The sequence below is a fragment of the Perognathus longimembris genome, chromosome 6, assembly GCF_023159225.1.
Source record: "Perognathus longimembris pacificus isolate PPM17 chromosome 6, ASM2315922v1, whole genome shotgun sequence".
Classification (NCBI taxonomy): Eukaryota; Metazoa; Chordata; class Mammalia; order Rodentia; family Heteromyidae; genus Perognathus; species Perognathus longimembris.
The window spans coordinates 47,105,676-47,177,764 of NC_063166.1; the positions used below are offsets into that span (position 1 = coordinate 47,105,676).

The 72,089-nt window shown below is 44.6% G+C and overlaps 1 protein-coding gene and 1 pseudogene across 2 annotated transcripts; both read right to left on the bottom strand.

Moving 5' to 3' along the window:
* Positions 1-10,991: 10,991 nt before the first annotated feature.
* On the bottom strand, positions 10,992-55,359 carry Dclk3 (doublecortin like kinase 3). 2 transcript variants are annotated; one of them, XM_048348655.1, is made up of 5 exons: positions 55,109-55,357; positions 26,865-28,747; positions 15,772-15,904; positions 11,925-12,092; positions 10,992-11,570 (listed from the first exon to the last, which is right to left on the bottom strand). In XM_048348655.1, exons 1-5 carry the CDS (start codon positions 55,191-55,193, stop codon positions 11,377-11,379), a joined length of 2,463 nt encoding a protein of 820 aa, XP_048204612.1. In that variant the 5' UTR covers positions 55,194-55,357; the 3' UTR covers positions 10,992-11,376. The 2 variants fall into 2 exon arrangements, with proteins under 2 accessions (XP_048204612.1, XP_048204613.1); XM_048348656.1 differs by lacking the exons at positions 10,992-11,570; positions 11,925-12,092; positions 15,772-15,904 and adding an exon at positions 23,202-23,370 and having other exon boundaries at positions 55,109-55,359.
* A 16,215-nt stretch (positions 55,360-71,574) lies between these two features.
* LOC125353697 overlaps positions 71,575-72,089 on the bottom strand; it is an 846-nt pseudogene continuing 331 nt past the window's right edge.

Genomic DNA, 72,089 nt, shown 5'->3' on the forward strand with positions numbered 1-72,089 from the left:
CTCCAGAGTGATTCCAAATGCCAGGAGCGCCACCTGCTGTTCAGGATGGGAAAAACCCAATTTGTCCATTCTGTCTTCGACCATCAACAAAAGGGGCTTCCCTCTCCTTAGCAGAAGAGGGGAGAAGGCTAGGGTCTGGAGGTCTCTGCATGGCTTGCCAGCTCTTCCGGCCTTAGAATAACCCAAACAAGTGAATGCATAGAGATGACAGGCAATCCGACTGGTAGAGAAAAAGAGAATGCAAACCAAATTCCACGCCTCTATGTCACCAGGTTAGGATGGTGCTGGAGCTTTTCTGTCTCCTTTGTTGCAGGTTAATGGAACCACATGGGTGGACAAACTCCTTGGGGAGGCATTTGCGCTAATAAAGCCAAACCTCTGGGGTGCAAGCTCCACTCAGACCATAGAAAAATGGTGTCAGAGGCTGGGAATGTGGCTTAGTGGTACAGTGCTTGCCTAGAATGCATGAAGTCCTGGGTTCCATTCCTCAGCACCACATAAACAGAAAAATCCAGAAGTGTGGCTGTGGCTCAAGTGGTAGAGTACTAGCCTTGAGCAAAAAGAAGCCAGGGACAGTACTCAGGCCCTGAGTCCAAGCCGCAGGACTGGCAAAAAAAAAAAAAAAGAACGAAAAGAAAAAATGGTGTCTGAGAATGTCCAACATGAAATAACCTAAGCAGAATAACCGTGTTTAGTGATCAATGGCTCCGTCTCCACACCTAGGAACCTGAGCTGAAAATCAGGTTGAACTGTTGCAGGGAACTGAGGCAGCAGCCACAGGAAATGCTTCTGTTCCAGACAGCAGCCATGGCCTCCTCTCTCCACAGGACTAGAGAAATCAGCAGCGTCACAGAGCGCTCAAGCTCCATGCATGACTAGATGAGATCTGGAGATAATGGCTCACATCTGCTTCTCCTTGATGCTTCCCTCCTCTCCCCTAGGACTCAAGCTGGTTCCCAAGAGAGAAAAGAGAAGTGAGCCACAGGACCCACTGTGCATGTTCCCCAAATCAGTGGCCACGTAAGCATGAAGCAAGAGACGCCCCACAGAGGCCAAAGTATAAGAAGCCACCAGTGAACAAGGGAGCTAATGTTTTCATCTCAATAGTTTGGGGGGAAATGAGCTAAATACCAAAAGAAGGAGAAGAAGACTTTCTGAGCTCACTGTGCATGCGTGCGCGCGTGCATGCACGCGTGTGTGTGTGTGCATGCACGTGCATGTGTGCAATGGTCCTGGGGCTTGAATTCAGGGCCTGAAAGTTGTTGGAGCTCTACCACTTTGAACCACAACTCCACTTCCAGCTTTTGGTAGTTAATTGGTGATAACAGTCTCACAGATTTTTCTGCCTGAGCTGGCTTCCAATGGCAATCCTCAGATCTCAGCCTCCCAAGCTAGGATTGTAGGTGTGAGCTGCCAGCCCCAGCTTGTTGACATCACTTGATTTAAGTTCTGCCCTGGAGAGAAGAATGTGGAACTATATAAAAGGAATAGGAGGAGGAGGAGGAGGAGGAGGAGGAGGAGGAGGAGGAGGAGGAGGAGGAGGAGGAGGAGGAGGAGGAGGAGGAGGGTGAGAGAGAGAGAAAGAGAGGGAGAGAGAGACAGAGAGGAGAGAGAGACAGAGAGAGACAGAGACAGAGAGACAGAGAGGGGGAGGGGGAGGGGAGGGGGAGATAGAGGGAGAGATAGAGAGGGAGGGAGGGAGGGAGGGAGGGAGGGAGGGAGGGAGGGAGGGAGGGAGGGAGGGAGGGAGGGAGATTGCTCCAATGACCCAGGTAGATACCCAGAGAGGAGCCAAGACTTCAGGAAGCTAATTCCTGTGACCCTAGCGCTAGGGCTGAGGAAGCTGTCTGCAGGGTCCTCGGGTCTGAGTGACAAGACAAGGCCTGGAAGCCACTAGGATCTGACAGAATGATGGCTACAGGGACTCCTTGGGGACTGGCAGCTCCTGCCCCCCCAGGACTTTGCACTCGGAAATGCTGAGACTGTGGTCCAACATGGAGTGTTCTGGGAAATTACCACCCACCTTACCCTCAAGCATGATAGGAGCATGCCTGGCTAAAACAAAGTGAGGTGGTGAGAAAATAAAAAGTGTACAATAATTCTTGCATACTTGTGGTTTCAGACAAATACTAACAACTGCTACATCTGAATATAGATGCCAAGGCCAAAGTGTCATACATTGCATTAAGACTGAAGGAATCTACATTTGCTGAAGAAATCTATCCATTTAAACATGGAAATGACATCCTCACTTTATTAAAACCATACTCCCTGGTTCCAGTGTCACCTCGGCAAGGCTCCTGAGTGGTCTCACTGTCCACTTCTAGGAGCCTTTGCCTGACAGGAAGTAAGAGGCACCCAGGATTCATGCTCTCCCTCTCTCCATCCTCCCTCCATTTGACCAGCGAATGTGTGCTCTTCCTTTATCAGACCAAGGAGAAGGCCCAAGATCTACGTGAACTTAACTTTCTGCTCACAGCAAAATGATTGGCTTTCTGCTGACATAAATTGCACGGGTACCAACAGCAGAAAATACATCATTTTCTCTGTGCTGAATGGTTTTTATAATAGCGGCTGGATTTCTCAGTGTCATTTTTCTTAAGGTCAAATTTGCTTCACCAAGTGTAGTTGTCAGTGATATGAGACGTGTCAGAACAAATTTAAATATAGCTTTATGTTCTTACAGTATTCGATTCCAGGATTCTACTGGGAAGATAAACAGGGAGAAAACCTATACCACTAACAACTAAATAAATGTCATATGGCTGTGTACAGCATCTGTGTCCAACAGAAAGAATACAACCCACAGGGAAAAGGGGAATGCCCACTATTGGTACCCAGCCCTACTGTTTTTCTGGAAAATAATCATAGAACTTCCACTATAATTTATTTATTCTCAGACACCATCATTGTAAGATATACCTCTGGCTTAATAAGAACTTTCAAAGAGAAGAGGAAAGGATAGTAAGGACTTATCAAATGTAAAATGCACTCCAAATGAAGAAATGCTGAAGTGTGAGAAGGTGCTCATTGAGTGAATTTAACCAGCCATGGGAATTCTATCTCATCAGTAGGCACTGGTGGCTCAAGCCTGTAATCCTAGCTACTTAGGTGGCTGATCTTCGAGATTTGTAGTTCCAAGCCAGCCCAGTAAAGTCCCATGAGACTTTTACTCCAATTAACAACTAAAGAGCCACAAATGGGGGGTGGGGCTCAATACCTTGAGCGATAAAGCCAGGCCAGAGCATAAATCACTCAGTTCAAGCCCCAGTACCAGCACAGAGAGAAAGGAAGGGAGGAGGGGACAGGGAGGGGGACAAGGAAAGGGAGAGGGAGAGGGACCGAAAGGGAAGAAAAGACAGGAGGAAATCCAATGATGAGTCTCAGTCTGGGAAACCAAAAAAGCACCATGCAGGTCTGCTTTGATGTAATTGACATGTGCTTCATCTGATCCCATAGGAACAGACAGTGGCCATGCAGAACTGTGCTGAGATGAGGAATGGGCCTGGCTCTCTGTAACTAGTCACTGGATGTGAATTGTCCCAGAACTGGCAGAGTAAGACTACTCTCAGCTTGGTCAAGGGCAAAGCCAGGAAGACAAGTGCTTCCGGAGTTTGTATGGCAATCACAGCATCCACCACATTGATGTTTGCTCCTCTGTGCCCTAAAGTAGGTAAGGGATTATATCACATTGCCCAACTCAGAAAAAGCTAGAGCTAAGCCCTGAGGAAAGAAGGCAGTGGTCATGTGACAGTCACCACTGAGGAAGTGTGAGAGATGAACCGCAGATCCCCAACTAGCTCTAAACCCACCATCTACAGAAGTGGACTGTACTTGCCCCAGGCTGCATGGGACCAGCCACTAGTTTTACAAAACACAGCCCTGAAGTCCTTCTGAATAGAAAGGCCAGGATAGACATTCAAGGAGCCTCCTGCAAGAAACTTTGCATTGCCAAATGTGCTTTGGACATCAATTTTCTACAGGCATTTGAGATCCAGCTCAGAAGCAGAGCATGAGGTGGGGAGGGAAGCTATGGTACTACTTACTCTACACCTAGATCCAGGTCTTAAAGTCAGCATTTGTGGGAGGGGGGTTTCCTTTTTATATAGGGTTTGTTTGGGGTTTTGTTTGTTTGTTTGTTTGTGGGAGGGGGGTTGAAAGCCAAAAAGTGATGTACAAACCCTTCTCTGAGCTTCAGCCTCACCATCTATAAAGTGAGGCTGAGATCACAGCTCCTGTTGTTCCGAAATGGCAAATGCAGACATGGGAATTTACCCCTGAGAACTACAAAGTGCTACACAATTGTCAAAGCTGCAGTGCCAGTGGCTCACACCATTAATAGTAGCTACTCAAGAAGCTGAGATCTGAGGATCACAGTTCAAAACTAGCTGGGGCAGGGAACTCCAACAGACTCTTCAGTTAAACACTACAAAGCTAGAAGTGGAGCTATGGCTTAAATGGTAGAAGGCTAGCCTTGAATAAAAAAAGCTAAGGGACAGGTCCAGGCCCTCAGTTCAGATGCATGCACATGCACATATACACATACAGAGAGAGAGAGAGAGAGAGAGAGAGAGAGAGAGAGAGAGAGAGAGAGAAAGAGAGAACAGCATAAAACACAGCTTCCATGTAATTTCTTCTTTACTACATCGAGAGAGTACCATTTAAGTGGTTAAAAAACAAAAACATTGGGGACTGGGAATGTAGCTTAGTGCTTCAGTAGAGTGCTTGCCTAGCATGCATCCATTCTTCAGCACCATATAAACAGAAAAGGCCAGAAGTGGCACTATGGCTCAAGTGGTAGAGTGCTAGCCTTGAGCAAAAAGAAGCCAGGGCTCTTAGCCCAAGCCAAGACTGGCAACAAAAAAAGGAAAAAGAAAACATGACACAAATCATAAGAGAAACCACAAAAATGTCACTGTTTCTGAGGATAAATTAATCCAAAATCCAATTGGCAGACTCTCATCAAGTGAGAGCTTTTTCTCTGCCTAAGAAGAGAAAGTCTCTCAAAGGTACACAAGAGTTGCATACAGAATGGTCTGTAGGAATAAAGAGTCTGTGGTAAGTGGGCCGACTGGGGTGTCCTTGAGGGGGTAAAATCGATGGGGATGGAGTGGATTCAAGAGTTCAGAGGCCAAGATACCAAAAGTGGTATCAGTGCGTTGAGCCTGCTCAACAGCCCCACTCTCTGAGCCAGGAAGCAACACCAGGGGTGGTGTGGGTCTCTTGGAGGACCTGCTGACCACAGGGAGGATGTGCTGTAGGCAAAGGTACAGACAGGCCCAGAACTTAGAGGAGAAGGTTTGGCTGGAGACAGTAAGTGTGGGAAGAGGGTCATCTACAAATAGGCAGCAAAGTGTGGGTACAACTGTTCAGGGGGAGAGTGTAGAGTGAAAAGAGAATCTGGGATTGGTGTGTAAGAAACTGAAACTGAATTTTAACTTCTTTTTGAAGTAGAATACTGTTAGGTGCAAGAGATAGGTAGAATTGGCATTAGAATGTTAGGAGCAATAGATAGGTAGAATTGAAAGTGAACCCAGGAGTGCATGCAGGTGGACTGAGATATGCAAATGAGTTAGCACTAAGTTGCTCATCAGAATTGGGATACACCTTTAAAAAAATGATTGGCTCTGAGTTCAAGATCTAGTAATTACTGTGTGTGTGTGTCTGTGTCTGTGTAGCTTTTAAGTGTGCTTAACTTAAAACAAATTATATAAAGTTAAGTATGCTTAACTTTAAACAAATTATATAAGCATGTGATTCAAAAAAAAAAATGATTGGGGGCTGGGAATATGGCCTAGTGGTAAAGTGCTCGTCTCATATACATGAAGCCCTGGGTTCGATTCCTCAGCACCACATATATAGAAAAAGCCGTGGTGCTGTGGCTCAAGAGGTAGAGTGCTAGCCTTGAGCAAAAAGAAGGCAGGGACAGTGCTCAAGCCCTGAAGCCACGCCCCAGGACTGGCAAAAAAAAAAAGATTGGATGACAGGCCATGACTAGCCCCATAAAAACAGAGCAAACTAAACTCACTGGGTGCAGGGTTAGAGCTCTGTCCTTTGGACACTACTCCCCGGCCTAATGTGGAAGCTGGCTGTGGAACCACCAAATAGCCCAAGGTTGTCCCCATGCCTATGGTACTGAACCAAGTGAAATAGCAGGTGAGCAGTCCTGGGACAGACAGATAGAATGGCATTCGGGTCAGATTATATGAAGTGTGTCATAATGGAGTGATGTAATCTTGGAACTAATGTCTAAGTAAATAAATACCTTGAAGTATCTCAACTCATCCACATAATTATTGTGCTCTCTACAAATACACACACAATAAAGTGCATACACCAAATGCGTGCAACTTGGTGTTTTGACATATATGAATCCACAGACCTACTACTGAAGATGATGAACTCACCAGGTGTCCCTTTGTGTTCTCTCCATCCCTCCTCTCCCCACCTGTATCCCCAGGAAGCCCCTAATCTGCTTCCTGTCACCATAGATTCATTTGTATTTCTCAGAATAGCAGTAGAAAGTAGGACAATCAGAATGTGATCCTTTTGGGGTTTTGTCTGGCTTTTTTCATTCAGTTTATTTAGCTGATTACTAATGCTGTTCGTATGTCAGAACTCTGTTATCTGTGGCTGTGAAGTATTTGCTATCTGGATATATTACCATTGTTCGCCCACTCACCAGCTGTTTCCACTTTCAGGGTTCTGCGAATCAAGTGAATGGTGTGCAGTCTTTGTAGGACCTAGTCTCTAATTTCTCCTAAGGTAAATACCTAATAGTAAAACAGCTATGTCGTGTGGTGGGGCGATATCTAACCTGTACAGAAAGTGCCCAACTGTGCTCCCAAGAGAAGGAGAATGTATAATCCCACAGATAATGTTCTTCCTGTTACAGATGCTCTGATTCCTCACTGATACCTGGTATGCTGTCATCATTCTAATCATTTAGCTATTCTAATGGGTGGCTGTGACTTTAATCTGCAGTTCCCTGGTGACTGCAACTATTCAGTCAAAAGAGGCCAAAGGATGTAAGGAGACACCTAGGCAACATTGCAGCACAGAAATCCAGAAATGACTTCACGAGCCAGGCACTGGTGGCTCACGCCTGCAATCCTACTTACTCAGGAGACTGAAATATGAGAATTATGGTTAAAAGCCAGTCTGAGTCAAAAAGTCTATGAGACATAACCCAATTAACCCAATTAACCACCAGAACACCAGAAGGAAGCATAGCTGTGGCTCAAAGTGGTAGTAGCCTTGAGCAAAAGAGCTCACGGGCAGCACCCAAGGCCCCAAGTTCAAACTCCAGTCTGACAAAAAAGAAAACAGAAATGACTCAGAGAAACTAACTAATAGGGCCAAATGGTAACCCAGATAAAGACTGAGAAATCTTTTTTTGATGTAATGACAATGGAGATCACTTGTGCCTTTTCCAGCCTTATTCACCTTTGTACACCTGCTGAACCGTACCCTCTGCTTAGGGGGTTGGGGTGTTGTAAGGGTTCAGTTGGTGAGAAACAGAGCAGCCACACTTTGAGAGGTCGAATTGGGAGTCTGTATTGGAAAGCTGGTGTCTGCATGTGGGCTCCTGTCTCAAAGACCTACAACCCCATACAAAGCTTGAAGCGAGCATTTTTTTTCCTGATTAATTACTTATTTATTGTCAAAGTGATGTGTTTCATACATAAGGCAGTGGGTATATTCTTGTACAATTTGTTACCTCCTCCCTGATTTCCCCCCCTCCCCTTTCCCTCTCCCCCCATGAGTTGTTCAGTTGGTTTACACCAAATGGTTTTTATAAGTATTGCTTTTGGAGTCATTTGTCTTTTTATCCTTTGTCTCTAGATTTTGATATCCCCTTTCCCTTCCCTAGTTCTAATACCGGTATATACAGTATCCAGTGTACTCAGATGAGATACAGTGATAGCACAGGTACTCAAATGAGATACAGTGATAGCACGGGGACAACAAGGGGATACAAGAGGATCATCAATAACAACAACAAAAAGCTACAGTTTCACATGGCATGTTGAAAGTAATACAACAGTGATATAGCACTCATTTTCATAACATGGAGCTCATTTCACTTAACGTCATCTTATGTGTTCATAAGGGCATAGCTATTGGGCTATTGTGATCCTCTGCTATGACTAGCCTAAACCTGTATTAATTATTCCCTATGAGGGAAACCATAGAGTCCATGTTTCTTTGGGTCTGGCTCACTTCACTTAGTATAATTTTTTCCAAGTCCTTCCATTTCCTTACAAATGGGGCAATGTCATTCTTTCTGATAGAGGCATAAAAATCCATTGTGTATATGTACCACATTTTCCTGATCCATTCATCTACTGAGGGACATCTGGGTTGGTTCCATATTTTAGTGATGACAAATTGTGCTGTAAAGAAATTGTTGTGCTGATGGTTTTAGTGTGTTCTTGTTTGTAGTCTTTTGGGTAGATGCCCAAGAGTGGGGCTGCTGGGTCATAGGGGAGCTCTATATTTAGCCTTCTGAGGAACCTCCATACCGCTTTCCAGAGTGTCTGAACAAATTTACATTCCCACCATTGTAGTAGGGTTCCCTTTTGGCCACATCCCCTCCAACATTTGTTATTGTTAATTTTCCTGATAATGTTGAAGCAAGCTTTTAAAGACAAAACCATGTGCTTGTGTGGGGGCCTCAAGCTCAATAAGAGCATTATAAGAAAACCCAGCACAAGAAGCACCTGGGCTAAACAATGCGATGCTCCTGCGTATTCTCTGAAGCAGGGCCTATCTCTACTGGCCAAGCCAGGCATCTGCAGTTCAAAGGATGGTTTGTCTTACCCTAGGCCTTTGAAGCTGGGTGGAAAGCCCCCATCATCCAGCTAGGCACCAGGATGCCTTTGAGGACCAGATGACATCTCCTTACTTCAGGAGGGCTGGAGTCCAGCCCCACAGGGCCTTCCTGGGTGCCCCCAGAGTTAAAGCACTGGCTGAAATCTCCTCATCACTTCCAGGTTTCTAGGGGATTCCATGGGTTTGGCTGTTTGGGAAGCCAGGTCTGAGATCCAGAGCAGCATGTGAACGGTTTGTTCCCAAGCCCTACAAAACATCACTCCTACAAAACAGGAGAGAAGCACAACTAAACAAGGGACAAGCAGAGCTACAAAGCAGTCTCAGTGAAGGGCTCAGCCACCCCCAAGAGGGGTTCCCAAGCAGGATGGCCTTTCAGCATTGTCTGCAGGTAATACAAAAACTCTGAGCCTTCAGGCTCTTTGGTTGGAGACTTCCCTACAAGAGGACTGTGAGCCCAGACTTCCCCAGCAAGGGCAGTGGCCACCAGAGGCTGGCCACCAGCAGTAGCCCAAGAAACTTATATCCTTCTGGTTGAGAAGGAAAATACATGTGGTGTACCACAGCTTTTCTCCAAGCTTCCTGATAACCCCAGTCTCTTCCCTTAGTTCTCCACCTTAAATTACTGCTACCTCGTGTGCTTTCTGTTCTCCAACATCTGTTTGAGCAAACTTTTACTAAAGGCTCCAGCATTCTTCCTGTTTCACTAATCCCATCTGGATGGCTACAGAACAAGTGGGAAAGGAAGAGGAATGAGAAGCCTGCACTTGGACTGACCTGCTCACCCATAGGTAACCTGGAACAGTCACGTGGAGCTAGCTCAGTTCACAGGTCCTCCCAGCACCCTGTGGCACCTGTGCCCTTTTGTGTGCATGCGCTCTGCATGTGGGGATGTGGCTGCTGATGTCAGAGCTCCTTCAAGTCTCTGGGTAATCTGCATACTACATTTCTGACACATTAATGAGTTAAAAAGCTCCCTGGGGGGCTGGGGATATAGCCTAGTGGCAAGAGTGCCTGCCTCGGATACACGAGGCCCTAGGTTCCATTCCCCAGCACCACATATACAGAAAACGGCCAGAAGCGGCGCTGTGGCTCAAGTGGCAGAGTGCTAGCCTTGAGCGGGAAGAAGCCAGGGACAGTGCTCAGGCCCTGAGTCCAAGGCCCAGGACTGGCCAAAAAAAAAAAAAAGCTCCCTGGGGACTGAAAATGTGAACACAATCAAAGCCCGAATGCTCAACTTCACACAGAAGTGACTCCACCTCTGGAGCAGCTGGATCTTAGAGGGTTTGCAAAACACTTTCCCTGACTTCCTCGTAATATTCAACCACTGATTTTTTGGTCAATCTCCAATGCTACAGACTTAAATTGATTTACCCTAAGTATGACCAAAGAACTCGTGTCCATTAATCAAGTTGTTCCCATTTATATGCAGTTATCTTGGCTTCAGGAGATATATCTGAATCCAAATTCTAATTTCCTGGTCCTAATCACTAGCATTAAGAAGTGATTAGAGGGGCTGGGGATATAGCCTAGTGGCAAGAGTGCCTGCCTCGGATACACGAGGCCCTAGGTTCGATTCCCCAGCACCACATATACAGAAAACGGCCAGAAGCGGCGCTGTGGCTCAAGTGGCAGAGTGCTAGCCTTGAGCGGGAAGAAGCCAGGGACAGTGCTCAGGCCCTGAGTCCAAGCCCCAGGACTGGCCAAAAAAAAAAAAGAAGTGATTAGAAGGCTGGGCACCAGTGGCTCACATCTATAATCCTAGCTTCTCAGGAGATGGAGGGGAATATGGAGATGGAAGTGAAGGAGGAGGGGGGAAAGAAGGAGGAAGAGAAGGAGGAAGAGAAGGAGGAGGAGGAGGAGGAGGAGGAGGAGGAGGAGGAGGAGGAGGAGGAAGTAGATGGCCACTACTGGCTCACAACTATAATCCTAGCTACTCAAGAGGCTGAGGTCTGAGGATTGAGGTTTAAGGGTACCCCAAGCAGAACAGTCTGAGAGATTCTTGTTGCCAATTAACCAGCAAAAGCTAGAACTGGAGGCATGGCTCAAATGGTTGACAGCAAGCTATAAGTGAAAAGGCTAAGCAAGAGCTTAAGGCCCCAAGTTCAAGCCTCAGTCCTGGGAGGAAAAGAGGGGTAATCAGAATACAGACCCACTTCTATTATTCAGAGTATGCTTTATTAACACAGAAAGACAATGATTTGCCTTGTTAAATTTATGGGGCTGTTCAGACACCATGTGGAGCACAGCATGAACTTGATTCCAACGAAGAAGCAAAACCATTGCCATTACCAAAACTCCTCACGGATAACAATTCTCACCCCCCACCAAAAAAAGAAAAGAAGTATTAAAGGCATCAGATATACAAATCTAAAAGTACATTACAACATTTAACAGCAAGACTTGCTTTATCTTTAACATATTACAGAGTGTCTCTCCTGATTTTCCAGTGATGTGAAGAAAGGTCTCTCATTGTTTTGCTTTCCAACTTCCACCCTGTCCTCCTGCAGAATGCAGTGGCTGGGCAGATGCTCAAGGCAGTGACTACAATGCCAGCTCTGCACCCTTCTTGTGCTGGGTCCGGGAATGGCCCTCGCTGCTGACAGACCCCTCCTTCTGTGGGTTCAACGTGCTGGTCTTTCCAGATGTTTCAATCCAGGGGTGCTGAAGGACCTGGGGGGCTGTGTAGCGCTTTTGGGGGTCCACTACTAGCAGCCGGCTCACCAAATCTTTGGCAGCTGTGAGGGTGAAAGAGGGGTAGGGTGGAAAAACGGGATGAATACCACTGGTTCTGAATTTCCCTCCCCAAACACCAAGTCAAACATTCACATCCATGCGGGTACCAAGGACAGCGAACAGGTCTCATGGAATTCTAGAAGATGGAGTCCAAAGCTGCTCAAACCACCCCTAAGTGTTGAGCACTTAATATCTGGCTAGTAATACCAAGGCACTTGAGTTTGTTTTTCACTTACTCTCAGGTCATTTACTTTTAAATTTAGCTGTGAATGGCCAGAGATTGCACCGCTGAATGGACAGCTCCAGGGTTCACCTGTCCAGCTCCCACCCCTGCCCAGGGAAGTCTCAAATCTTACCATCAGAGATGTTATCCCAGTAAGGGGCAAGGAATTCAAAGTGTCCCAGCTGGATGATGCTGAAGAGCTCATCCTGGTCCCTCTCTGGGCTCCGGAAGGGGGGGAAGCCACACAGGAGGATGTAGAGGATCACACCTGCAGCCCACATGTCCACCTCCAGGCCATACCCTGCACCAACAAATGCAGAGACAGGTAAACTCAGACCAAGCAGGGTCCACAGTGAGGAGAACTCAGCTCAAAACAGCTATAAGTCGCAGAGAGGAAAGGCTCTCGGTACAGAAGAGCCACTTCCAAATACAGCCACCTTTAGCCAATGCCTGTGGACAAAGTGCCTGCACCAGATAAAGTCAACCATTAGGAATTCTCTCTCTGATGACTCTCCTTATACATGAAACATTTGTGGTCCACAGAACACTGCTGCCTTGCAATCCCTTATTATCAGTTCATGAGAAAATAAGTAGAGCCATTGAAAGCAGTGTTTGAAACTCACAGCAATTTGGTATGGCCAGAACAGGCTATTGCATCTGAGCAGAGATCAGCTCAGGCATTGTCAAGCACAGACACAAGCTGCTTTTCAGTGTGCATGACAGGGAAGGATTCACGCAGTCCATATTGACCTGGCCATCACAGAGACAGACTGACAGGCTTGGTCTGTGGTAGCAGTCTCTGTCCCCTCTCTATTCATTCATTGTCTTCATTGTTTTAAAGAAAACTGTTGGCCTCTGGATGATTTTTGGAAGACAAATAATGCTTTCCATGTGTACCTGAGCATGTTTCCCAGCACACAGATGGATACTTGTGAAATCAAAATTAGGATCATGTATATATTTTTACCCCGTTTTATTCACTTCACACTGTATTGTGGTATTTCTTTTATAAGAATAGCATATGGGGTAACATTCTTCAGAAAGAAACGTACCCATTACCTGACTTATGTAACTGTAACCCCTCTGTACATTACCTTTATAATAACAATAAAAATAAATGAATAAGTAAATAAATAAGAAAACTTCAAAAAATGAATTGTATATGAAGGAAATAAAGATACTCTTCACAAACATGACTTCTAACAGTGACCAGTATGCCCTTTTCATAATAAATCCCCCAAGTTGGGGATTTTTCCCTAATTTTCTTACAACCATAAGGAATTTTCTGATGAATTCCCTTATATACTAAACATTTGTGCACATGTCATTTTTGTGTGTATGCCCTTCCTAGAACTGGAACCTGGACCTGGGAGTTGTCCCTTAGCTTTTTCACTCAAGGCTGGCACTCTATCACTTAAGCTACAGCTCCACTTCTGGCTTTTTGGTAGTTTATTGGAGATACGATCTCATGGACTTTTCTGCCTGAGTCGACTTCACACCAGATCCACAGGACTCAGCCTCCAGAGTAACCAGGATTACAGGCATGAGCCACCAGCACCCAGCTGTGATTATTAGCTTAAATTTCTAGAAATGAACGCCACACAGCAATGTACAGAGGAAGTTCCTGATACATATCACCCAATCATCTTCCCAAAAGATGTAATAGGAGTATATACATTCTCAAGCACTTTCTGAATTTTCATCTTTAGGAAATGGAAACTGACCGTTTTTCCATGGAAGTTAAGTCTTCATTACTAAGCTTCAGGGCAAGTTTGTCCAGATACAAATCAGCAAGAATACATTAGGGGTAAGTCATTAATGAACTCTCTGAGACAATGTTAATGGCATCTACCCAATTTAAATAGTCATTTACTCTTGGGGCCTCATTCTGCTGGGCCTCTTTTTTCTCCTTTTTTTTTTAAAGACAGTGTGTGTGTGTGTGTGTGTGTGTGTGTGTGTGTGTGTGTGTGTGTGTGTGTGTGTGTGTGTACTAGGGCTTGAATTCAATTCAAGGCCTCAAGCTCTAACTCAGCTTTTTCACTCAGGGCTAGCACCCTACTACTTGAGCCATGCCTCCCCTTCTGGCAATTTTTTAGGTAATTGAAAATAAAAATCTCTCAGATTTTTCTGTCCAAGATGATGTCAAACCTTGATCCCCAGACCTCAGCCTCCTGAGTAGCTAGGATGGGTATCTGGTCCCCTCTTCATCGATGTGCCTTGGCCTCTTGACTTGACCATTCCTGATGCCCCCTTCCACCCTCAGGTGGCCCAGCCCCCCCCCCCCAATGCACAGCCTCCACTCTCAGGCAGGACTCCTGACCTCCAGCAGTTTGGGCTTAGCTGTCCCTCCTTGCCCTGGCAATCACCATCTTACCAATTCAACCACCATTTGAAGAGTCTCGCAATGACCTTTACCCCAGGCTTCCCCTCTTTGCCCACTGGACTATTCCATGTGTCCATTCTGTGTGTGTGTGTGTGTGTGTGTGTGTGTGTGTGTGTGTGTGTGTGTGTGTAGAATTTAACTTGACCCACAGCTCCTCATATCCTAAGAAGATTTGTTTGTTTTTGCCACTCCTGGGGTTTGAACTCAGGGCCTGAGCACTGTCCCTGGCTTCTTTTTGCTCAAGGCTAGCACTCTACCACTTGAGCCACAGCTCCACTTGCGGCTTTTTCTGTTTATGTGGTACTGAGGAATTGAACCCAGAGCTTCATGCATGCCAGGCAAGCACTCTACCGTTAAGCCACATTCCCAGCCCCCTGAGTTTTTCTTTCCAGTGTGCGGTTTCCCACAGCTCATGTTGTCTATTTGCTGTCTTTCTTCTCCTGGATCTAGTTCATGGGTCTTCCATTTAAATGTCTGTGACCTTTAGGTTTCCCCCTGTCCCACTGTCACCACAATACAAGAACTACTACTGAAGGGGTCATTTCAAGTTAAACACCTTCCCTCTGTGGTGAACCTAGGCGCCTGCCCATGCAACTGCATGTCTTCTTGGTGCACTGAGGACAGTGTCCTCTCACCACCCCTGCCCCCAGCCTCAGGCCTGCTCTGACTCCATATCTCTGCTTCCCCATGCTAGGAGACTAACCTTTCCTTCCATCCATCACCAAGCCAACAGCACCCCAGGGCTTTCCCAGCTTCCTCAGGGTGGGGAAATAGACTTCAGGAGTGCCAGCACACTCCAAGAGTCATCACGCAAGTGAAGCTTACTTATATATTTCACATAGTATTTGTTCAAAGTTCCTTGAATCATCTACAATATGAAAATAGGTAAGAAGTATCCATAGGTGCTAAAATGCAATCCCTTTATCTTTTATATGCAAAGTTGAGGGGAAAATTTGAACCAATAACCATAAGAATGCTTTTGCCCACCTGTAATACTCAATGTACATATGTGAAAATGGAACTAGGAAAATTGAGAAGATGGGTGGAGTTATAGAGACAGGAAGAACAATGATTGAGATGCATTGTACCCATAAACTGTGACATGTTGAATTGAAACTCCTTTGTACAACTATTTAAAGATAATAAACAAAATATATTGAAAAATAATAGAATAATTTTAATTAAAAATAAAGAATGGCTTCAATTTTCTCCCAAAGAAATAATTTAGGCCAGAGGCACAAATTATCTTACTTGATCCATGTTCTCCACCCAATTCTGCTCCATCTTTCATTTCACTGTCCTGCCTACAAACAATACACACATACACACACACACACACACACACACACACACACGCACGCACACACAGAGAGAGAGAGAGAGAGAGAGAGAGAGAGAGAGAGAGATCCTCTGTAACAAGAGCAGCCTTCAGGAAAAGATTCTCAAGTTATGATCAAGAAAGCTTGCCCCAAATATCTATTAAAATCCAAATTCAGTCCCTAATTCAAACTCCTTGAGATTTCTGACTGTTCTATATTGGGAAAATTCCAAACACAAAAGCTAAGACGTCTGTTAGGGGGTATCATGAAGCACTTACCTTTCTCAGAAAGAATCTCAGGAGCTACATAAGTCGGAGTCCCACACACAGTAAATATGGGTCTCACCACATGCTTTGCAAGGCCGAAATCAGCCAGTTTCAGGGTGGTAGATTTGTTCTCGTTCCGCTCAACCTGTAAAGGAAACAAAAGCTCCAAGCCATCAAAATCATGAGGAGAAAAAGGAATCAGGAAGACAGACTCAATGCATAAGGAGACAAAAGAAGACAGACTCAGTGCATAGGGCAACAGAAAAATGAAATCAAGAAATATTAAAATGTCCAGACTCAGAAACTAAAAGAGAATCATGCCCAGAGCATCAAACTCACCCATATTAACTTCTGTCCCTCCCTCCCTCCCTCCCTCCCTCCCTCCTTCCCTCTCTCTCTCTCTCTCTCTCTCTCTCTCTCTCTCTCTCTCTCTCTCTCTCTCTCTCTCTCTCTCTCTCTCTCTCTCTCGTTTGTTGTGCTATTACTGGGGCTTTAAACTCAGGACCTGAGTGTTGTCCTTTAGCATTCTCCCTCAGGCTGATGTTCTATCACTTGAGCCACACCTCCACTTCCGGCTTTTGGGTGATTAATTAGAGATAAGAGATTCAAGCTGGGCACTGGTGGCTCATGCCTATAATCCTAGCTACCCAGGAGGCTGAGATCTGAGGATCACAGCTCAAAGCCCGCCTGGGCAGAAAAGTCCTTGAGATTCTTTTCACCAAATAATCACTCCAAAACTGGTAGTGGCGCTGTGGCTCAAGTGGTAGAGAACTAGCCTTGAGCACAAAGAGGCTCAGGGACTTCACACACTTTGCTGCCTGAGCTGTCTTTGAACCAGGATCCTCAGATCTCAGCCTCCTGAGTAGCTGGATTACACATGTGAGTCATGAGTGCCTGATGCCTCCTTTTAGATGTCAAGTTCTAAGAAGAGGGAGAAGCTGGTAGCTTACACCTGAAATCCTAGCCACTTAGGAGGCTGAGAACTGAAAGACTGAAGGTCGAAATCAACTACAGACAGAAAATTTTGTGAGATTCTATCTTCAATGAATCAGTAAAATGCTGGACTGGAGCCATTGTCAGCTATGAGCATCAATAGCTGAGCAGGAGCAAGAAGGCTCATACAAGCCCTGGTATGGGCACAAGAGGCAGACAGGATTTCTGTGTCTTCCCTCTCCTTTAAATGTGGAGAAGCTACAACCTCTTTAAATTACAGAATGACAGAAAATTGGAGGGCATGTCTGGAAACTGGAAGTCTTGAAACTCATCTATTATCCCTGTGTTTTAGGCCTAGATCTTATTTCCTTGTTTTTGTGTGGGTTTTTTGTTTGAGGGTTTTGTTGTTGTTTTGGGTTGTTGTGGGGTTTTTTAATAACAAGTAGAATCTCCCTTAGCCATATTTTGGGTAACTCTTTGCAGAACAACATGGCCAGTGGTATTTCCCCAGTTCAGAAAATATAAAACCAACAGAAAAATCTGTATATTTTTTAGTTCAACTCCCACCTCTGGATTTTAAACAAGGAGGTGCTTTTCTCTCCTTCCTTTCTTTCTATCTCTCACTACTTTATCCTGTTCTGCTAAAATTCATTCTTGCTTTAAAAAAAAAATACCTTGCAAGTCTCTCTCTCTCCTCCTTGTGTGTGTGTGTGTGTGTGTGTGTGTGTGTGTGTGTGTGTGTGTGTGTGACTGTTTACTTTTCACTGTGGACCTCAAGTTGCTGGGATTTTCATGGAAACTGAAAAGCTGAGGGAACCCCTCATCCTCAATCGCCAGTCACCTCCAGTCACATACTGAGACCGCATGTAAGGCCAACTGAGGAAGGAAGTCTGCACATGCACACAGCTTAGCCAGCACTGACACAGATCCAGCTGACCCCATGGCAAGTCTCCCCACTTCCAACCCCAGAACCAAAGTTAGATTCAGCCTACTGTCCAGCACGGCAGTACCATTGTCAAAAAGTAGCTGCTTGCATTTATGATTTATGATTCTGTTTCTCAGCTGCACTGGGCACATGCCCTGGTCTCTATAGCCCCCTGTGGCTGGTGGCTGCCATGTTGGAATGCTATCATTGACCATGTAGAAAGTTCTAGTGGGCAGCACTGAGTTACAACTAGGATAATCACATTTCAAGCAGAAACAAGTTTGACTAGATTTGGATTGATTGCTTGATTGATTTTGAAGCAGGCTCTCATTGCCTATCTCAGGCTAGCCTCAAACTTTTTTGGAGGGGAAGTTGAAAATGATATAATTTACTTAAAATTTTGACAGTATGAGCAAGGAGAACACACAGATGAAATAGCTCAAGTTTGCATTTATGAAAAACCTGTTGTCATGAAGATTACCATTGAGATTTATGAATCATAGAATTGGATTCCTCTAAATTATTAGAAAAATTGTAGCACAGATGAGTTTGAATGGCAGTTCAGCCTACCAAAGGAGTGGTCCTTAACATCAAGACAATTGAAATTATAGAATGCAAAGTGACTAAGATATAATACAAATGAAAGTAAATGCTGGGGTTACAGGTGTGAACTACCAGCCCAGCTAACTCCTCCTCTCTGGACCCCATGCAAACATGACTTCTGAGCCTTATTCTTTCAAACACATTCAAGTGACTGCTTATCTAATCTCCATTAAGTCCTGTCCTCCTCCTCCCTTGAGGTATTTGCAGGTAAGATGGGAGCTTGGGAAATGTTTGGTCTTAACCTAAAAGAAATGACACAAGAGGTAACCATAGCCATAGCAAGTATTTAGCAAGAAAGGTAAAACTGAGAGTATGCTATATTTCACGGGGAGGGGGCGGGGGGGAACAAACATACAACAAAGGATAAACCCAGAATATCTCTCTTCAAGTCCAAGATGTATTGTTCTACCATATGAAGAAGCAGAGTGCATTTGAGGGAAAAGAATAATTTGCACAAATCAAACTCTGACCTTACCAGGCCAGGCACTGGTGGCTCACACCTGTCATACTAGCTACTCAACTGGCTGCGATCTTAGGATCCTGGCTTAAAGCCAGCCCAGGCAAAAGGACTGTGAGACTCTCCTCTCCAAATAAACAGCAAAAAGCAAAAAGCTGTGACTCAGGTGGTAGAGTACCAGCCTTGAGTATAAAATCCAAGTGAGAGCTAGAGGCCCCAAGTTTGAGCCCAAGTTCTCTCGTCTCTCTCTCTCTCTCTCTCACACACACACACACACACACACACACACACACACACACACACACAGCCTCTGTTCTCCTAGTATCTATCCAAATAGACCAAAAGGCATGTCCCAAATTTCATCATAGATGTCGACTGCACTGGCCAAAAATAAGCTAAGTAATTATTTGAATCTATATGCAAAAACTTACTGAGATAAGGCTGAGTAATTTTATACAAGTGACACACCCATTGATGTCACCAGATCTATAATAGAAATGACCAAGGTGTCTACACACACACACCCTCACATCACCACTAGAACTACCTGGGGGGTGGGGTGGCCAGAATGGGGGGGGGGGGGTGAGGCTCTATGTCACCCTGTTCCCCTGAGCCACGGTGTCACCTGGCAATGCAGAGTGGGCAGACATCTCAGTCTCTCCTGATCAGGTTATGTTCTTCATGTTAGCTTTGCTCCTGTCACTGTAGAGAGCCTGTGTCCTGGTTGCCTGGGCAATGTAATTCCTGTCTCTCAGCCCAGATAACCAATACAGAGTCAGAGCTTTAGAACTCAATCCACAGACAGAAATAGTCTCATACCCCAAAGGAACAAACAGAATAATTTAGTCTAGAAAATCTAGAAAGTAAATCAAAACATGGTGGCAACTGGAATTACCAGATAGATCATCTACAATTAATCACATTTGCTGGATAATTGCTCGAAAATATGTCCCTCAAAAAATCTGTAAATATTTTCAACCATGTAATCTGCAGTGGCTCATGTCTGTAATCTGGAAGCTCGCGGTTTTAGGTCAGCCTGGGCAAACAGTTCATGAGACCTTCATCTCAACAGAGAAAACTGGGTGTGGTGGCATGCTCCTGTCATCACAGCTACAGCAAGGAAGCATAAATAGGAGGATCAAGGTCCCAGCCAATGAGGGCATATATTCAAGTCCCTGTATGAAAAAATAACAAAAGCCAACTGGCTGGTGGAATGCTTCCAATAACAGAGTACCTGTTAGCAAGCATAGGCCCAGAGCTCAAACCTCAGTACCAACAAAACAAACAAGCAACAACAATAATAGCAAAACAATATCATGAGGGGGAAAAAATAAAACACCCCTGCTAAAAGAAAATGTGGATTCCTGTTGCAAAATAACCAAAACATTACCTTCCTCATAGAAAGCCCAAATTCCAAAATCTAGATCCCCCTGACCCAAGAGAAGCACATGGAATGTCCTGGAAAGGTAGGCTTTTATTATAAAATATTTTATGATGTTACATGGATACAGTTTCAAAATGCTAAACTGGTGTTAAAATCACTTTGAAGGCATGTCTCAAATATCTCCTGTCTTCCTGTTCTCTTTGTGATTCAGCTTTTCCCTTAGTCTGGGGATCGTCCTGGAGCACTCACCAATCACCCGCTGAGCAGGACCTGGGTGCCTAAGAGTGCTAGGCTTGTCCCTTCTGGAAAGTGTGCCAGTCCTTCTGTTCCCAGCTCCTGTGAGCAGGAGCCCCTTTCTGTGGCCAGTGCTATTACTTAGCAGCACTGTCACCATTAGGATACACACAGGAATCTGGGGGTCTTTTTGCTTCAGTTTTTGTTTGTCAGCCAGCACCTCACATCCTACTCCTCAGAACACTTCCTGTCTTCTTTTTTTTTTCTTTTGTCAGTCGTAGGGCTTGAACTCTGGGCTAGGGTGCTGTCCCTGAGCTCAAGGCTAGCGCTCTGCTCTACTACTTGAGCCACAGCACCACTTCTGGTTTTCTGGTGGTTAATTGGAGATAAGAGTCTCACGGACTTTCCTGCCTGGGCTGGATTTGAACTGAGATCCTCAGATACCATCTCCCAGAGTAGCTAGGATTACAGGAGTGAGCCAGTGGTGCCCAGCCACTTCCTGTCTTAATCTGGCGTCATCTGTGATGATTCTTCTTCCTAAACTCTTCAGAAAACCATCACATTCAACCTCCCACCCAAATGGGAAACGTGTCTAGAATATCTCCCAATCTCAAAGAAACTGTGAAATAAAAACCCATCTCCACACCTTAGGCGGTGGTTCATCCTGGTTACGGTCAGGGTCACCGGTGACTTTCACCCTGCCCTGACTCAGAGCTCCACCCCACCTCATCTGCAAACTCTGTTCTCTGGTGTCAGTGAGTAAGGATAGGTTCCTTCCAAAGATGGGACATGAGGACCATGACCCCCGCTCCCTCTTAGGCTTCTCTGACGTAGCATCCAGCATCCCCCCGTTGATCCTGATGAGCCCTGTCACTCCCTCCTTCTTCCCTCCTCTGAGCATCACTTGGAAACTCATCAGTAGAGATCTCAGCAGCCTGAGCTCCAATGGAACAAAATCGGTATTTATACAACATTCCAGAAGAATGTATACACACAGTAACATTCTGGATGGTCCCCAGGTTGTCCACAAATGCCAGAACAGAAGGCCCCATGGCTCAGTATGATTTGATCAGGGTTGGCCCTTGGGGCTCTCAGCTGACTGGTGTTGGGTGCCATCAAGACAGCCAAACACCCATTGAATGTCCTACTTGGATGTCACCTCCTCAGAAGCTTTCAGGCTCTCTTGCACTTGGTAGTGATGTGGCCCAGAGTCCCTGGCACCGAACCCTCACCTCACATCTATCTCTAAGTCTCTATCTTGATCTGAACTGGCTGTTCTAGGTCACCTTCCTAGTGGAGCTAGTTTCTATGCCTCTAACTGAATGGATGTTGAGATTGTTGTACACAGCCTTGTGATGACTTCTGCACATCTGTGTTATGCTTGTAAGCAGCCAGATGCCACCTGGACACTCAAAACCTGGATAAACCTCCATTCTGTGCATCAATAGTATATCAATTCAACTGTGATCCTGTGGCTGGCACACACCTGTAGCCCCAGCGCTTGAGAGGCTGAAGCAGGATTGAAAGTGCTCAGCCTGAATTTACAAAGCAAGACAATCAAAAAAAGGAAAGAAAGAAAGAAAGAAAGAAAGAAAGAAAGAAAGAAAGAAAGAAAGAAAGAAAGAAAGAAAAGAAAGAAAGAAAAGAAAGAAAGAAAAGAAAAGAAAAGAAAAAGAAAAAAAACAGCTTTCATGCAATGTTCCCATATGAACAGAAGATGGCAGCAGAACACAGACCAAATGACAGAATCCTTAAGGGTAAAAGCTTAAGCATCTTGGCTGACTTCTGATATGTTCTTTCACACTTCTTTAGACCTTTTCACTCCAGGCTTCATTTCCAACTGATCATAAGGACCAAAACCATCTTAGACTCTTTCTTTTGCCAGTCCTGGAGCTTGAACTCAGGGCCTGGGCACTGTCCCTGGCTTCTTTTTGCTCAAGGCTAGCACTCTGCTACTTGAGCCACAGTGCCACTTCTGGCCTTTTCTATATATATGGTACTGAGGAATCTAACCCAGGGTTTCATGCATGCTACACAAGCACTCTATCACTAAGCCATATTCCTAGCCCCCCAAAAAGATCTTAGAATCCAAACCTTCTCCAAATGTTATCTAGACTCAAATTATACCCCAACACTAAAGACACGTAAATAATGACTGGAAGCTGTGCCACCTGTGTTTCATGCCTGTAATCCAAGCTACTCAGGAGGCTGAGATTTGAGGATCACAATCCAAAGCCATCATGGACAGGAAAGTACATGAAACTCTTATCTCTAACAAACTACTCAGAAAAAGCCAGAAATGGCACTGTGGCTCCGGTGGTAGAGCTCTAGCCTTGAGCGCAGAGGCTCAGGGACAGCGCCCAGACCCAAGAACAGAGTTCAAGCCCCAAGAACAAAAAAAAAAAAGTTGCACAGAGTTTTTGCCTGAGCTAGCTTTGAGCCTTGATCTTCAGATCTTCAGTCCAGCCATGGAAATTATGTTGCCTTTTATTCTGAACATGGCAGGAAGTCACTGGCAGCTGTGAGCATAGATATCACTGTGCTGTGGCCTCCATTTAACTCATATCAGGTTCCTCGGTGGCCATCCCTCTGGTTATAGAACAGTCGTTGAGCCATAAGCGTTTCCTGGGTCAGGTCTGATAACGTATTTCACAGCACATTTGACATCACTTGTCATTCAATGGGATGAGACTCTCAAACTCTAAATGTTAAAGACTCACACCTAACTCTAACCCTGCTCTTCTCCCAGAGTTCCCAGCCTGCAAAAAAGCACCGCTCTCATTTTTCCTACACCCACCTTTCAGCTACTGCACCATTTCTATGATCTCCTACATATCCTCTCCCTCCCCTCGCTGCTCTCCCCTACCCCAGCTTCCCCCCTCCCCTTCCTAGTGAGCTGTCTGCTTATCATCTCTTCTCCCTCCACTGGGCCCAGCCTACACCACCAAGCATATTCCAAACTCTCCGGGGAACTACTTGCCACCAGAAAAATGTAATTAACGTGGATATTTCTGCAAGCTGCAAAAATCTCCTAATTAAAACTTCTTTTGCAAGATCTCAGGAGTCCATACAGCACTGAAGTAAGATAAACACTAGCATTTTATCAGGAGCTGTGATCAGAAGAAACACATGAACCTGGCAATGGGTAATATAGGCTTGAAATTGTAACTCTAGGGCTTAATTATCAGATATAAATATTTCTGTTGATTAAAACAACATGATAAGTGAGCTATAGTCGTCAAATGTTCCTTCCATGGGGAGAAAGTCTCAAAATGCAGCAAGTTACAATCAGCCCTGTAAGCACAAATTAATTCTAACATAATCACTTCCCTGTGCCTGGCAAAGACAGGTCTTAATAAGTAAGCAGCTGTCAGGTGCTAGTGGCTCACACCTATGATCCTAGCCTCTCAAGAAGCTGAGATTTGAGGATCATGGTTCAAAGGCAGCCCAGGCAGGAAAGCCCATGAGATTCTTGTCTCCAATTAGCCACCAAAAAGACAGAAGTAGAGCTGTGGCTCAAGTGGTAGAATGGCAGCTTCGAGATAAAAAGCTAAGGACAGCAACTAGATCTTGAGTTCAAGTCCCCATGTCAGCACCAAAAATAAATAAATAAACAAATACCCTAGCAATCAGCCACAAAATGAAGGACACACATTCGTCTGCCAATGCCTAAGACAACTGAGGTACAATTATTAATGAACAGTCACCGTGTCATCCTTTTTTTAAGACTGTATTTTAGAATACAAAAAAATACTGCAATGAGATTATCATGGCAGCAAGTTTTAGCAGACATCTTTCAAAGCCCAAACAATTAGCCAGTTGTCAGAACCAACATTATTTTTCATCTCTATCTGAAAAACCAGAAAGTGCTACCATTTCGACTTCTAACATAACCACATGATGAATTTTACTCACCCAGAGAAAGATCATATATTTTATGAATGTGACACACCTGTCCACTTCAATAAATGCAAGCTGAGAGATTACCCACAGAACAGGAAATACATTAAACTGTTCCACTGAGATGGCTCACATCAGTAGCTTTTATTTGGGAAAACAAAGAAGGAATTTACTTCAAAATTTGAAGGAAATTCAGAAAAGAGAAAAAGGTCTAATTATCATTTAGAATCCATACCAATAAATAAGAACTCATGTATTTGAGCTAAAAAAAAAAACTATGAGTACTGTTTTATTACTCTATTTTCTCTCACACATGCACACACATACTTCACTGCTCCAAGGCAACACATACACACATGCATGCTTCACTTGCACTAAAAGCAAGTGTACAATGACATTTGCATCCATGAAGGCATGCTAGCCAGCTGTTGAGAGACCATAAGCTAACAATTCCACACCTGCCATATTCCTTCTCCCTTGGGTAAACATCTCCACCAATTCTCAGCATTCTAAAATGTCTCTATTTTAAAAAAAAAAATCACTGACTAAGAAAAATCTCAGCCTCCCTTTATAATAATGTCACAATGCCAGTAACAACCAGACTTAAGACACCTCAACACAGAACTGCTCCTGCTTCCCATAGCGATCAACCATAGCAAACCCCTTCTTTCTTGATTTTCCTGAGTACCTAATGTACCTCTTTCCACCCCGTGCCTTGTTTTGTGGTGCTAGGAATGGAATCTTGTGCATGCTAAGGAAATGCTCCACCCTTGAGCTACATCCCAAGCTCCAGCCCAAATCTTATAGGGTCCTTTGGACACTGTTTTCCTTAGATGCCATCTTCCAAAAGTGTGCCTTCTCTCTTGTTGCAATAGTCCTGACTAAGAACTTCTCAAGAAACTTCCCAAGAAATGAGCTGAGCAACAGACTGCTTCCAAGAAAATAGACTAAGCTCACTGTGAAACAAGAAAACAGTTCTATAAGATACAAACACAGGGGACCGAGTCACACCCGGAATCAGAAGTTCTCCTGCTTAAGGAATTCAGCAAAATAACCCCAGAGAGTTGTTAAAACTACCCTGGGCTGTGGCACTCCAAAGTGTCCATAATCAACAGCACACAGCATGGTCATCCATAGTATGCAGAAACGTGCACCAAAAATGGTCGGAAAGTAGGAAAACCTGAGTAAAGAAAGCCCAAGGCTATCAACTAAGGCAAAAATTAAATTTCGCGAAGAGAGAAACATTTCAGGATCATGTAGATCCCTCAAGTAATCAACCAAATGATTTCTGCAAATCTACAAGATGAGGCAAAAACAAGATTGCTTGAGTCAGTGGTCACACAAACTTCATTTTGCTAGATAATTAGTATGACTTGCTCCATGTTTTCCTTTGGCTGTGGGAGCCATTTTCAGACAGGTCACTGCACTGGGTGGAGTTTACAGGCTGGGTCTGCACTCATGCAAATGACAGAACAAATGAAATCTCTGAACTTCCCCTCCCAAAATATGGATGGTGGAAATCATTGATTTGTCTGTAGCAATCTGGCTTTGAATACTGACTTTCACTAACCACACCATTATCAGAATCATTTGAATGTGATAACAAAGGTGGTAGCTATCGCCCAGGCAACCTGTTACCATCTCTTCCTTCAACTAATAATGTTCATGAAATGTCTATTTTTTAAAAAATAAAATGTTCTAAATTTCAGGGAATAGTCAAAATAGAACAATCCTTGGTGTCACAGAGCTCTTTTTAGTAAGAGAAAGCAGACAGAAAAGGAAATGTAGATTATAGAAAGAAAATATTAAAATGGTGGCCGGATGAAGAAGGAACAAAGAAGCCAGATGTTGCAGTGCTGACAAAGACCACCAGGTGGCGTTCCCGTAACAAAGCAGATCAGATTCACGGACTGCAACAAGTTAGAAAACACCCTTGGGATCTGGCATTTAAGGTAGACCTGTTGGCAAACGCCACCAGGTGGTGCTCTCGTATTCAGCCAGATTAGGTTCATGGACTATTGCAACAAGAGAGAAGGCACACTTTTGGAAGATGGCATCTAAGGAAAACAGTGTCCAAAGGACCCTATAAGATTTGGGCTGGAGCTTGGGATGTAGCTCAAGGGTGGAGCATTTCCTTAGCATGCACAAGATTCCATTCCTAGCACCACAAAACAAGGCACGGGGTGGAAAGAGGTACATTAGGTACTCAGGAAAATCAAGAAAGAAGGGGTTTGCTATGGTTGATCGCTATGGGAAGCAGGAGCAGTTCTGTGTTGAGGTGTCTTAAGTCTGGTTGTTACTGGCATTGTGACATTATTATAAAGGGAGGCTGAGATTTGAGTGTCATGGTTTGAAGCACAAGAAACTCCATGACAGTCTTCTCCTAATGAACCAACAAAAAGCTGGAAGTAAAGGTGTGGCTCAAGAAACAAAACACCAGCCTTGGGCAAAAAAAGCTAAGGGACAGAGCTCAGGCCTCCAGAATTCAAGTCCCAGTACTAGCACACATTATACACATTACACACACACACACACACACACACACACACACACACACACACACACGTAATATGCTAGTACGTGAAGTTTACAGAGGAGGAAGCAATTAATATTTATCTTATCTCACATTTTTTCAACACCCTGTGGAAGCAGTACAAATCAGGGCTTACCAAGAGATTTTCTGGCTTGAGGTCCCTGTGAACAATGTTCTTGTCGTGCATGTGGACAAGGGCCTTGCACAAGTCTTTGAACATGAGGGCAGCTTCAGGCTCAGGGAACTTCACACTCTCTATGATGGCATCAAAAAGGTCCCCTCCCTGCACGTACTCCATGATCAGGTAGATTTCTGTTTGTGTTTCATATACTTCATGCAATTTCACTATATTGGGGTGAGAGAGGCTCTGCATGATTAAGATCTCACTGTCCACTATGTCTTCCTTGCCCTGGAGCTTGGCCTTGTCAATGATCTTCATAGCAAAGGCCTGCCTGGTCTCATGATGCTTGCACTCTTTCACAATGGCAAAGTTCCCATCCCCAATGACCCTGCCGGTGTCATAATACTTCTCCACATTGGCTGCAATGATGCCCATAGGCCTCAGCTTCCGACCACTGAGCCGCTCTGACTTGCTGTCTTCTGGCCTTGTCTTGGGCTCTTTCTCTGCCTTAGTGGGTGGGTTGTCTCTAAGAACCATCTTTTTCCCTCCTGCTATGCCTGGCTTCTTTTCCTTCTCTGCCTCCTTTTCTTCCCCTCGGGTCCTGGAGGGCTGCTCGGGTTTGGCCTGCTGCTCAGGCTTGGCCTGCTGCTCTCTTAGGAGCCAAATATCTTGCTTGCTCTTGCAAGAGTGCCCAAAGTCTCTCTTCGGGTCCTTTGCTCCTTCCTCTGTGACTGGTAGAACTTCCACAAGGTCCTTCTTGGCTTTGGCTGCTCCCTGGCTTTCCTTTCCTTCTGGATCTCTGTCCTCTTTCTTGTCTGTGTGTTTGCTGGCTCCCCAAGGCTCTTGCAAGGGATTCTTGTTACTGTTTCCATGACTGTTACCCTTCCACTCTTCTTCCCCATTGGTAGAGTTTGCCTCCAGAGACCTCCTGCAGCTCCTGGTCCTCCCCAGCTTGTCCACGTCATACCTGTGGCCTTTCCCCAGGTCCAGCTCACTGGTCCCCAGCCAGCGCCTCTCCCTCAGCAGGTCCTTCTGCAGCTCCCTCTCTCTCTGGCACTTCTCACATCTGATGATCTCCCCAGTGGTCTTTTCGATCTCCACCCCCAGGTGCTTCTCTCCACTGGCATGCCTCTCCTCCAGAGGGGTTTCCCTAGGTGGCTTGCTGCCAGCTTCCGGTTCCTGCTTCCCCCTCACCCATCTCTTCTGGGCCCTGGCTTTGTCCTCCAGCACTTGCTCCCCAGCAGTCTTCCCTGGGTGCCTGGTGGTCACCTTGCCCCCAGCAGCCTCGCTGCCACTTCCAGGCTCCCCACAGTAGTGGCCGCCTTTCAGTAGCTTGCTCTGAAGTCTGCTTCTCAGCCTTGGAGAAGGCAGTTGGCTGTGCTGGGTCAATGTCAAGGTCCGGTTTTTGTGAGGATATAGCTCCTCGATGGCCATCTGAATACTCTTCAACGTCAAGGGTTCTTTGCCCATCGCTATGAAAGCATCTCCTTCCCGGAAGAAATCAGAGACACTCCTGATTTCCCTGCCCTTCAGGTTAAACAGTTTCCTCACGCGATCATTCTTCCATCTTGGGAAGCCCAGGGCTTCTGAGATGTCGGCTAAGAGCTGCTCAAACGTCTGCACTGACCGCCGATTGAGGAGCAGGGTGACCTTCCGGAGGGGCTGCCCGCCCAGCTTCACCACTGTCACCACTCGGGGCTTCAGTGGGCTGTGCTCAGCAGGGCCTGAATGAAGGCCATTCTGAGGGCTGAATATGGGCAGGACAGAGCCCCGGGGGCCCAGGAATGGTTTCTCCAGATGCCCCCCACCCGCAGACAGCCAGGTGCCCTGCAGCTTTCGCTCTGTGATTTTTGAGCTTAAATATTTTAGGGAATGGTCACATGGGCCTCGATGTCCTCCTGTAACAAGAAAAAGATAAGAGAAGTAATTAGTCAAGATGGGGCTTCATCAGACTCTACAAACCCTGAGGATGGGGGATAAACTGAGTTCTAGCTGAGCACCCGGCTCACACATGGGACACTCTGGGTTTGATGGTCAGTGGACAGTGAGGGAGGGCTAAAATGTTGTATTCTACTGTTAGTCAAGTAGGGGGCTGAATCTAAATAATCTTGCAGATATCCTGGCTCCTAGCCAGGAGTCTGGGGGCTGTCCATCCAGCTCCAAAGCCTAGAGGTGAGAAGAGCCATCCTTTGAATTGCAGACGCCTGGAGCAATGGGGCCAGCCAGACTGCCCAGCTTTGGAGAACTATGTGGTGGTGTTTAGCCCCAGGGGAGCATTGCTTCTTGTGCTGTCTCCACTCAACGAGTGGGGGACTGCAGGTCTTTGTAATTGGCCTCTAAGTATACCCTATATGGATGGAAAAGTTCTGCTGGTATCTGAGCATGTCCATTTAAGGTCTGGCACCTTGTCTTCATGGTCTGGGAAGGGGAAGTGCCCCTTTTCTCAGGTGATGGGTGTACCTGAATCCCTGGAGACAGGGGCAGGAACTTGGTTGATAAGTTGCTGGACCTGTCAGTCCAGTAGTCCAGTGCTAGGGACTGGTAGCTTCCTGTGACCCTGGCCCCAGTCCTGACCCTATTTAGGCCTGGAATAGCTCAGGGGCCATTACACCAGGCCACTCGTCTCCATGTTCGAGTCCTGTGTCCTGTGTCCTGTCTTGTCTCCGGTCACCACGGTGTCCCACTTCAGCTCTCCATTGGCGCTGAATTGGTTTGTTCTTCCTTTCCTCTCCAGCCTGTTTCCTGTTAAATGTGTTTACTGTTTGCAGGCCTTTGTAACAATCCACTGCCAGCAGACTGATAACATTCTAATTAAGACTCCAAGATTCGATCTTTCAAAATGTGGCTTCTCTGTTAATTCACCTTATAACATCACCATTTATAAGTCTGGTCTATCAGTGACTATTTGAAATGATGGTGCCTTCCTTTATACTTTAGGTCTCATTCCGAGGCTCCTTTGTGTTACGGGGTAAGAAATGTTACGGGGTTCAAGAAAGGGGAGCCCCTGTCCCTCCAAGAGTCCACCACTCAGAAACAGTCTCAAGCACAAAGATGGATTTGGGGCTGGGGATATAGCCTAGTGGCAAGAGTGCCTGCCTCGGATACACGAGGCCCTAGGTTCGATTCCCCAGCACCACATATACAGAAAACAGCCAGAAGCGGCACTGTGGCTCAAGTGGCAGAGTGCTAGCCTTGAGCGGGAAGAAGCCAGGGACGGTGCTCGGGCCCTGAGTCCAAGGCCCAGGACTGGCCAAAAAAAAAAAAAAAAAAGGTGGATTTACTGGGGAAGCATAAAGCGAACTGCCCAGCCAGGGACGCAGCACAGACTCGGGAGCTGAACTGCGACAGTGAAAAGCAGGCTGACCAGCCAGGGACACAGTGCAGACTCGGGAGCTGCCACCATGACCTGAGCAGCCCTCAAATTGGAGTTTATAAAGGTAAAAGTGTAGCACAGATGTAGGGGGTTGATGCAGGGAGTAGAGCAAGCAACAAGTTAAGCAAGCCATTTACAGAAGCAGAATTTGGGGGTCAGGTTGACCTAATAATCAAGATGGAGTCAGCTCTGTTCCCTACAACACTTTGTGAGACCAGAAGTGCAGAATAGGCAGCAAGGGAACCTTCCCACCCCCACCCACAAGCCCCCTCCCCCAGCACACCCGTAAAACCCGGGAGCCCTCTAGAGTCAGAGCCCAGCATGTGCCCCAAAGAGCTCTGCTTCAGGATCTATGGATGAGACACAAGGCCCAAGGTTTGCAGCCCAGAATATTCTAGAATTTTACCAACAGCTTTGCCAAGAACAGTTTATACACTAGACTTTGAGCACCCTGGAAGAAGGCAATGTAGACAGAGTAACTATCACAATGTTTGAGAAAGTTCTGGATTTCAATCCTGGAGTGGCCACTGACTATTCACAGGGACTTGGGCAAATTATTTAGCTTTCAGTTGCTCATCTATAAGGTAAGACTGTCAACACTTTCCTCCTAGAGAGGTTTTTTTTTTTAACCTTTAAGTAGTTGTACAAACAGGTTTCAATTAAACTTATCAATTTATGAGAAGAATGCATTTTGGTCAATGTCACCCCTTCCATCATTCTTTCCCATCTCTCCCAACCCCACACATCCCCTCAAGTTACCTAGTTCCATGTACACATAGATACATTGAATATTATACTGTATTTGTCTACCCTATTTCTCTCCATCTCTATTTCTCTGCACTTATCCCCCTCTTTCCTCTTGACCTCCCAGGGTCTTTGTGAAGAGCAATGAGAAATCAATTACAGTTCACTTAGCCAAATGTTTGGCACATCAACACAGTCAACAATTAAGCCATGAGAAAAGGCTGAGAATTATTCACACCCCACCCAGATCCTTATCATCTTAAAATCAAGTTCGCATTACAAGGCTATTCATAGCAATCTATTCTAGTAGAAGCCTGCCACACACAGCTTCCTGGACATCAGGAGAAAGACTGGCTCAATCTGGCACCAGAAATACCAGAAATCTGGTATTTCTGAAAGCTCAGGTGGAAGGTCTCTTGCATTACAGGTTGGCACAATAAAGTAAGTTTCTGTCTAGGCATGAAATTTCCGCTAGTTTTTTTCTTATTTTCCCTTCTTCTTAAAATAAGGAAAGCCTCTAGGGTATCACTCGGTGGTACAGCAAGTAATTAGTATGTGCAAGGTCCTAGCTTCAATCCCTAGTACCAAAAACAGAAAGGAAAGCAGCCAGAGTCACATTAACATTCAGAGATTAAGCAATGAGAATGTGCAGGAATTAAATGAGACTTTGTATGTTCTGATCCACCATACCCAGTCAGAACTTAAGTGGAGGTAACAGTAGTTTAATTTTGTCAGGCACTGGTAGCTCATGCCTGTAATTCTAGCTACTCAGGAGGCTGAGATCTGAGGATCAAGGCTTGAAGCTAACCAGGACAGACAAATCCAAGAGACTCTAATTCTCTAGCAAATCCCAGAAGTAGAGGTGTGGCTCAAGTAGAGTACCAGATTTGAGAGAAAAGGCTAGGGAAGAATGTAAAGCCCTGAGTTCAAGCCCCCGTACCAACACACACACACACACACACACACACACACACACACACACACACACACAGGAGTGGTTCAATTTCTCTGAGCTTCCATCTAGTGCAGAAAATAAAATATGAAAAGCACAAAATGGTAACAATTAAGCCATGAGGGTTGACTAAGAAATGAGGGTTGGCTGAGAATTGTTAACATTACCCGCACAGGATTCATATTTCCTATACTGCATGTAAAACTCAGCCAGTTATGCTGCCTTAAAAAAAGAAGTCAAAAGTAATTATTTGTGGTGTGTTTGAATCAACTGTGACAGAAACTCCAATTGTGACAGGACAGGCAGTATGGCCCAGCAAATCTACACAGAATGTTTTCTGTCTTTTAATTATAACATACAATCTGTTCTGAGATGATTCCAGGTGTCAGATCAGATGACAAGGTGGTAGCTGGGACTGCTCTTCCCACATGCCACAGATCTGTGAGCTTACCAATCACACTTACAGTGAGGGATTTAGTTCTGGACATCTGTTATCTCTTTTCTTCTCATAAGGCCTCCAATCGATCTGCTCCATTTTTATCTGAGATAGCTGTAACTGTTTTTGTCTGAGATGGCTGAGATCTGTAGCAGCAATACTAGTTTGCCTTTCCTTCACTGGGAAGCTGAAGAAGGATGCTGGGGATGGTGACTTTCAAATGTGGGTGCAAAGGGCTGCTGTTCTCATTTGTTCTCCTTAAGCCCTTCATGTGCGGTTAGACCCTTGGTACAAATTTATAAAACCAAGAAAACAAGGTCTTGATTGTTTTCCCTGAAAGACACAGCTGATATCTCCAATTGGAACTTTTCCAAGCAGTAGTGGAGGAAGGACAGAGAGGCCTCAGGGCTCTCGGGCACTGGCTGAGGTGGGAGGAGGACCTGGAAAATGTAGAGGCACTGAGAGTCAAGAACAAATTCAGGTAATAAAAGAATTAGTAACCAAAATTACTCCAAGGACAGGAGTTGAGTTGGCCTGTAGCATTAATCAAGAAAGGTGGCATCCTAGCAGAGGGAACAACAAATTTGGCCAGGGCTGGACAGGATGTTCAAATCGCTGTTGAAAAAGTCAAAGCTTAGCCTGGTGGCTCACACTGATAAACCTATCGACTCAAGAGGCTGAGATCTGAGGATTGCAGTTCAAAGCCAGCCTGAGCAGGAAAGTCCATGAGACTCCAATGTCCAATTAACTACCAAAAAAAAAGTCAGAAGTGGAGCTGTGGCTCATGTGGCAGAGCCTTGAGGATGAAAGCCCAGACCCTGAGTTCAAGACCAAGCACCAAAAAATAGATAAATAAAGTAGGCAAAACTTGAGGTAGAGCAGAAAACACTGGTAATGTAGAAAGATGACCAGACGCTCACTAAATGAAAGTGCTGAAACACCAAATCAATGGATGTCATAAACCTCAATTACAAAAGAATATTCTAGTTGGGAATGGGGGCAGGGGGGAATCATAGCTATAAACAGCCCTGAGAAGCTAAATCCCAAAAACCTGCCTTCAAAATTCAGTGTGCAGAAAAGAAGCATTCTCCATTCCAGGGAAGAAGCGGGGGAGCCACAAACACAAACATACAGTCAGTCAATCTATTAGGGATGGTGCTGTCTTTAGCTCAGGAGGGTGCAGAAGTCATGACATCTTGAATGGGACATAGAGGAGGAATCACACCGAGTTCATGGAACAGGACAGATACAGATGAGTGTCACACACCAGTATAAGCAACAGTGTGGTGATAGGATGACACAGATGAAAGTCTGTTTTGTTTTGTTTTTTGCCAGTCCTGAGTCTTGAACTCAGGGCCTGAGCACTGTCCCTGGCTTCTTTTTGCTCAAGGCTAGCTAGCACTCTACCTCTTGAGCCACAGCTACACTTCTGGCTTTTTTTCTATGTATATGGTGCTGAGGAATCGAACCCAGGGCTTCATATATAAGAGGAAAGCACTCTACCACTAGGCCATATTCCCAGCCCCAGATGAAAGTCTGGATGAGAGCATCTCACACCCTGGGCCTGTGGAGGCTGGCTGTGGTGATGCGTGATCTGGCCCATGACACCCAGACCTGGAGTGTAAAGAAGAGGGATGAACTCCCGGGGTGGTTACACTTGGCCTATTTTAGATAACTCTATCCCACAACTTCCCCTGATCCCTAGTGGTTAGGAAAACAAGCTGGGCACAGCCCAACTGGAAACTAAGAAAGGGCTTTATCACAGCAGTCCTTGTTCAGAGGACAGTGGTACAGAATAGAGGGAGGAGAGTGAAGCCTCTGCCACACAGCACCAAGAGTGCCCACTCCGCTGCCCAGGCATCCACAGACTCCTTCCAAAGCCAGGCAAGAGTGAGAACTCAGCCCCCACCCCGCCTCCTCGCACACCTAGAGACCACAGGGAGTGGGCAGCACTTCTGGTGTGTCTGCAGTAAGCTCCTGGGAACACCAAGAAAAGGCACCCTTTACATGCACCCGACCCATCTTCATCCTCTCTTCCATATGTCTGCCTTCATCCTTTAAACGTCTCATCTTTACAGGTAAGAGGAAATTAACAAGGACATTCTGGACGGCTGAATACCAAGGAGCAGGCACTTCCAGGTAAGCACAGCACGTCCCTCCGGCCCTGGGTTTGGTTTCCAGGGACATTCTCATCCCCAAAACAACTGCACAGAAAGCCTCACTAACTCACTAACTACAGCTATGAGCTTGGTCTTAGTGTTCTAAACTTCTTAACTAACCTGTAAGCACTCCAAAGGCAGAAGTCAGGGCTCAATGCAAAGTTCCTGGCCTCACCCTAGATTTCTGTATTTCTAGCCAGTTTCCAGTTCTAATATCAAACACAAACATCCAGCTCTTGATACAAACAGCTGTTGGTAATTTTTGTCAACATACTCTCCTGAATGGACCAAATAACTGAGCGGGAAGGAAACTTGATCAGAGACACATGCCCTTTGTTTTTCTGTCAAGAAAACATGTATAAAGAATGTCTGGTGGCTCATGCCTGTAATCCTAGCTACTCGGAAGGCTGAGATCTGAGGATGGAGGTTCAAAGCCAAGAATGTCAGTGAGACTCTTATCTCCAATTAATCACAAAAAAAAAAAAAACCCACAAAAAACAGAAGTGGAGCTCAAATAGTACAGCACTAGTCTTGACCTAAAAAACTCAGAGACAGTGCCCAGGCCCTAAGTTCAAGCCCCAGGAACAGCAAAAAAAAAAAAAAAAAAAAAAAAAAACATGCAACAGCTCAAATCATTCACATAACCTGATCTCACGATGAACAACCCCACAACTTATCAGGATAGAGTATCAGTCAGGGGCTAGCAGTCAATAAATTCACTTTTCTGGCCAATTATTTGTTATGGCTAGTTTTGTTTTGCTAATCATCAAGTTTAGGATCAAGAAAAAAATAATAAATGATTCGTGTTTTGTATTGTTTATTTTAACTTCTAACAGAGTATATACTTTCCTGTTCATTTTGTTTGAATAACAACCCTTGGATAGAATTAAAACACAAAGAGGAACTATATTTGTGGTCAATATGAACTTGTAAATTGTCTGGCTCCACAACATCTACAAGAACACATTAGAACAGAAACAGGAGATTCTCACTCAGTGCTGGAGGATTTGAATAATGCCTCCTTGCTCATTAACATTTACAAATTCAAAGCTAAGTGCTAGTGACTCACCCCTATAGTCCTAGCTACTTAGGAAGTTGAGATCTGAGGATCAAGGTTCAAAGCCAGCCCAGGCAGAAAAGCCCATGAGATTGTTATCCCCAATTAACCAGCAAAAGGCCAGAAATGAAGCTGTGGTTCAAGTGGTAGACCCCCATGCTTAAACAAAAACAAACAACAAAAAAAAGGGGACAACACTCACAACTTGAGGTCAAACCCCAGTACAAAAAAGAAAAAAAGAATAAAATAAAATACAAAGTATAGTAAAAGAAATGGAAATTGGTATTTTTACGTATCTGGTATTAGCCAATACAAAAAAAAAAAAGGACTGGAAAAGAAAAGGTAATACATTATTCCTAGCAGGAAAGTGCCCCCCCAAAAAACCACTGCTCCTTCTTTTGAGCTTTTTATTTCTTGGTGGTTTCACTAGATTAATCCCCTAGCAGCTTTCATATTTGATGCTGAGAGACAGAAGGAGATGGAAGCAGAACGGCAGAAACCATTTTCCTTTTCCCTGCGTAGTCATTTGTCCTGGGTGTTTTCCAGCGGCTGTTTGGGAACAAACTCATTTTGCTCATATGCGGATAAGACACATTTGTGAACTTAGATTTGATTATGCAGACAGCCCAAGGAGAGTTTTCTAAATGAAGTTAAAAATTGGAATATGGCTTCATGCTAGCTGGAAAAGCACGAGCGTTTGGTGAGATGGCAGCCTAGCCTGGTCTGAAAGGAGGTGAGCTGGCAGAATTAATAAGGGCAAGGTAATAAAATGAAACCACTGTGCAGCTTAGTGGTGGCTACCATCACTGATGGCACTGAAGGCTCTAATTAAAGTCATCACCCACTGTCTCCTTTCTTGCCAACACATCAGCAGAGACACCATAAACAGTAATTAAAGAGAATGTGCTCTTATTTCAGAAATAACTATTTTAAGGCTTATCTGATTGACCCATACCAATTTCCCTCAGCTGATGGCACAGGTTGATGCAGATCTGGTCTCTGAGTGACAGGTATTTAATAGTCTCTGTCTTATCCCACTTACCAGATGCTCAATATTTTTTCCTAAGTTACCCACTGGTTTAAGATGAGAATGACCACTCCAGCTGCTTTAGAGTCTGTTCTTGACAGAGTTTAAGGTAAGTGGACATTCCTCTCCTTATTTTGAAAACTCATCTTTGACCTCCTTAAAATGCTGGCCTGTCCTCCTCTGGGTTTTTCCTCCTCTGCCTTGGCTGTTCAATCGTTCCCTACACACATCAGCGTCAAATCTGAATCTCCATGCCATCCTCATAGTGATCCCTCTCCAGACATCCCAGAACCTCACATAACACCTTAAAAACACCCCATGACCAAGGTACTGACAACCAGTCTTGTTGCTGCCTCCTTAAAGTATGGGAGTGGTTGAGCCAGTGGTTCCATTTCTGATTTGCTGCATTCTACAGACTGAATGACTCCCAAAGTAGGATTCAAAACAGAGTCAGTGGGCTGGGGATATAGCCTAGTGGCAAGAGTGCCTGCCTCGGATACACGAGGCCCTAGGTTCCATTCCCCAGCACCACATATACAGAAAACGGCCAGAAGCGGCGCTGTGGCTCAAGTGGCAGAGTGCTAGCCTTGAGCGGGAAGAAGCCAGGGACAGTGCTCAGGCCCTGAGTCCAAGGCCCAGGACTGGCCAAAAAAAACAGAGTCAGTGCTGGCCAAGAGATGGGTGTCTTTTCTCTGGTATCTATTTGCCCCAGTAGCCAGGCAGGCACACAGGAAGTAGGAGGGGGAAGGAGGGTGTTTGTGGGACAGAATACCTCTACTTCCAGCCTAGGGCCAGAGAGCTAAGTCAGGCACCTCTGGAGAGCAGGAAGGTGATAAATAATATGAACTGTATTTCAAGGCCTGAGAGGCTCTGGGCCCCATAAAACCAGGTACAACAGGTAAGAGGATTGGCTACCTTGCCTTCCTCAGCACAGGCCTAGAGCCCTGGGCAGCCTCAGCAGAAAGAAGCCAGGGGGAAGCAGTGGGTGGGAGTTGTACAGCAACTAGAGGAAGAACAGGAGGCTGAGGTGTACCTGAGCACAGGTGACATCTTGTTCTGGGGACTGAGCATGCTGGCAGAGGGCCTAAGAGAGCTTCTGGGGCCTCTGGGATTCAGCAAACTGGTCATTAATATTAACATGGCCTCAGTTGCTCCCAGTTCTGGGGAGGCTGCCAACACACAGGTTGCCCATGACAGCATCTTTCCACTCCAATCGCTTTTTCTCTTCCCCACCAGTTGCCCATCACCTGTGGCCTCTGGCTCCTCTTGTCTTCCATAGACTCTGAAGGGGATGAGCTCCACTCTCCTTCTCTGACACTGGCCTCTTCCTGTCAGTCTGCCCTGTCCCCCACATAGTTCTTCTTGGAAGACACCAGATGCTGGCCTGCTTTGGATGGAGCTCTCCCCAGGGACAGCTGGTCTTTCTGCCTCACCTCTGGGTTTAATGTTTCCTCCCAGCTTGTCAATGATTTCAGCCCTGAGGCTCCACTACCCACTCTGTGGAATTGTGAAAGGACTCAGCCTCCTGGCTGGCCTGCCTGCAGCCTCCTATGACCTGGATATGTGTTTGTGTGTTCGTGAGTGTGTGTTTGTGTGTGTGTGTATGTGTACACACATGTGCTTATGCTGGTACTGGGACTTAAACTCAGGCCCTGGGCACTATCTCTTAGCTTTTTCACTCAAGACTAGTGCTCTGCCACTTGAGCCATAGCTCTGTACTTCTGGCTTTTTGGTGGTTAATTAGAAATAAACAGTCTCATGGACTTTTCTGCCCAAGCTGGCTTTGAACCTTAATCCTCAGATCTCAGCCTCCTAAGTAGCTAAGATTACAGGTGTGAGTCAATAGCCCCCAACTAATGATCTGGATTTTTAATCCCCACTGTGTTGCAATGAAGAAATTTCCAGGAGGCTTGGTTTGGGCCATGTGGCTTTTCCCTATGCTAAGCAGGGAGTCTTCCACTTGTGTTCACTTGGAAGAGTGCACTGAAGTTCTCCCTACCACGGAATACTTTCTCTCCAGCCACCCAGATGCTCATAAGGCTTCATGATTGGCTTGTTCTCTCTGCTGTCTAGCCTTGAGGGCTTTCATTAGCCTCTTATCTCCATTGGTCAGAGTCATGCTGGGCTCCACAGAGCTTCCCTGCATTCCCTCCTTCTAGGGGAGGCCACAGAGAGCACTGGAAAAGCAATCTCCCAGGCCTGGGTTGTTTGGCTCAATGGGAGACCACTTGCTTAGTGAGCCCAAGGTCCTAGGTTCATCCCCAGCACTACAAAGAAAAAGGAGAGGAAGAGAGAGAAAAAGAGAAGGAGGAGGAGGAGGAGGAAGGAGGAGGAAGAGGAAAAGGAAGAGGAGGAGGATGGGGACAAGGGCAAATTTCACATCTTTTTCTCATCTACATCTTCATGCTCTGGTATGAATGGATCTTAGGTAGAAGAAAAACACTTGAACCGTCTTCAGATTTTGCCATCCTTTATCAGGTATATCTGAAGGGCAAACAGGGGTTACCCCATTATCTGTCATTATACAAAGCACAGGAGGCCAGCAGCCTGCAGCTTCCTTTAAAAGGGATTTTTTTCTAATTATCTTTAAGTAGTTGTATGAAGGAGCTTCAATTCAACATGTCAGTTAATGAGTACAATACATCTTGATCAATGTCACCCTTTCCATAATTCTCCTCCAGATCTCCCAATCTTACCTATCCCCACAAGTTATGTGGTTCATTTTCACATTAGCACATTGAATATTATAGTGTACTGTATTCACCCACCCTTCCTCTCTCCATTCATCTGCCCTCCCTTCCCTTAAACCAGTCCCCTATCTGACATGTTTCTATTTCCTGGTGTTCATCCAATTGGATCACCGATCCAAAACCCATGTGCTGATCCAATTGACCCCAATTTTTTAAAAAAAGAAAGAAAGAAACTCTCACAAATTGGAATGCAAACTCCCTGTAAACAAAAGGAATATCACAAATCCAATCTAAGCAAAACATGTGTTGGATGCAAAGGTTATATGGACACAAACCTTTGCAACATTGTCATTAGCTCAACACCCCCAAACGACAGAACCAGAGAAGATAAGCAGCTCGTCAAATGCCACACAGGTAGTTAGCAAGAACTAAAGCCATTTGTCCATAGGTCCTGAATGACTTTGCACAATGACTTTGGCAAGTTTAGAGTGTTATTTGTAACCATGGGAAAAAGCAACATTCATGGGATCATTCAGAAGAAATAAAGCAGGCCTCAGACTAGTCTGTGGCTTCAACACCTAAGGAAAACAGTTTCAAGTTAGCTCTGCCCTAGTTGTGAAGTGAGCCAGCACCTCAACTGGGCAAAACACAGTCAGCTGGTGTTCTTGCAGCTGGCGGTAAACAGGCGCTTTCCTCTGCTAATCCCACAGAGAGAGTGATCTAAAAAGGTAACTCCCCAAAGTATATTAAGATTCCAAACAAAGAATGATACTGGCATAAAGTAGAAGAAGGTGCAAACTTTCCTTCCATCAGGGAATTCAGACTAGCTTTGGTTTTCTTATGTAAAATAGGAAACAAGTAGAGGCCAAACAACAAGTAATATAGTACTTGCCTATCAAGGGCAAAGCCCTGAGTTCAAACCTCAGAACTGCCAAAAAACCAATAGTAATAGTAGTGGTAACAATAATAAAGTAGGGGGATGGGGATATGGCCTAGTGGCAAGAGTGCCTGCCTCATGTATATGAGGCCCTAGGTTCGATTCCCCAGCACCACATATACAGAAAATGGCCAGAAGTGGCGCTGTGGCTCAAGTGGCAGAGTGCTGGCCTTGAGCAAAAAGAAGCCAGGGACAGTGCTCAGGCCCAGAGTCCAAGCCCCAGGACTGGCCAAAAAAAAAAAAAATAATAATAATAATAATAATAATAAAGTAGGAAAGACATGGTGTCAACATCCTGAAGGTAGAAGGCATCCACCAAGCACCATGAGGCTCTGCTGGGAAACCTGGCTTCCTGCACAGCAGTGAAGGAGAAACACACATCAGCTTTCTGACACGCAGTAAGCAGTTCACAGATCTCGTCTTCAGTCAAGCTGACAACAGGCTTTCTGCTAAGAAGTCACGCTCTGCGGACAGAAGTGGGCACAGTTCCCCCAAAGGTTCCCTTCCCAGACACTGAGGAGAATTGCACACTAGAATTTTAACTGTGGCTTCAGGGACTCAACCTGAACAAACCCTGGCAGCTCCCAGCCTTTCCAGGAACAGTGGCCATGCTCCTCCACAGTTTATATATAATTATAAATGTATATATTTATATATAAAATCTGTGAGGACAGTCTACTGAGGAGATGGGTCTTGTTTGGCAAGATTCTAAACACATAGAGCTAGTGCCAAGTACTTAGCTCGTAGGCTGGCAGGGAATGGATACTGAAAAACTGGCCCAGTAAATCCATGGTGATATACATGAAAAAAGCCTATGAGTTGACTCCATAATGATTGGAAAGCTCAGCTGATGAAAGCAACCATGTGATCAAGATTTCTCATGTTTCTGTCCCCAAGTGTATCTAAAGTTATTGGGTCATCATCTTTCTATAGATCCAGCATGCTATGGGAAGAGGTTGCTGATGTCTGCCTAGATCTAGGTAGCTGTTGCCAACATCGGCTCTTGTTGGTGTTGGCTACCCAAAGCCCCAGGTTTCCCACTTCTCCCAGGAGTTTCCTGGGAGTGAGTGATAGCACTCACTTCACCACATGGAAACCCATCCAGATCAGTCTTCCTAGAAACAGCCTAGAATCACTGACCGATGAGGGCAGGAAGGGGCACAAGAGACCTTCACCCCAAGGTGAAGGATGTTCCATGGTGCCCATCTGTCACCAAAGTTTCCCTGGGGCTCACCCGGGACATAATTCAACCTGCAGCTATATCCTTATTTAGTTCCTCCCCCTGCCCACGCTGCCTCCAAGTCCCTTCTTATAAGAAGTCACCCCATAATCCTATGCACAAAGAGCTCCCATCACATACTCTGGCTTGCCTGGCAATCTCAACAGCTGAGAGGCATGACAAGGGGATCATGAATTTCAAGACCAGCCTAGGTCAGTGAGTGAGAACCTACCTCAAAAACAAAAATAAACAAAAGGGCCGAAGGTGTAGCTCAAACAGTATAACATTTACTTAGCAAGCACAAAGCTCTGGGTTCCATCAGTTTCCCTAAATTTTTTTAATTCACACAGCTAAATGAGAATAAATCGAATATATTTTGTGGTGTTTTTAGAATTAATAAGAAGAGGGTATTCCTTCTCTTCCACTTAATGAATAATTACCCAGAAGTGCCAAGACTAGATTTTCCCTGAGGACTGAAGCCTCCTACTCCCTCCCCTCAACACCAACCCTGGTCTAGTGACATCACAGAATTCACATAGAGCTTAGACCTCTGTCTTCACATCCATACAGCTCTGAGTAACACCACAGCCCTGGTGGGTCTCCTGGGCCCATTACTTGGTATACACTCTGTAAATACATGCAAGTAAATGAATGAATGGATGGATAGCTCCTGGTAATTATCAGTGATTTCCTAGATATTTAATTTTGTAGCTTTTACACCAAGAACTGATACTTTCAAGGGTAGGAAAAGAACTATAAAAACATCTAAGAAAAAATTCTTAAGCTATGAAAGGGTATGACTATTACTGGCTACATTTTCCGCAGATGGTAGTTTATTGTGGATACACACACACACACACACACACACACACACACACACACACACACCAACCTCCAGATGGAGACTGCTAGCTAGCCAAAAACTAGTTTTTGACAGTTACTCAAGACAGCATGGAAAACAGAAAACTTTCCCTTTTTTCCACCCCTGAGATGGTAGACATTTAAAAGTATACTCCCCTCTCACAATAAAACAAAAATCTTTTTTTTCTATTGTCAGCATTAGGACTTGAACTCAGAACCTGGGAGCTGTCCCTGGTCCTTTTCGCTGAAACCTTTTTTAGGGTTTTGTTTTTTTTTTTTGGTTTTTTTTGTTTGGTGCTCTATCACTTGAGCCACAGCTCTACTTCTGATTTGAGGTAGCTAATTAAAAGCAAGAGTCTCACAGGCTTTCCTATCTGGGCTAGCTTCAAACCATGATCCTCAGATCTCAGCCTCCTAAGTAGCTAGAATTAATTATAGGTATGAGTCACCAGTGCCCTGACTACATGTATTTCTTTAAAACAAAAATATGAACTTACTGATTGTTAACACTCCTTAAGCCCACACATTGCGCCTGTGGCCAATGCACATCTGGGGGGCAGACAAGGGGATACCAGTCTGCCTCCAAAACACCCACCTCCAGTGGAGGCTCCACTCTTCTTGCTGAAGAAAGAGTTTAGCAAAGATGCCTACTTGCTGCTAGCAGTGAAGCTGCTAGCTTGCTTTGTAACACAGACACAGGATTCCAGAAAAAAAGCAAATGCTGGGAACTGAGGAACCCTGGGGCTTGTCAGCAGATTCTCATTATTTTCATTTTTCCCCCTTTCTCCTTTTTGGAGATGTGGATATCTATTTGTCTTTCTCTCTACTGAGTGCATTTTGGAAAATATAACCTTCAAAAGCAGCAAAGGACCTTCAGTTATATAGTCTTTATAGACAATAATCAAGTCATTATAGTTCTAACTTACTAAAATGACTTTTTTTTAATAGCCAGGAGCCAGTGGCTCAAGCTTATAATCCTAGCTACTCAGGAGGCTGAGATCTGAGGACTGCAGTTCAAAGCCAGCCCAGGCAGGAAAGTGTGTGAGACTCTTATTGCCAATAAACTACTCAGAAAAGCTGGAAGTGGTGCTGTGGCTCAAGTGGTAGAGTGCTAGCCTTGAGCAAAAGAAGCTCAGGGACAGAGCAGGGACAGCACCCAGGCATTGAGCTCAAGCCTCAAGACCAACAGAGAGAGAGAGAGAGAGAGAGAGAGAGAGAGAGAGAGAGAGAGAGAGAGAATGTGTTATGGTACCGTCTAGTTCATTTGATTTCCTTGTTTCTTTTTCCCTTTTAAGTCTAATGATTTTGGTGCTCATAATGCACACACAAGTGAGACTTTGCCAAGGGTGATGAATGAGGTTTTTCACTGAGTTTCACACTAACCAGTCTGGCCTGCCAGGCCAGTCTTGCATCTCCATGAAGACGTGGCTACTTCTGGCATCATCTCTTATTACCCAGACTCAAAATATATATGTATGTATGTTATTACCCACAGATACCAATTGTGTAGGAGGAGACTTTGATGTTTGGGTGGTGTGTGACCAGGCTCTTACAGGCTAGTTTTAAATGTAGGAGAGTACCTCTCAAAAAGAAAATACAGATGAACCCAAGCTGTTTGTTTTCCTGGTACTATACTCTCCACTTGGTCAGTGAGACAAAATCCTTCCATTCCCACCACATGGCCATCTTCTCCAAGTGCCTTTTCTATGTCTTGCCCTCCCTCTGCAAGTTTATTTCAATTTTAACACACATCTCTTTGCTTACTATAAGCCACCTGGAAAGGCAATCAGAGCTCATGGAATATCATGAGGTACTTTTAGAAGTGTTTACTTCAAACTATAAACTATAGTCAGCTAGAAGGCAAAAAGATCATATATTTTTATATATTGACTTTATATACTAATTTTCCATGTATTTCAGAAAGCTCACATGCAAACCTGTGATTGGCTATATAACTAAAATAAGCTGGAAAAAACCATGGAAAAGTAATCACATTTATAACACCAACCTCTAGAAAGCTCTACAATAAATATGTATGGTCAACATAAGAAAAACTATAAAACTATGGAAAAGATCGAAAGAACCATGTAACTGAGCATCTATGTCAGAATGTAAAGTTCAACTAAGTTAAACCCACTTGTCTAAATGCCTTGTATTTCTTTCCATTTGTAATTTGAAGGTTTGATACAATTTAAGAGCAAATATTTGAGGAAGAACAAGGGGATGTATACAGAGTAATAAAGATTGTAAAATACATTACAGCTCTAACTACAATGGGATCTTCATAAGAATTCAAGGACAGAAGGAAACGACAGCCCCCAAATATGGAAACTATGTTACGTGTGTGTGTGTGTGTGTGTGTGTGTGTGTGTGAGAGAGAGAGAGAAAGACAGGTTCACTGGTACCAGTGCTTAAAGAGAGGTACTACACTGGTACCAGTGCTTTAACTTGGGGCTTTATATTCTGGCTCTCCTTTCTTGTGTTTTCACTCATGCCTGGTACTCTACCACTTGAGCCATGCCTCCTGTCTAGCTTTTTTGATGGCTAATTGGAAATAGAGTTTCGTGGACTTTTCTGCCCAGGCTGACTTCAAACCATCACCTTTAGATCTCAGTCTCCTGAGTAGCTGGGATTACATACATGAGCCACCAGCACCTAACTTAATCTTGCTGTTGTTTGCTGGTACTGAGTGCTAGAACGCAGGGTCTTATGCTAGCTAAGCTTGGTTATTATACTGCCACGTTATCCCTCCATAATAACTTAATGCATAATAAAGATGATCAAAAATCATGCTACAAGGCCAGAATATTTTTATTCAATATTGGAACAATCATTTTAATAACAAATAAAATGATTTGGGGTTTTGCTTCATAAATTACACCAAAATAACTTCCAGGTTAGTTAAAAATAATAGAAAAGTATAAATTTTACTTAACTATTAATTCAACTACTGAAGAAGGGAAGAATCTGGAGGGTCCACATTAAAGCAGATCATGGTAAACATTCTAAGATTTGTGGGTCAGCACAGGATGGAGAAGTGGATGAACTGACTTGAGTCAGGGTACCCCAACAAAGTGGTCTGGATGCTTTGTGGCAAGTAGGTAGGAGCCTACCACAGTAGCACTTTGTCTTGCTCAATGAATCCTGGGGTGAATAAGCACTCTCTCTGAGTCAAATTTGCCACCTGAAATATGCACCTGCTTAGCTGCCACCAAAGCAGGATAGAGGTGATTGGTGCTTTGCATTGCCACTCCCCACCCCCCACTGCCTTACATGCAGCATTTACACCCACAGCCCAGTGGCTGGATCTAGCCACATGACACCAACCAGTCTCAAATGGTCTTGGATTATCCTTCCCCAGAACAGAGCCTGAGGCAAAGATCTGAGTTGATCAGGGCTCAGTTCTGTGGCACTCCTCTAAGGAGACTGGGTAGAACCTGATTTTTACCAGACCATGCCCCCCTGTCGGTGGCTGAGAGCTACCCCAAAGCATACTATCTGCCCAGCCCTTCTTTCGTGGATCAAAACTGTGCCAACCACAGCCTTGCAAGAGCAGAGAGAGCCCTCAAACTGGGCTCACAAAAGGAAAGGTGACAGTATTCGGGGACCATGGATAGGAGTGGACAGCATCTGAGGTGCAGGGGGAGTCTGTGGGTATCTGACAAGAACAACTGTCTGCCATACATGCAAAACTCAAGTTTCCCAGGAGCTAAGGTTGCAGCTATCAGGAACTGACAGACAGAAAAAGCCCAGTCTAACCCATGCCTGGAAGAAACGCTTCTGACTTGGGTACACTGGTTATTGTATGTACGTTTATCAGAACTAGGGAAGGGGAACACCAAAATGGAGAGACAAAGGGTAAAAGGCGAACCAATGCAACAGCAATACTTATAAGACAATGTGCTGTAAACCAACTGTACAACTCAGGGGAGGGTGAGGAGGGAATGGGGAAGAGGGAAGGTGGGAGAAAAACAAAGCAGGAGGTAATAAGTTTTATAAGAAATGTACTCACTTCCTTATGTATGTAACTGTAATCCCTCTATACATTACTTTGACAATAAAAAATAAAAATAAAACATGGCTGTTATGGCTACATCCACCCTTCCAACCAACTCTGAGACCCAGAACATCCTATAGGATGTCCTGCTGTGGGAGGGTGAGAAACTGCTCCCCTCTGGGAGATGCTGGCGGGGAGGGGGTGGATGAGCCCAAAGGCCTCAGTGCCTGTCTTTCAAGAACAGGTAGTTCCTAGGAGTGATGGGCATGCACTCGTTGTGAAGATGAAGAGAAGTTCACCATCACAAGAGGAGGAAATAGAAAGGCCCTTCTGGTCCTGCTCACATTGGTGCCATCAGGTGGTGTGCCAGGTGAATCATTAGGCTATCGTTTTAAAATACTTAATACTAAAAATTGTCATTAATGTGGGATTTCAGGGTTGAAAGTGCAGGGATTTCCTTTGTGACGTACGTGTGCCCGTGTGCATGTGTGCGCATGTGCAGGCACGCTGTTACTAGGGCTTAAACTTGGGGCCTGGGAGTTGCTTGTTACCTTTTTAGCTCAAAGTTGGTGCTCTAACACTTGAGCCACAGCTTCACTTCTGGTGTTTTGGCAGGTAGTTGGAGATAAGAGTCTCATGGACTTACCTGCCCAGGCTGACTTTAAACCATGATCCTCAGATCTCAGCCTCTTGAGTAGCTAGGATTACAGGTGTCAGCCACTAGTGCCCAGCTTTTGTAACATTTTTATTTGTACATGTGGCTTCCTGTTCTCTGCCCTTCCACCTCAGCTTCTATTTTGTTTGACATATAATCACCTAGATATCATTTAACCACTGAGTGCAATACCCAATACTGCCGAAAAGAAAAAGAAAAAGTTTAAGTCAGATAACAAATCTCACCTTACAATTATCTAAGGTTTGCTTTTTCACTTTCCTTAAACATGTAGATGATTAAACTTTAAATAAAGAAAAAAGTACTGTTTAATTAGGCAAAATGTTCCAGAATCTGCTCCAATAGGTCAGAAAGCAGCAGGCACAAAAAGAAAGGCTAAGAATACCACTGACTCCATTCTAGTGACTAGTCATTAATTAAATGTTACATAGAGGTGAAACCAGACATGGTACCACGTGGTGGTTCAGAAAAAATCTCATGTCAATCCTGGGGATGCTGGTTCCTAATGGTCAATCTGTGCTTCCTCGTCATCACCATTTCCTAACTCCTGCCTTGGTACCCGCAGGCATCACATCTTATCTCAGCTACCCATAAACATGCTCCAGGTCTTGCCATTGCCAGCATATGAACCTAGCTGCTCCCACCTACCTCCACCCACCCTGGATCTAGTGCTATTGATAGACCAGAAAGCTGATAGCTCTGTCCTTCACTCCAGTGGGTTTGGATCTGTGTCTCAAATACTGGGGATCATTATCCCAACATCACCCATCCCTTTAAGTCTCCAAGTTCCATTTTCACCTGTGGACATTATGATGATTGTACCTACCCACCATTCCTCTCTCCATTCATCTGCCCCACTTCCCTTAACTCCATTTGCCCTCAAATAAGGCCATGTTTGGGCCTCCTAGGATTTGCTTAGTTAAACTGTTAACTGTTCAGAGGTATTAGACTATGGGAATCCACCCTGCCTATATCACATTTCAGTCACCCTGATCACCTATATATACACAAGTTAAACTTTCTTTTTAATATTCTGGACCATGACTGTTATGACCAAGTGTTTCCACATATATATTTCATCATGTATTTTGTCATATATAGTCTTCGATCATCAATGTAATTGGCAATCAAAAAAGTATTATTTTAAGCTGGAATCTGGTAGCTCACACCTGAAATCCTAGCTACTGGAAAGGCAGAGATAAAGAGGATTGTCCCAAGGCCAACCTGGGCAAAAATTGAGACTCGTCTCAAAAATAAATATAGAGAAAAGGGCTGAAGTTGGGGCTCAAACAGTAGAGAGCCTACTTAGCAAGTGAAAAGTCCTGTGTTCAAACCTCAGTACTTACCCTTCCTCTCCCCCGCCCCCAAATAGTATTTTAACTACCAGAAGCTAAGAAGAAAATAATAATCAGGTTTTAGTATACAGAGTGATGGGAGAACTGATCTATTATACATAGCATGTGCTGTGGCAAATAGCACAACAAACTAAGAGCCTCAACAAAAAGAGTTTTCAGAGCCGGAAACAGTGATTTAGTTGTAGCAAAACCAGCATTATCTGTAATCTTTAGTTCAGGATATTAGTCTGAACATACTCAGCTTGTCATGTGTTGTTATTTTATTTAGGTTTGCCTTATTTGTATGGTTCGAACAGAACTCTAAGTCTCACAACTTCAGGATTATTTACTGCTACTACATATTTAAGTGGCATGGTAATAACAATAATTTAAGTGAACACTAAGAATCTACAAGCATGTTGCTGGCTTTTCTTTAAAGGAATACATGGATTACTCCTATTTGAAAAACTATGGGGTTGGGCAAATGTGAAGGAAACTGAGAATCTCTGAACTTTCCATCTATCCCTCACCCCCAAGTCCTAGGCTCTCAGTACTTTAGGTAAGGCCCATAGGCTACAGGCATAAGCAACACGGGGCATTCCAGAGGGGCAAGGGAGCAACTCCCCCACTCTTTTCTGGCACTGGTGACTCCATAGGCCATATTTCCTGGTGGTGAGACCCACAAGCTAGGGAAACTCTGTCAATATGACTTTCTACTAGGCAGTGAGAGACACAGCTTGTGAATGAAAAGCAACCTTTCTTCAGTTTAACTACGAAGATGATACAGTTCATTTGTAACTGCAGCAGAGCTTCTAGCCTAACTAATCTAACTTCATGAACTGAACTCTACCCCCCTAAATCCTAACATGCTCAAAGCTCCGTAAGATTCTTATTTCAAAGATGTGAGCACATATGTAAATATGCCTGCATGTGTAAATTTACATATCTGTATATGTAAATTATTCAATCCTAGAAAGTGTTCCCCACATACTTCAGGCCTCCCCCACCACTCAGCAATAATAATCATCTTTCAAAACAAAATTCGGATATAATTGCCAACAAGAAGTTTTCCTCCCTTTCTCAATACCCTCTTTCTTTGTATTAACATACATTACTTGAACAAAATAATGAGTTTCATTATGACATTTTCATACATGCATATTCACACCTACCCTCATAACTTCTTTCTGATGGTCCCTTTTCTCATCTCTAAAATCCTCTCTCTACTTTCATGGGTTTTTAACAACGTATGAAAAGAAAAAGTGCTATATTTTCTGAGTCTGACTTATTTTCATTTAACATGATAATCTCCAGTTCTCTATGTTTTCTTTTAAATAGCATAATTTTGTTCCTCCTTTTGGCTGAATAATACCACATTGTGTCCATATAACACTTTTATGCATTTATCTGTTGAGGGACGATTAGCTTGATTATGTTTAGTAGTTCTGTTTTTATTGATGAACCTTCATACTGGTTTCCACAGTGACTTCCATAATTTAGATTTCCAGCAACAATATATGAGGGTTTCTTTCTCTCCATCTCCCATCCTTGTCAGCATCTATCTTGCTTATTTTCTTTCTTTCTCTCTCTCTCTTTCTTTCTTTCCTCCCTTCTTTCTTTCTTTTCTTTTATTGGGGGGGGGGGTGTCAGTCATGGGGCTTGAACTGAAGACCTGGGTGCTGTCCTTGAGCTTTTTTGCTCATAGCTAGTGCTCTACCACTTTGAGCCACAGTGCCACTACTGGTGGTTAAGGGGAGATGGACATTCCTACCACAGTCCTCAGCACTCAGCCTCCTGAGTAGCTAACATTACAGGCATGAGCCACTGGTGCCCATCTTGCTTGTTTTCTTGATGATAGATATTCAGATTGGGGTGAGATGGAAGCTCAGGGTACCTTCTGGGCTGCCCTTCAACATTGGCAGAAGGCTTACCTCACCAGAACATCATCACTCATTTCAATGACTGACACTCTCAGTACACCCATCACATTGTGGCAGGACCAATGACCTATTCATCTCTATGTCTTTAGGGAATTCATGCAAAAATAGGCAATATTTGTCCTCTTAGGAGGAACTTGGCAAGGGATGTTGGGGAGAGGTTGGTCCCTAGAGCATCTGGAGGAAGTTGAATTTGATCCATTATCTCAGGGACACCATTTTACACAGTATCCATGATCCTTAGCTGTCTCCACCCTGACTGCGGGCCAGTCCTATCCAGGAGGCCCAATCTTCCCCTCCTTGTCTCCCCAAACACCACTCAGGTCCAGAAAGATTCTGACTTGATGGATAAGGACCAAGGGTCTTCTACCCAAAAATTGGCCCCCACAAAAGCAACAGCTGCCCAAATGTAGGGGCTAGTGAGAAAAGCTGAATCGCAGCCTTCCAGACCTTCTGAATCAGAACCTTCATTTTAATAAGATCCCCAGATAATTCAAATGCCCAGCACCATCTGAAGAGCACTGGCTCAAAGCAGCCATCGAATCACCTCTGCCTAAGTACTTCAAGGACCTTATTTATTGCTTTTTGTCATCTGTCATGCCTTCTACATGTTTTACATCATAAAATCTCAGAAAGTCTTGATCATAAGCTTGCCTTCCCAAAAAGAAGATGAGGTTCTAAGTGCTTGAGTTGCAGGATCACATGGCTATAAAGGGTCAAAAGCCAGCATTGCAGGGTGGTTCTGAAAGACCCAAGAATCATAAGCCCACAGACAAACACAACATGCTACTTTTCTGTTTGGCTAATTTCTGTGGCCACGTGGCATCTGTGACCAGCCCAGGAAGCTCTAGAGAACTCTGTCCCTTTAGGCAGCTACTGACTTGGGGTTTCTCTCCATTCTCCCACTTACTACCCACATCATGATGCCTCTACATACATCACACACAACCCCAAGAGACTCCCAGTTGTTTCCAGTAAGGATTTTATAAGCTTGCTCTATAACTGCTTGGTGACTCAAAGAAAATATTTCCCCTTTGATCATCAAACAACACTCTGAGTTCAGTGGAAAGATTATTAGCACCAGTGAAGACATTGCGATTCCCAGAGAAGTTCAAGGTCTTGCCTAGGTCACTAGAAGCCTTCATCCTCTGGGAATGGAACCCAGCACCCCTCCCTGGCTCCCAGGATACATGTCTTCTTCCCACTCTTCCTGGATTCCCCTCTTCTGACCTATATTCCAGACAGTTAAAAACAAAACATCCTCCTCAAAGAACTCCCCCACATAGCCATTAGTTAAAGGGGCTCAGAAAAAAAGGGGTATCTGCTTTTCCACTAGAAAAGCTAGATTTTGTTATTAGTAAGTAGAGACCATAAGGAAAGGTGGGATAACTCTGTTTACTGACTTCTAACCCCAAAGAAAAAGGAGACCTCATCAAGTAAAAGCCTCCAAAAAAAGCAGCGCTCGGCTGGTGACCTTCAGCTGGTGACCCACTGTGGAGATGGGGCCACCTAGGAGCTCCTGAAAGGTCAGGCTGGTAGCGATCTGCCAGCCCTCCCATGCAAAACCCTGCCACCTACAGCAGTCTGTTACACCAGCAGAGGCAACCCTTCCCCATCCCTTCACTGGAAAGATACTGAGACCTTTAGCTGACTCCTCTAGAAGCAAAATACCTGCCTAAATTACTCAAGTATCCAGAAAAATACTAGAGGAAAATTCCCCTGGACTGAAATAAAGGATAGAAGAAATCAAGAAATGAGAGTTTGGCACCGCTCAACACTTTCCACCTTTTTGGTTTTGTTTTGGTCAGTCATGGGGCCTGAACTAAGTTCTTCAGCTCAAGGCTAGGGCTCTACCACTTGAGCCACAGTACACTTCTGATTTTCTGGTGGTTAATTGGAGGTAAGAGTCTCATGAACTTTCCTGCCAGGGCTGGCTTCAAACCTCAATCCTCAGATCTCAGCTTCCTGAGTAGCTAGGGTTACAGACATGAGCCCAAGGCTGCCCGGCTCCACCTTTGTTTTTGCTCCTCTGAGCACCACACTCAAACACTGTGCCACCCAGAATCCTCAACATGGTGTGCTCTGCCAAGGGCACACTGGTGGGGATATGAGCGCTGCATCCCTGCTTGCTAGTCTGCGCTGGGGTATGGGGACCCATCAGCCTATGAATGGGGCATTTTCTGTGAACTCACGCAAAGGCACAGGGCAGCTTAGCACAGCTATCCACTGCTGATGAAGAACTCTGAATGGAATTCCACAGGAAGAAAACGCATTGTGAGCCAGCTCCATGTTTTCATTTGGGTTCCTTGGAGCCAAGACCTTAAACAAGAATTCCTGACAATGTATTAGGCAGTATTCCCAAGAAAAGGGTGGCAGAGGAGTGTGACGAAATGAGGTAAGAAAGAGGAAAGCCAGCCAGGCAAAGACCCACAAAGAATACCATTGCTTCTAAATGTTCTGGTGAAGAACCAGAAAGCTATGTTCTTTCCAGCACTCATGCATTCTGGCTAGGAGTTGATCCAGGGCCAGGGAAGATGGAAGGTTCCAGACAATCCTTGTTCTCAGCTCCTGCAGTCCCAGAGTCAGCCTCCAGAACAGAGATTGGGGGGAGGGGGGCATGGAGTAGGGAGTAAAAGCAGCCAGAACACTGATATGTGTGAAGATGCTGCGGTAAGTCATGAAAGGACCTGGTTCCAAGACCTTTCAAACTGGCAAGAAGTGGGATAGGATACCAGTGGTTCATGCCTAAAATCCTAGCTACTCAGGAGACTGGTAGATCTGAGGATCAAGGTTTGAAGCCAGCCAGGACAGACAAGAGCCTCTTATCTCCAACTAACTAGCAGAGAAAGTCAGAAATGGAGCTATGGCTCAAGTGGTAGAGTGCCCGCCTTGAGCAAAAAAAGCTAAGGGACAGCTCCCAAACTCTGCGTTCAAACACCAGCACAAGAAGGAAAAGAAGGGAAACGAAAGGAAGGGAAGGGAAGGGAAGGGAAGGGAAGGGAAGGGAGTTGGAAGCGAAAGGAGAGGGAGAAAAAAAGAGAGGAAGGAAGGGAGGTAGAAAAGGAGGGAGGGAAGACATGTTGGGGAAGGAAACTTAGAAGGGGTACACAGAAGGAGGAAAGAAGGGTGAGCAAATACAGGCATTATATTCAATGTACATTATGCAAAATTGAACTATATAACTTGAGGATATGAATGGTAGGGGAAACAGGAGTGAACAGTGGAAGGGGTGACAGTGATGAAGATGCATGGTACTTGTGGCCTGACTTAATGGAATTGTTACTTCTTTGTATAACTACTTAATAATAAAATAAAAATTAAAAAGAGAAAAAAGTAAAAATAAACTGCATTCTACTTTCATTCTCTCTCCAATGAGGCATTTTGTGCCCTCCTCACCCCAAGCTTTCTCAAGTTGGGCTTCAGAAAAACCTTCTGTCCTTCTCCACTCCCTTGAGTCCCTTCTTTCTGCTCCCAGACCCTGGGGAGTGCTTGCCTGCTGCTCTAGAGACTTCCTTCTGTGAGATCATTAAGTCCACACCAGCTCACACGATCACTTCTGTAAGCAGTTACCACCACTGCCTTGTGGCTCCTATCACAATCATGGAAATGCAGAGCCATCTAATTTTGTATATGCGTGCCGGTACTGGGCTTGAATTCAGGGTCAAGGCATTGTCCCTTAGTTTTTTCAATCAAGGATGGCACTTTATCCTTTGAGCCACAGCACCACTTCTGACTGTAGATATCAGAATCTAATGGACTTTCCTGGTCAGGTTGGCGCTGAAAGGTGATTGTCAGATCTCAACCTCCGGAGAGGTTAAGAGGCTAAGCTTCCCTGAGTGAGCCACTAGCACCTGGCTCCTAAAGCCAACAGAGCTTGGGATGAAGGTGCCTTTAGCTTCCACTTGAAATCAAGAAAAAGAAAGGGAAGGGAGTAAGCTAGGAGGGGGTGAGGTGGAGAGATGAGTCAGTGCTGGGAGCAAATAACAACCCAGTTTCCCTCCACAACTTCTCCTAACCGCCTCCCCCCTCCCCCAGCAGGCAGATACTCTGGGAAGTTGTCCCCAGATGCCTCTGCCCAGCCCTGGTGTAGCCTTCTCCCTTCCTTGCCACACCTCGCTCCCGGAGCTAGACGTGGAAGGGAGCATAAATATGAACCTAGATTTGAAATTAATTGATGGGGTATTTCAAGAGCTCGGTTTTATTCCTGTTACTTTCTAAAGGCTTTGCCTGTAGTCTTTTTCCTAATTGCCTTTTGTTCTCTGTCTTTTCATCTAATTCTAAGGAGAGTTTCCTTCCTTTTATAGATAGGTCAGAGCGCGCTGGAGACCAGGATTCAAGTTTCAACTCTGCCACTAGCAAGAGATGTGATCTTGGGCAACGAAGAAGCTCTGGAACCCCAGTTTGCTGGTTGGAGGAAAGGGGAGCATTCTGCAGGGTTTGAGGGTGTGTAAATGAGGTGAACTATGGGTGAAGTGCCTGACACTTGGGGAAACTCAACATACATCAGGTCTCTCCCCGGAGCCTCCGTCTTCTGCAGCCCAGAGGCACCTGCAGGATGCCCTGGGCGTTTTCCTAGGGTGGTTCTCTGGCTGCCCTGAGAGGAAAGCAGCTCCGACAATGCGACCCTTTATGGAGCGAGTCCCAGGCCGTGCAGACCTTCGCGCGCACAAGCACACACACGCACATACACACAGTCACTCACACACATGCACACACATACACTGCCATGGCTGCAGCGTCTGGCTCTGCTGCCCGACCCCGGTTTCTCCCTGGTCCCGCGAGGATCAGGGTCCCGAGTTAGGGCGACTGGAGTCCCCCCACCTGCCATCGCGGCCCTGACAGTCAGCTGGCGTCGGCACTTACCCGGGGCGGGAGGCGCGGGATGGCGCGGGGCAGGCGGGGCCGGCGGGGCCGCGGGCGGCGGGTGCGGGGTGGGCGCGGCGGGCATGGTGCGCGGGGATGAGGGGTGTAGGGTGGCGTGGCTCCGGTGGCAGATCCGAGATGCGACCCGATGGGAAGGCAGGGGGGGGCCAGGCAATGAGAAGCAGGACAGATGTTCTCCCCACCTCGCCCTGCCGCGACAGTGGCTGCGACAACCTGGGGGACGTCTCCTGGGCGCGGGCTTGGCAACCATGCGCCGCCCTCCCGCCCTGCCCCGCCCTCGGCCCCGCCCAGGCCCCCGTCCCTCCCTCTGCCCCACCCAGCCCTCCAGCCCCGCCCCACCCAGCCCAGTCCCGCCCCATGGCCACGCCACGCCCTGCGGCCCCGCCCAGCACGGCCCCGCCCTCGGCCCCGGCCCCGCCCCGCCCAACGCAGCCCCGCCTTCGGCCCCGCCCAGTTCTCGGCCTTGTCTAGCCTAGCGCCCGCGGCGGGGAGGGAAAGGTAGAGGGGGACGATGAGCGGCAGGGCTGGCCTAGAACTTGAAACTTGAGTGTGCAAGCCAGGTGCTCCCCCGAAAATGCACAGAGCCCGCGGACCCTCCACAGCATCAGGCACCCTCCTCTCCTCACAACCCTGGTCCAGCGAGGTGGCCTGATCTGCCACACCTGGCTTTGTAGATGGTGACCTGGAATCCCAAGCAATCCTGGCCCCACCCCTTCCTGCGGCCCGGGGTTGAGACCCACACCCGCACACCCCCACACCCCCTGAACCTCTCCCCGCTCCGGCTCGCCCCCAGCACTGACCCCGAAGTCCTGCCAAACTGTGCTTCCCTCCTGAAGTGGCCCCTTCTCAGCAGTGCACAACTGCATCCTCAGATGATGAACAGGACTCCGGGCAGAGGATGCGCGCGTGGAAAACCCTACCACCTCTCAGCGTGCTCCGGACTGCGCTTCTAGTTGCCTGTGCACTGAGCAGTCAGCACACCCGGTGGCCTTGTCTGCTGGACACGAGGTGTAAAATTGTCCACGTTCAACAGAACGTCAAGACAAAGCGTATGGTCTTGCAGCTGTCACAGGCCGTCGTTATCACACCCACGGAGAAGCTGGTCTAGAAGAAGCCAGAGTGTGTTTATTCAGCTACTCAAAGATGAATTGTGTGCTCAGTCAGTCTGGTCCCTTTCAACGTATTACCTTTTCTCTCTTCAGACCTGTTGCCTCAGGTCACAAAACGGCTGCAACGGTGTTATGAAGCTACTATGAGAACAGGGACTCTGGGTTGCTGCTGATTTGTCGGGCACATTCATCATCCATCAAGGGACATTTTCAGCCATCCAGGTCACCAACAGTGAAGAAAATGACAGATGTCCTGACTTCACGTGATTCTCTCTTAGAGGAGAGAGACAGGTGATAAAATAATCAACTACAGTGATGCGGAGTAATAGAGGAAAAAAGAAGCAAGCCAATGAAATGCATTATTGTAGGGTGAGTAGGGAAGGAAGAAACTTTTGAGCAAAACCTGCAGGAAGAGCTTATTTGGACATTTCTCTTGGAGGAGAGTGCCTCTGAAATATTTAAATATTGTCATTTTGGAGCCTTAAATTTTTCTGGGTCCTATCATTTATACCTTAGGGGGAATAAAAATTAAAGAAACAGTGCTTAAGAAAGAGTTTTATATGTTTTCTTTTTCGCAGTGTGGCACTGTTTAATTGTGATCTAGGAAGTCATCCTTTAAACATTACTTGGATGTGCAAACTGAGCAATCACATGAGTGCTTCAATCCAAGAGACTTCGCCACAGCAAGAGACAGACACAGTGCACCTTACTGCACTTCAGAAAGAACCTGCTGCTTGCCCATTCTCAGTCTATTTTGTTTGCTTCTTTTTTTTTGCCAGTCCTAGGCTTGAACTCAGGGCCTGAGCACTGTGCCTGGCTTCTTTTTGCTCAAGGCTAGCACTCTACCACTTGAGCCAAAGTGCCACTTCTGGCATTTTCTATATATGTGGTGCTGAGGAATCAAACCCAGGGCTTCATGTATATGAGGCAAGCACTCTACCACTAGGCCATATTCCCAGCCCTTTTGTCTGCTTCTGAACTGCGAATACAGCCCCACTTTTTAGCTGAGTACACTGCAATCTACGATAAAGAATATATTTTATCTTTAATGGTGGTGAGGATGTTGAGATCCAGAGGCTCCTCGATTGGAAGGAGGAAGACAGAAAGACCCAGACAGAAATGTCTGCAAGACTCATCTTTAAAATAACCACCAGAAAAGTAGGACTGGAGATTAGATATTAGAGCAAGCACCAGTTGAGCAAATGCTGAGCCCCTAATTTCAAACCCTTGGCTATACGAAAAATTCTGGAAAATTGGGAGAGGGGGCCTTTCAGATGGGTTCCTTCAAAATGCTGATGAAGCTAATTGTCCCTCCCAATGCATTTTCTCATTCTGACATCCAGACATGATGTCCAGAGTATGTTAGATTAGTATTGCAACCCTTCACTTTCATCCCTTAATAGAATTAGATTCACCCATGTTAGTCAATGATAAAATACCTGAGATGATGAACTTGAAAGGAGGAAAGGTTTGCTTTGGCTCACAGTTTCAGAGGTTTTCATTTATAATCACTTGGCTGTGTTGCCTTCAGATCTGTGGTGGCACACATCACAGTGGAAGCAGAATATCAGTCTTAACATCCCCTTCCAGGGCAGGCACCAATATCCTAAGCTCCTCCCACTAGGCCACACCCCATAAAGGTTCTACCACCTCCCAACACTACCACAGGCTAGAAACCAAGCCTCTAATGCATGGCCTTTGAGAGTCACTCTCTATAGCCCTAAACCCTCAGCTTAAGCCCTCTCTCTGCTATGCACTTTAATGCATCTTTATTTCTGTCCTGGCAATCTTACTTAAGTGATGAGATGTCATTGAACATTACATGAACAGAGCTTCAGATGTGTGTGTGATATTTCCTCAAATTAGTTTCCCCTGATGCATTTCTGCCAGCCATTGAGGTAGCGAGCTACTAGTCTAAGGAAAATATGGAGATATGTACAGTAAGTTTAAGTCAACTGACAGTTAAACTGACAGTTAAACAGAGCTGTGGACTCAAGAGTGAGGCAGAGAAATATCAGTTACTGTGAGCTATTGCATTTGGGGCTGTTTTTTTCCTCAGAATGATTGCAGCAAACACTAGCTAACATATACCTGGTGGTGGCTGGAGCTCCAGCAACCTTCTTGGGTGACCTCAGAGGTCGAAACCAAGGTGTAAAAATTACAGAACAAAAAGATAGAAAAGGCTTAAAGATCTGGAAGCTATCATACCATCCTTGAGCCATCAACTTTAGATTTACACCACTATAATCAGAATCTCTTATTATTGCCTGTGAATTAGTTGTGTCAGTTCTTAAAAAAAAAACAACACTTTTCATAGTGGTACAGTGCTTGCCTCATACTCATGAAGCCCTGGGTTCAATTCCTCAGCACCACATATATAGAAAAGGCCAGAAGTGGCACTGTGGCTCAAGTGGTAGAGTGCTAGCCTTGAGCAAAAAGAAACCAGGGACAGTGCTCTAGCCCTAAGTGCAAGCCCCAGAACTGGCATATGTGTGTGTGTGTGTGTGTGTGTGTGTGTGTGAGTGTGTGTGTGTGTATCAACAACATTTGCAATTATTTGTGTGGAAAATGGAAGACAGAAAAGAAACACCTTGCTTCCAGGGAACCACTTAACTCAGAGTTCATTCAGCTTAGCTGAAGAGAATGGCACAACAGCCCCAGCGGCCATGCTATGGTAGTATTAGGGATATTGTGGTTACAAGTAAGCAACACTCAAGTAACTAGGGTTAAGAGCCAGGGAGCACAGGGCACTTTAAGGCAATCTGAAGAAATGTGCCAGGCACCGTTTCCCAACCTCACATTCAAATGTCACCAATCATTACATCTCAGAGCCCACTTTCTCCAGGGGAAGATGATACCTAGCTCCATTTACTTATTCACAGCCCCTGAGTCAGCTGCTTTGGGATAGGAATGGCGCACCGGTTGACATAGCCAGGGCACTAGGCAGGCTCTGTGGAGGAAAGACCTGAAAACATTTCCAGGCTGTCCAAGCAGGACGGGATAGCCCTGTGCATTTAGGAGACACATGGGAGAGAGACTTTGAGAAAGGGTTCATGGAGCTCCCAAGAGATTTTCTTCTTCCTTGAATCACCCATGATGACTAGGTGGGGATCTCAAGAAAGGGGAAATATTTTAAACCTTCCATAGATGAACTCACAATTCTAACAGCTCTGTGGCTGCTTTCCTGGCTTTCATCATATCAATAGACCGTTTCCATGTGTCTCCCTGCCCCATCTAGCATAGCACTCTCTCTCTCTCTCTCCTCTCTCTCTCTCTCTCTCTCTCTCTCTCTCTCTCTCTCTCTCTCTCTCTCTCTCTCTCTCTCTCTCATTCTCTCTGTGTCCCTCAGTCCTCTTCATCTTCTTCCTCCAGATCATCAGCCTCACTGGAATCCAGAAAACCTTTCTCCATATTGAGTATGTCATTTCTCCACTGTAAATCCTGCAGCAGCTCTATGTTTCCTGAGAGCTCAAATTGGAACCCCTTAGTAAGGCCTTCAATGCTCTCCAGTAACAGGTCCTGACTACCACTCAGGTTTCCTCTCTGGCCACTCTATGTATAGTCTGGGCTCTAGTTTACAAATTCATTGCTTCACCTCGTCCTCCATTTCTTCCCACATACAGCTCCACCTGCCCCCGGCAGCCCTTTCTCAGGCATCACTCCTCTACCAAGCTGTGAGTCAAGCCCCTGCTGCCCACTAGCTGCTGTTTGGTCCCCAGACTCCGGCACAATGAGGGGAAAGGAATGCGGGCAATATGCTTGAACAAATGGCTGTATTTCAACTGAGCTCCCCTGGTCAGTGTAGCACATCCAGCCAGACAGCAATTCTTGGCTACTTTGATGTCAGCCACAATGTCTGTCTGGTTTATAAACACAATGTATTTTGATCCAAGTTCAGCTCTAGTGAGAGGTTTCAAAGATAAAGACGGCAAAACCACTGCATACAATAAAATGTGGGATTCCCTGTGGGTGCCATTGTGGCATAAAGGGTCTCTTCTCATTCCATGGAGATTACTGTCAGCTGTGTGGGTAGACATGTTAAAGAATGTGTCTAAATTATGTTACCATTTCAGAGCGCATCCAAAATATGTTCACAGTGGGATAAAAGTCCTGCTTCTTTTATTGTTTTGTTTTTGCCTGCCTGTCCCTCAGGGCCTGGGCACTCTCTCGGAGTCTCTCTGTGCTCGAAGCTAGCCCTCTACCACTTGAGCCACAGCACCATTTCCAGCTTTTTCTGAGTAGTTTGTTGAAGATGAGTCTCACACACCTTTCTGCCCAGGCTGGCTTTGAACTGTGATCCTCAGATCTCAGCCTCCTGAGTAGCTAGGATTACAGGCCTGAGTCACCAGCACCCAGCTTTTTACTGGGATTTTAACTCAAGGCTTCAAGCCCTTTCTAATCTAATTTTATTTTTAGATAGGGTCTTAGTTTTTCCCTGGTCAAGCATAGACCACAATTCCCTATTTATACTTCCTGTGAAGTTGGGATGGCAAGGAGCTATTGATTGAGATAGAGTCTCATAAACATTTTGACAAGGTTGGCCTCAAACAACATTCCTCCCTAACTTCTTTGCCTAAGTCACACAGCTTCTGCTTTTAAATAGAGCAGTATACTTCCAGTGTCTTAGTAAAGTTTCCATCTGGTTCCTGGATATCCATAAACACAGCCCCTAGTGTTTTCAAAGCAGGCTATAGATCTTTGTTTCTGTATTATAGCAATATCAACTAAGTTATTTTCAAACTACTAATCAGTTTTGAAATGTAATATAATACATTCTCAAGTCATTACAGTATAACAATAGATTTGGGGCAAGATTCCAATTGTCATAAGGTACTTTGATAGTTTTAGAACATAATCAGAAGCCAGGTGCCAATGGCTAATCCCTGTAATCCTAGAGACTCAGGTGGCTGAGATCTGAAGATGGAAGTTTGAAGCCAGACTTGGCAAGAAAGTCTATGAAACTCTTAACTCCAATTAACCAGGAAAAACAAGCCAGAAATGGCTCAAGTGGTAGAGGGCTAGCCTTTAGAAGAAAAAAAAAAGAGAAGCAGAAAAAAAAAAGCTCAGGTATAGCACCCAGGCCCTAAGTTCAAGCCCCAAAACTGGCACTCAACATCATCATCATCATCATCATCATCATCAGAATTTCTCAAAACACTGTCTCTGTTTAGGCATCACTGCTAGAAAGCTGAACAAGGTTTAAACCTGTAACAGCTCACATTTGGTACAAGAATATATGTGATTCTACTGAATTATCAATCCTGCCCTCAAAACCAAGAAGAAGCTAGGTACCAGTGGCTCATTACTTAAATCTAGCTACTTGGAAGGCTGAGATCTAAAGATCATAGTTCAAAGCCAGCCAGGAAAGTTCATGAGGTCATATCTCCAATTAACCACCAAAAAATTTAAAAAGCCAGAAGTAGAGCTATGGCTCAAGTCTTGGAGTACTAGTGATGCGTGAAAAAGATAAGGGAGAGTTTGAGCATGCGTTCAAGCCTAATACTGGCACAAAAGAGAGAGAGAGAGAGAAAGAGAGAGAGAGAGAGAGATAAGCACATGACAGCCAGTCCTACAATTCCAGAATACAAAGGTAGAGAGAAGTCTGTGCACATATATATTTATAACATGCATATGTGTGGTTCATGTTTAAGTATGAAAGTATGAGATACACCAGAAATGAAAATGACATAAATGCATTTCTAAATATAAGCCCAGATTCTCATATAAAAAGTTACACATTCATGATTCAGTTTAATAAGTTCTTCCTGTACATATAGGAGTGCTGACCTCAAAGATAAAGAGAAGGAGGCTGGACACAGTGGATGTGGGTGTGGTCTCAGCTACTCAGGAAATAGAGATCAAAAGGACCTAAGCTCAAAGCCAACTCAAGCAAAAAGTTATCACAATCTCATCTCAACTGAACAAGGTCTGCTATGTGAAAGGCATAAATAGGAGAATCAAGGTCCTGCCCAGCCTGGACATGAATGCAAAATTCTATATGGAAAATGACTAAAGCAAAAAAGAGCTGAGGGTATGGCTCTAGTTGCAGTAGCAAGAGCAAGGCCTTGAGTTCAAACCCCTAGTACCCTGGGGGAAGGAGGAATAAACTGATACACTAAAATAGTAAGACCTTCTCTGCTTTTATGTAGCTGAGGGACTTGCTGCTCTAGGTCAAGGACCTGGAAATTGCATGGAACTGACAGTCAAAGCTGATTTACTTTCAGGTTTTTATTGTTTCTTTTTTTGGTGGGGTGGTTTGGATGAGCTCAAAGTCTTACACTTGCAAGGCAGATACTCTGCCACTTGAGCTATGCCTTCTGTGTGTGTGTGTGTGTGTGTGTGTGTGTGTGTGTGTGCGTGTGTGTGTGTGTGTTGGTTATTTTAAAGTAGGATCTCATGTATGCCTGGGTTGACCTGGTCTGTGATTCTCCTGCTTGTGTCACTGGGAATGACAGGCATTCACCACTGCATTCAGCCATCCATTAGTTGAGATGAGGTCTCAAGAACTGGTGTTTGCTGTTGGTGGGAGTGTAAAGTTGTTCAACCACTCTGGAAAGCAGTATGGATTTTCCTCAAAAGACTAAACATAGAGCTCCCCTATGACCCAGAAACCCCACTTCTGGGTATTTACCCAAAGGATCACAAACAAGGACATACTAAAACTACCAGCACAACCATATTCATTGCAGTATTATTTACCATAGGTAAGATATGGAACCAACCCAGATGCCCCTTAGTAGATGAATGGATCAAGAAATGTGTATACATACACAATGGAATTGTATATTTCCATCCGAAAGAATGACATTGCCCCATTTGTAAGGAAATGGAAAGACTTGGGGGAAAAAAAGTCATATTAAGTGAATTAAGTTAGACCTGAAGAAACATAGGATCCATGGTTTCCCTCATTTCTAATAATTAGTATATTTCTAGGATAGTTCTAGCAGAGAATCACAATAACTCAATAGCTATGTACACATGATCACATAAGATGATGCTAAGTGAAATGAACTCCAAGTTATGGAAACAAGAGGTTTTTCTTTGTTGTTGTTTTTAATGTGCTATGTGAAATTATTTCTTTTTTTTCTTCCTATGGTTTATCCCCTGTTTTCACTGTATTTTATTTTGGTACCTTGAGTATTGTATATGCCTTTATCTGAATTAGGGAAGGGAAGGGGAACATCAAAGTGGTGAGACAAAGGATAAAAGGTGAACCAATCTGACAGTAATACTCACAAGACAATGTTGGAAATTAACTGTACAACTGGGGGGTGGGGGTAGGAAGGGAGAGAAGGTAGGAGAAAAATGAGGGAAGGGGTAACAAGTATAACAAGAAATGTACTCAGTGCCTTATGTATGAAGCTGTAATCCTTCTGTACATCACTTTGACAATAAAATTAAATAAGTAAATAAAAAGAAGAACTAGCATTTGCCTAAACTGTCCTTGAACTGGTGTTCTCTGATCTTTACCCCTCAAGCAGCTAGGATTACATATTTAAGCCATCATAATCTGGTTTATCCTTAATTTATTTATACATTTGTTTGTTTGTTTAAATGAGAGGGAGTCTTGCTAACTACCCCCAGGCTGGCCTTGAATTCATCATCCTCCTCATCCTCACAAGTACTATTAGGAAACAAGTATGTACCATCACAGTTAGCTATGCTACTAGGGCTTGTGGGGGGGGGCAGTGTTTTTGTTTTGTCAGTTGTGGGGCTTGAACTCAGAGCCTGGGCACTGTCCCTGTGCTTTTTTTTTTTTTTTTGCTCAAGGCTAATGCTCTACCACTTGAGCCACAGTGCCACTTCTGTTTTTCTGGTGGTTAATTGGAGATAAGAGCCTCATTGACTTTGCTGTCCAGGCTAGCTTCATATACTGCTAGTTTTAATGTCTAATTGAAATATATCTATGAGCATCCATTTCCTCTGTTGCTTCTGAGTAGTTGTGACAGTGCCTGTATGGTGAATTCTTTATTTTTTTATTTTTTCTTTATTGTCAAAGTGTGATACAGAGGGGTTACAGATTCATATGAAAGGCAGTGAGTACATTTCTTGTTCTACTCGGTACCTCCACCCTCATTTCCCCCCTCCCCCTTCTCTTCTCCCCCCAAGAGTTGTATACATATATGCTATATAATATATCACATATATGATATAGATATAGATATAGTATATTGTGTCTTTAATGAGAGCTACCATAGAATAAAAGTTTCTTATTCTCAAGTTCAAGACAGGCACTATGGTTCAATCTAACCTTTCAGTCCTGGGCCCTCGAAGTCAATCTGTATCCCTCTGCTGAACAGTCTCAAAATGGCTTCCAAGAACAGAAGTCTAATATTGGGGAGAGACACTGTTCTGATTTCCCACGAACCTCCAGAGTCATCTCTTGGAAACTTTTGAAGGCTATGAGATAGGCTCATGCTTGCCATTGTCACCTGACTCTAAACAAAAAAGGAGAGAAATGGAGCCTGGGAAACTCACTCAAGGTCACCTAACAGCCTAGTAAATTACAGAGACAAAATTTGTATCCAGGAGTATCTGATTCCAAAGTCAACATGCAGTTTGCCACACCAGCGTGTTTGACCCATTTCTTTATGTATTTATTAACCCAATAATATTTATTTCGCACTTTGTGAATATCTACTATGTTCCTAACCCCATTCTGGAACATAGAGCTCATAAAAAAAATGGGGGGGGGGGAGGGGGGAAGATGATCGCTGGTAGTTCACACCTGTAATCCTAGCTATGTTGGAGGCTGAGATTTAAGGTTTGTGGTTTGAAGCCATCCTGGGAAGAAAAGTCTATTTTCCTCTAAATAACTAGCAAAACACCAGAAGTGGAGTGTGGCTGAAGTGAGAAAACTAAGAGAGAACATGAGGTCCTGAGTTTGAGGCTCCTGAGGCAAGCTTCAATACTGACAGAAGAAGAGGGGGGGAGGAGGAGAAGAAGGAGGAGGGGGGAGGAAGAGGAGAAGGAGAAGAAAGGAGGAGGAGGAGAAGGGGGAGAGGAGGAGGAGGAGGAGGAGAAAGGGGGAGAGGAGGAGGAGAAGAAGAAGGGGAGGAGGAGGAGGAGGAGGAGGAGGAGGAGGAGGAGGAGGAGGAGGAGGAAGAGGAGGAGGAGGAGGAGGAGGAGGAGGAGGAGGAGGAGGAGGAGGAGGAGGAGGAGGAGGAGGAGGAGGAGGAGGAGGGATGGATAAAGATGGGTAAAGATACATTTCAAATAAGGTTGATGTGGGCTGTGGCTCAAGTTGTAGAGCACTGGCCTTGAGCAAAAGAAGCTCAGATATAGTACCCAGGCCCTGAATTTAAGCCCCACAACCAAAAAACAAAACAAAACAAGTAACATTGATGTAACTCCCACCTGAGAAGCCCCTTAGTCCACAGTCTAGTAAACAAAGAACCAGAGTTGTCATTATTCCTATTAGAGGTACTTTCTTGATTAATTTGTCTAAAACCATAGTGTGTTTTAGACTATGACTCTAAAGTCCAGGCATGGACATATGGAACATTACCATGATGTCAGAGAAATTGCTTGACTTGTGAAATCTGAGGCACATTCTCAAACCAGTTAGGTTCTCCCTTGGCTTGAAGTCTCTATTGGCCGCCATTCTAATCATTTTGTGGGGCTGCATTGGAGGAAGCCCATCAGACGCTGAGTGGCCACACTCAGACATTCTGCCATATTCTTCAACATGGGTGGCATTCTTCTTCAGTATGATCTTGGACAGTCTTTTTGGTCTAATGTTTTTTTAAAAAAAAAAATAGGGTATTCACTTTACAATCTCCTTAGAGCATCTTCAGTTTCCAACAGCAGCTCTAGCTAGTTAAGGGATGATTTTATTATTTCCTTCCACTGAATTTTCATAGCTATATGAAGTCTTTCACAAAAGCCTAAGGGATGAAGAAAATGAATTACAAATATTGGCAACTCTGATGTTTTAAATGCATGTCACAAAGAAGACTCCAACAGAAGTAGCAGAATATATCTGCCTAGGCCACAAGTGAACAAGCCTAAGAACATGCATGTGGTTCTACACAGTTCATAGGTGTGTTTCTTTATTTGTTTTTACCTCATTTTTACAAAGCAAACAGGCTAGGTGCTAATGGCTCATGCCTGTAATCCAAGCTACTTAGGAGGCTAAGATTCTGAGTGCTGCAGTTTGAAGCCAGTTTAACAGAAAAAATCCAAAAACTTCTATCTCCAAAAATCACCAGCAAAAACCCAAGCTGGAGCTCTGACTTTGAACTCTGACATTATGCCTAACACACACACACACACACACACACACACACACACACACACACATGCAAATACGAGGTTCAACTTTGAAGATGAGATAGGCTCATGCTTGCCATTGTCACCTGACTCTAAACATAAAAGTGGAGAACTGGGGCCTGGGAAACTCACTCAAGGTCACCCACAAGAGCTGTCCCTCTTGAAATCTGCCCCAAAGTGACAGAAACTCATTTGTTCATCTCATCATTTTCACAGCAAGTACAGTGGGAGGTCCACAATCACAGATAAATGCGTTGTTTTCCTGCCCCCAGAAATAAGTCATGCATTCCAGGATGAAGCTGATAAGTTAATCATTGATGACTGGGGAAGAACACCTAAAGGTACAGGCATGTCCCATGGGCACATGGTTCCACATTGCACTCACTGGAAACAGGAGTAAGAATCTTGCAAACCCAGTCTTCTGTGTGGAAGTTAGAACTAAATAATGCATATAATATGTAAGCACACTCTATGGGGGCATATGCACATATATACAAATGTGTCAACTTAAGTATGGTATGTGCAGGGAAGGATTGCAATGGTGTAACTCCTTTGAATAGCTAACTTACAGCGTAACAAAAACAAAACAAATACCAAGCAGCTGGAGTCTGTGTTGTCAGAAAGGATGCGGTCAAGGGAAGGGGGGCAGACAAAAATAACAAATGTAGGTGAATACAGTCATAATATGCAGTGTGTGTGTGTGTGTGTGTGAGAGAGAGAGAGAGAGAGAGACAGAGAGAGAGAGAGAGAGAGAGAGAGACAGAGAGAGAGAGAGAGGAATGGAACCAAGAAACTGAAGAGCTAGGTAGAGCTGGGAGAGATGAGGAGAATTATGGAAGACTGACATTGATTAAGATGCATTGTACTTGTAAACTGACACATTGAAGAAAACCCCTTTGTACAACTACTTTAGGAAAATAAATAAATAAATAAGTAGTCACAATAATCATGATAGGATTGTGTCAGGGGAGAAAGCAGAAAAGTCTACTGGGAGAAGATTTACCAAATAGCAGTACAGAAAGTGACATAAAATCAGTAGGTTCAAAAGAAATGAGCAATCTGTATTATGTGTGAGCCATGTGACTGTTTACTATGGCTAAAGCACTGAATGATAGAATCTAGCTCTAACCAGGCGCTGGTGGCTCAAATATGTAACCCTAGCTACTCAAGAAGGTGAGAACTGATCATCATGGTTTGAAGCCAATCTAGACAGGTAAGTCCTTAAGATGCTTTTCTCCAATTAACCAAAAAGCTAGAAAGGAAGCTGTAGCCCAAAGAGAAAGAGTGCCAGACTTGAGGGGGAAAAAAAAATCTAAAAGACAGTACCCCGTACTCAGGTGCTGAGTTCAAGACCAGTAGTAGCACATACGGGCACACATGCACACATACACACAGACACACAGACACACACACACACACACACACACACACACACACACACAGAGTCATCATCATCCTTGTTCTTGTCCTTCGAGTCACGTAAATGGAAATATTCTTTGGCTGTCACACCCCTGGGGAAGAGATCATTTCTGTAAATTGAAAAACAAGTGCAAGGTGCAGGCACATCAGCCCTTGGAAAGTGGAAAAGAACATTCCTACACAGTGATCTGCCTGCTTGCACAGACTGTCCAAACACAGCGTTATGCATCAATGGAGAGTAATCAGTGGTCATCCCCGGTCAACTGCATGCCCTGAAGTCACTGTACCATGTCAAAGGAGCTGGTGAGAATGGTGGCTAGTCAAATCACAGCAACTGGGTGTCTGCCTCTTTTAGCATGCTGCAGGAAGAAACAGACACCGAGAACAGCTCTGCTTTTCCCCACTCAAGTGTGATTATTGTCAAGAAGAATAAGGCTTCCATGGCCTGTGGAAGAGACAAGATTATACAACCATTCTGTGTGTGATGGTTAAAAACAAAACATGAATTCAAACACGAGGTATCAGTAGTATATACAGTACACAGAGAGTCTACACTTGTACACTTGAGGCTAAAATAGCGAAATTCTGAACATCAAAGATACCATAGTTTCAGGCTGGGAATATGGCCTAGTGATAAATTGCTTGCCTCGCATACATTAATCCCTGGGTTCGATTCCTCAGTATCACATATATAGAGAAAGCTGAAAGTGGCGCTGTGGCTCAAGTGGTAGAGTGCTAGCCTTGAGCAAAAAGAAGCCAGGGACAGTGCTCAGGCCCTGAGTTCAAGCCCCAGGACTGGCAAAAAAAAAAAAAAGATACCATAATTTCATAAGGAGGTTGAACTGTGCTACAAATGACTCTTGCTGAGAATTATTCCCCAATATTTCATTTCCTTCATTCATTACAGAAAAATCTAAAGCTGCATTCAAAGTTAGGCATCCATGCATATACCTGTACTCCTAGCTACTCGGGAGACTGAGATCAATAGGATCATTGTTTGAGGCATATATGCAAGATTTCCTAGCCAATAGCCGAGTGCAGTGGCACACATCTGTCATCCTAGCTATGTAGGTGGTTGTTATTAGGAAGATCAAAGTTCCAGGCCTGTGTAAGCAGAAGAGTCTGAGACTATCTCAATATAAAGAGGGTAGACATGGCAGCATACATCTGTTATCCTAGCTTCTTCAAGAAGAATCAAATAGGTGGTTTATACCTGAGGTATAAAGTGTAGGCAGTAAGCAAGACTCTGTCTCAAAAATAACCAGTGCAAACAGGGTCTGCAGGTATGGCTAAGCAGTAGAATGCCGGCCTAGCAGATGTGAATCCCTAGATCAAGCCCTAGTACCTCTGATAATAATAAAAAGAATAATAATAAATTAATAAATAAATAATTAAAGCCACATTTAAACACTGCATGACCATGATGGAATTCTTTCCCAGGCCCCACCAATCAAATACCAATGAGGAATTCAAAGAATATATCCTCCAATCTCATTCACCCTTTTGGACAAAAGAGTGCAGTGTAGCTGTCAACAAATTCTGTGTGTGTTCTTCAGTGCGAAATGGCTCCCTAATTTCTATGTAGCTGTACAATTCCCATATCCAAAACCAAGCAACAGGGCTATGAAACACCTACTGGCATCTGGAGTGGCTCACAAATTGTGACTTAGTAGAAAGAGTAAGGAAAAAAAAACAGCTTAAGAAAGAGAAAGCCTATCCTACAACTCATGCTGCAGCTACAGATACCATAATAATAAAACCAGACATGTTTCTCTCTTTTCATGATCTGTAACTATGAGTCTTGATTTTTTTTCTGTAATTCCATATATGCACTGTGCTATTTTTAAAATGTGATGATTCTTTGAACCTAAAGTTCAAAGAAATTTCATGTTCCAAACCCCTGAACATCTAAATTTAAAAAACAGAGTGAATTACTAACTAAACAGGTTAAAAACAAAACAACTGTGCTCAACTCTTTTTCCTGCAAAACCAGCGCAGGACAGTCAGGGCTGGGAGGTCAGTATCCATTGTCTTATGTGCCAGTCTGTCTTTGATTTTTACATTTTCATAAAACTTTATGATTTAAAATTCCAAGAATTTTGTAACTGCTCCTTGAATCTACCCACCATCCTACTTCCAGTGAGGATGGGTGGAGAACAAGAGACCCAGAGAAACAAAAGCACCTCTTCTGCCCTGGGGAACAGAATAAGGGTGGAAGAAATGCCAAACTTCATGCCAATTCATTTTTAATAATGTCATTGCTTGCAGCTTTTTAGCAATAAGACAATTGCACAAAACCCTCTCAAATTATCCCTAAGTCAGAGAAAGTAGCAAATGTAGACTTGAAAGGGGGGAAAAAAGCTATTTTCAGGAAAGCATTTAAGAAGTACAATTATCTAACAAGCCTAACTGGCAATTATATTATTCTGCAGCATTTGGCAGCATAACTTTTGTTTAAAGGAATAGGTAAGATTCATTTTACACCTTTCTATCTGCAAGACTTTGTTCCTTACCCTCCAGAGATCCCTAGTATACAAGAAGATTATTGTCGATCAATTATCTGATACAGGCAGACACTGTTCATCTTAGGCTTCAGGAAAAGAGCTTGAAGAATACAATGGAAATTGATGGTAATAAAACCATCAAACCATGGTTTAAAGAATGTTTTCTCTGACAAATGAAATCAAAGGGCATTCGGTAACAGAAGATTTAGTTCCAGAATAATGGCACCTCCTCTCCCCCCCCCCCCCCCGCCCGCTTGAACTTTAAGAAAGTGTTCTTAGGCAGTCTCAGTGGTAGAGTATCTTCAGTGTCCTAGGTTTTGTTTGAGAAACCTATATGTGGAAAACTCTCCTGGTCATTAAAAAAGATGAACCAGATAACATGATCTGATGAAGATCATCTAACTTGAACCCAGGTTTGACTGGCACCAAACTTTAGGTTAACTAATTGTGTGTTATTATAGTAGGCTTGGGGGTAAATGTATTATTTAGTGTAGGCTGTGTAACAAACACTAAAGTTTGATGTCTTAAAATACAACCACTTATCTAGTGCAGGACTTGGTGAGTTCATGATTTAGGCTGGACTTATTGGGTGGGTCATCTTGTCCCAATGGGGCTCTCTCATGCACCTGCAGTCAGCTGACAGATTGGCTAAGTGATGTCTGGTGCAGCATGACTCTGGCAGGCAAGTGCATCTCTAATCTAAGTAGCCTCTCATCATTTAGCAGGTGACTCTAGGCCTGTATATATGGTAATTGGCCAGTGTCCTAAGAGAACAATGTATGTAAGACCGTGCAAGATTCAGGCCCTGAAATAACAACATGCTCCCCACTACATTCTGTTGTCTCTACTGAGTCTCAAGTTCAGCTCAGATAAGGGGGAAAGGCACACATTTCACCTCTTTTTTTTTTTAGTCTGTGTCATTACTTTATTGCATACGCTGCATATTTCAATGAATATAATACTCTCTTTAAAAAGTAAGGCACATGAAAAGTTTCTGTGCAAGTTCCATTATTACTCACAATATTCCATATAATTCCATAAAATTCTATTCTAAACAAAGCGTTTCTTTTGCTTACATGTAAAATATCTGAACCATTATTATATTTTACCTCATGGCACAGTCAAGCAAACCCAAATTAGTATCACATTGCTGAAGCTACTGTTACAACTGCAATAGTGCTAATCAACTTAAACATATACGTACAGTCAGGTCACAAGTATTGATTATATAAAATCTGCAGAAGGAAGAGTAACTAATCTAACCACATCTGTGTCTTGATTTGCCCTGGGTAAGGGGTTTGGCATTTTCAGTCTTTCGTCCCATACTGTGCTGATATTCACAAGGCATGGTTACACGATGCTGAAGACCATGGAGAGATACTGCTCATAAGACACCTGAATCCTGCCATCTTGATCTGTGTTATAGCGCCTGAATATGTCTGTCAAGCTCTGCAAGACGATGCAGCCCTGGATGAAGTCATCAAATGCAATCTGTCCCCATCCTTGTCTGTCGAACTTTTGGATGAAGATGTCACGGAACTGGTCAGAGAGCCTATAGCCAAAACCTGAGAGTGCTTGCTTTTAGCTCATTCTTGTCGATCATCCAGGAGTTGTCTCTGTCGTAGGTGCAGAAGATGTTCTGCCAGTCTATGATAT

What these genes read in the sequence shown, in the direction of transcription:
- Dclk3 (XM_048348655.1), bottom strand. Translation starts at nt 55,193, where the DNA reads ATGCCCGCCGCGCCCACCCCGCACCCGCCGCCCGCGGCCCCGCCGGCC. An exon ending in TGAGATTCTTTCTGAGAAAG is followed by an intron (nt 12,093 to 15,771) that starts GTAAGTGCTTCA and finishes TTGTTGGTGCAG; the next exon opens with GGTATGGCCTGGAGGTGGAC. An exon ending in CTGGGATAACATCTCTGATG is followed by an intron (nt 11,571 to 11,924) that starts GTAAGATTTGAG and finishes TCACCCTCACAG; the next exon opens with CTGCCAAAGATTTGGTGAGC.